This window comes from Sus scrofa, chromosome X, assembly GCF_000003025.6.
Source record: "Sus scrofa isolate TJ Tabasco breed Duroc chromosome X, Sscrofa11.1, whole genome shotgun sequence".
Taxonomy (NCBI): domain Eukaryota; kingdom Metazoa; phylum Chordata; class Mammalia; order Artiodactyla; family Suidae; genus Sus; species Sus scrofa.
Window position 1 is genome coordinate 98509995 of NC_010461.5, and position 53240 is coordinate 98563234.

Consider the following 53240-nt stretch of genomic DNA (forward strand, 5'->3'; position numbering starts at 1 on the left):
CCACCCCACCCTGATGTTCCCTTTTGATGGCATGTGTCGCCAAGGTTCATTCTCCCAGTTGGCGCTACTGCTCCTCTATTGCTCTGCTCCTCCCTGCCTAGAAAACCAGCACAAAGCTTCTGGGAGGCTGGGGCTCTGCAGGCCCACTGTGGTGCCATCACTCTGCTTGCCAAAAGTGATTTCATGCAGCAGGTAAGCAAGTGGTTAGAGAGGTGCACTGGGTTTCTGAGAGGCACTAGTCTAGCTAAGGCAGAAATAGGCTCTAACTTAATAATCTGCTCATCACACACAGTAAGAGACACCCTGACTTATTCAAAGACACCGTGGGCGGTGCAGAGGATGAATAAGCATGATTCACTGCCACTCTGGCACCCGGGGCACGAAGAATAATAAAACCTAAAGAATTGTAGCCGCCTGAGTAGTAAATTAAGAGATCCAGGGCTCAGCTAGACTCTCGACATCAATGTTACCATGGCAATAAAGGGCCCCAGCGTTCAGCAGCTATTACAGAGCAGGCGTCTAATAGGCTAGTCTATGTCACAGCCAAAGCCCAAGGGGCTAGCAAAGAAGACCAATTAGCATATCCATTCATTAGGGGCCTCTGCACACTTCTTCTCTTAATTCCAATTAGTTGTTTGTTTGAACCAACGTCTCTTGCCTGCATTATACTCATTAGTGCCTTTTAGCCACTGGAAATAGGCTTGAAACTCCACAAGGACCTCACTATTTCCCAAGCCTTCATTTTTTCCCTAGGGGTCTGGGCTTACACAGTCACTAACCTATAGGCCTTAGTGCTCTGAAATGAAAGCATCTCTCACTGTACAACTGTGCTTGACAGATGGAAACTCTGCTTAGAAATGTGATGTGCTAAGGGTTCTTCCAGGAACCTGGCGAAGTAAGGATCTGGGGTCATTGTCTGGACCATTTAGGTCAAGGAAACCCTCTGGCCTTAGCCAGTGAGCCTGCTGGCCAAGCCTGCTGGCTACTTTGCAGAGGCTAGCTGTTAAGGAGGGGAACTTTGGGCCCTGGGCACCATACTGCCATCATCAAAGTCAAGGAGTAGTTGTTCCTCCGGCTTGAAGGACTGCCCTCCAAGGTCTAGCCCAAACCCCATCTATTCCGGGCTGCCTTCCCTGATCTTCGTAACCCCAAATGAGTTCCTCTTCCTCTGCAAGCTTCAAAGATGACACCCTACACCAGGAAGCATTCATGGGCAGCCTCAGACCCCACATCAGCCTAGAGTTTCCTCATCCACGACCTCAGAGTCCTCAAGGTCAGTAATGCTGGAAGGAACTGGGGTTCTACAGTGCACTCAACAATGCCTGGCAATGGCAAACAACTCAAGCTCCACTGCACATGACCTCCCATAGACTCCCTGAAAACTCAGCCAATCTCTAGGTAGGGAAGTACACAACGGCTCTTTGATGGCTCAGGGGACACCCTCCTCTCTCCCACACACATCCACAGTTGTGTAAATATCCCACAGAAACAGATGCCATAAACTAGCCCCTCCCATGGCAGAAGCAAAGACTACCTACAGAGTGCTACCTTCTCTTCCTTCCTTTGGGAAAAGGAGGACCCCGTCCACAAGATTGGTTCTGTTCCCTGTCACCAATCCGGCAGTTTTACTGAAGCAGGCAACCAGGAAAGGGAGCTTATAAAAGCAGCTGCTAACATCTGTGCACAAGGACTGGGCATATAGTTTTAGAGACTTGATTCATTTGTCTTTGAACCTGCTATCAAATTCAAAGTCTCTCTTTTCTCCCTCCTCTCCCGCCTCTGTTGCCACTGCTTCATTTGCAGTCCCATTGGCCACTTCTGGCTCCAGACTGTTGCACTGTTATGCAGATTGGTTTTTCTCCAAAACTGGCAGGAAGGGTTTTCTCCTTTAGTCTCCTTTAGTCTTTTGAGTATGAGTTCATACAGATTTCTGCCTTTGAGATCCTACAGGATTTTGTTATTTTATCCCACCCAACAGCTGGCATTCCAGAAGGCAGCCTGGGCTATAGTCAAAATCCACTGCAAATATATTAAGTATATGGCAAACCGCAAATTACCCAGAATGCTAGGGAATGAGAGAGATTCTGGAGAATGGAATATTTGTTACCTGCATTCGTATTACTCCAAATCCCTTTTTGTCTTCCACTCTTGGTTTTCCCCCCACCTTTATTGAGATATAATTGACACACAACATTATGTAAGTTTGAAGTTGTACAATGTGATTTATACATGATATTCATATATCCTGCAAAACGATTACCACCATACTGTTAGCTAACACCTCCCTACATCTCATAATTGCCATTTCTTTTCTATGGTGAGAATACTTAAGATCTACTCTCTTAGCAACTTTCAAGTATATAATACAGTGGGTTTTTTGTGGCCACACCTGCAGCATGTGTAAGTTCCCCGGCCAGGGATCGAATCTGCACCACAGCAACAACCCAGGCCACAGCAGTGACAACACTGGATCCTTTACGTGCTAAGCCACCAGAAAACTCCTATAATTCAGTATTATTAACCACACAATTACCATTCCATACATAAGATCCCCAGAATTTATTCATTTCATAACTAGAAGTTTGTGCTCTTTGTCCAACATCTCCCCAATTCCCCCACCCTCCCAGCCTCTGGTCACCACCATTCAACTCTCTGTTTCTATGAATTTGGCCTTTTTAGATTTCATATATAAGTGAGCTCATACAGTACTTGTCTTTCTCTGTCTGACTTAATTTCACTTCGCATAATGCCCTCCAAGTCCATGCATGTTGTCACTAACGGCAGGATTTCCTTTTTTCTCATGGCTGAATAATATTCCATTGGGTATATATACCATACCTTCCTCATTCATTCATCTGTTGATGGGACACTTCTGTCGTTTCCATATCTTGGCTATTTGAATAATGCTACTCCCTACTCTTGGTTTTTGAAAGCTTGCCAACATGGCTATGCCCTCTTTTTGGCCTTAGTAAGACAAGACCAGTTCACCTATTCTTTGTTTGGTTTTTGAGGTTTCCAAGGACTTCAAGATTCTCATACTTAATATCAGGAATCATACAAAAAGCAAGAGTGAAGGAAATGTAAGAGATAAAGCTCAATGGCTACTGAGACCACGTTATTCCCTATATATTATATTTTGCTTTTATTAAAATCCAAAAAGGGAATGAGTTTCTCCTTTCTTTGTCAGTGCTCTCTTTCTCTTCAAATGAGAGTATCAAGGGAGACTCTTTTAAGGGAGAGTCTTGATTAGTACATTCTAGTAAATGAAGTCTTTATTTTAAACTAACCACTATCGAAGCTGTCTTCATCAGAATAGCCTAGGCTTGGAATTATGACTAAATCTATCTATCTAAGCCATTGGGCTGGTTTTCTTGGTTATGAAGATACCCAGAATCTCAGTATCTGCAACATTCTCAGTCACCAGGGTGTCACTGGGGGTAGGGAGCAGATCTGTGTAGGATCACAAATTCCACTTAGGCCTTTGTAGCCACCGAAGGCTCCAGTGGGGTTAACAAAACAGACTAAAAATGCTATACAACATTCTTGGCTGTTTCTACTAATTTTTCTTTTGTTGGATCCTACATTGGCTGCAGGAGTTATATATGTCTGGGAAACTGACACTGCAAAGTTCTGGCTTGTTCTCTGCCCTGATGCTAAGGGATAAATATAGATCTCAACCACTACAGAAATTTGGCCAGGATTCCAAGGGGCGTGTATGTGAGGGGCAGTGCTGATGGGGCCATTCTGACATGTGAGCTAGAAAAAGGCTTCTTTATGTCCAAGACCCTCTTTGGGCGTAGAGGTAAGCAGGAGCTTGGCCTCTAAAATCAGAATGCATAATCCATATTTAAAGGGCTGGTGGAATGACACAAATAAGGAATATTGTAGGTGGCTTGGTCAGGGTTGGGGGGGGCAAAGGGAATCTCTCCTGACACCCTAGAGCCTTTTGCATGACATCAGCCTTATGAAAAAAAGAAAGTTATTCTTGGCCATCTCCCTTCACCCCCAACTCCCACCCACGCCCCACCCCCTGCACACACTAATATCCAACTCTCAATTGAAAAGAACACAACTTAAAATTTCCATTGGGCCCATAGTATCTCAGGCGCTAGAGAAGGGCAGGGGCGGGAAGAGACATGAAGTTGGAGGGGGTGTGAGTCGCTCATCCTCGTGACCAGAATACCTCCCCCTCCCTGTAATGATGAGCTTGCTTTTCCAAAAGGGCTTTCCTTTGATTCAGGGAAGGGGCCAACCAATGAGAGAGGGGCATGTTAGATTATTTTGGGGAAGGGCTCATGCCAGGAGGGTTCACTTTTACTAGGCGCCAAGTATCCCCAGCAACCAGTGTCTCCTGTACCAGCAGAAGCTCCAGAGCTCTCACCCACTCGCCTGCCCCTGCCGCACCTTTGCCCACGGAACAGCCATGAGAAGGCAGCTCCGGTCCAGACGGGCTCCGGCCTTTCCTTACGGTTATGGCTACAGACTTGTGAGTCCCAGGGAGCAGAATATTTTGCTGTCCCTTTTCAGTGGGGTGGGGTGGGCATTGTCTAGGTCTTGACTTAGGGCTGCTTCTCTTTAGGATGGGCAGGCACAGTGAAGTTTAAGGAAGCTCATAGTTTCAAGAATGAGCAGTGATTCCCAGTACCCCATCGTACCCTAAAATGCTGGAGTGAAGGAGGAAGCCCCTCTTCCTGTGCAACAAAGATAAGAGAAGGTGAAGCTGCCAGAGAATAAGGGGTTTTCTAAAAAACTTTCTTGGGAGTTTAGAATTTGAACAGACCTTTTGGAGCCTAGGAGTAGAAGTTTCATTCTAACAGCAAGAAATTCAGCCAAGAGAAGGGAAGGGGAAGAGGAAATGAAAGGCTCTGCCTACCCAGCTGTCTCAGTCCCTTTGGATGGTAGCTTCTTAAGAATCCAGCTGCTCTGTTTCTAAAGCAGAAATTCCAAACTAGAGCTAAAAATCATGGAATCCTAGATAGAAACTGGGAGTAGTCCTAGACATCATCTTTTCAGAACCCCTCATTATGGGGCTCTGGGGCTCAGAGCACAGGAGTGACTTGCAAGTTAGTAGAGGAGCCAAAGTGAGAATGCACGTTTCCCCGCTTCTAATCTTGTGCTTGTTCCATTATACTTGCAGCATGCAGCTCCCTAACCCTCTGATCCTCTACTACCCATTGCCTCCCTGCCGGCCACCCCACCCTGCCTAACATCCCCCCTTCAATGTCACCATTCATCCCCAGGATGCATTACAAATTTCTTTGCAGTCAAAGTTTCTTTGCATTTACTTTGCTATATAAATCATTAATATATGCCACATGTAGTGCCTTTTGGCAGGGAGAAATATTCTGAAATCTCCCCCAGAGAGGGTTGTGATCTGACCCCCAGGAGGAAACAAAGCTTAATCCATTTTTTCTTGGGAAATGGCCACTTGCATAACCAGGGAGCTAAGTGAAGACTGTCAATTGCCAGGAGACAAGACCCAAATGCTTCTAACCCCATATCAACCTGCAGAGACCTTCTCTTAACTCTCCAGTCAGAATTGGCAGAATCTCTATTTTGACATTCCCCAAAGTCCCTTTCAGCTCTCAGAGCAGTCACAGTCTGCAGGGTATATATAACTATTCCTTACTTAGTTTCTTTTCTCTCCAATGCCGCTAAAGTGTTGTGTATAATTTCAGTTATTTGTCAACTGGTTTGGATTTTAAATGCATCAAGGGATCTTGAACTTTATATGGAATATGCGATGAAATTTAAAAAGAAATTATTTGATGCAGTGAATAATCGTGTGCTAATGTCTCTTTTAAAATTAACCAACCACTCGAATGTTTACAGGGTGTTACTCAATGCAGGGCACAAATTTATCCTTCGGGTCATACTGCTTGTTTATGTATTTGTTTATATGTTTATATATTTAGAGTGCTCAAAATGGAGCCGCCTTCTGCCCTTCAGACGCTTCCCTTTTAGGGGAACATGACGGCCCCAGCACACACCCACTACCCTACCCCGGCACACACACGCACATACTCAGCCACATGAGGCCACTGCCACTTTAGGAAACTGACCAAAACAGACCCTCGCATGACCAAAGGATTCCCTCCTGGATTCCGTTAAAACAGTCGCTTGCACAAAAATGCCTTTCTTGTTCAATGTAAGGATCTCCTATACCTGGAAGCTGGGAAAAGATATTTGAAGTTCCTGAAGCTCAGGCACTGTGAGAGCCGAGGGGAAATTCGCTCTGAAAAGGTTAATTCTTCCCGGAAGGGTAAAGCTTTAATGACAAGCCATCTTTAATGGGATTATCCTGAAAGCTCATATCTACAAATAAAATCAGGCTGAGGCCACAGGCAGCTGTCTCCTCCGTGGAGCAGAGGTGGAGTGCAGGCAAAGAGGCAACAAGGAGAGAAAAGGAAGTTGTTCAGAAAATACAAAGAGAATATAAGCTCCTCCATGTTGAAATACGACACTTCAAATTCTCTGAGGCTCTCAAGTTGCAGCAGATTCTCTGGGGGCCGTGATGACTGCCCACCACAGCCCACGTGAGCTCTGAGGCTAGGGCAGCAAGCTCCGTGAGAGCACTCCGCCAGAGTCCTGGTTCAGGAACTTTAAGTCAGGCAGTTATCGCTGACATTTGTTCCGTACCCACTAGTTACCTAGCCGTGGGCTCCACAGCCACCAAGGAGTTAGAAAATATGCACCCTCTGGAGTTCCCATTGTGGCTCAGCAGTAACGAAACTGACTAGTATCCAGGAGGATGCAGGTTCGATCCCTGGCCTCACTCAGCCGGCTAAGGATCCGGCGTTGCTGTGAGCTGTGGTGTAGGTCATGGATGTGGCTCAGATCTGGCGTTGCTGTGACTGTGGTGGAGGCCAACAGCTGTAGCTCCGATTTGACCCCTAGCCTGGGAACTTCCATATGCCGCAGGTGTGGCCCTAAAAACAGAAAGAAAAAGAAAATATGTGCCCTCTCCTCTGGGTGCTCGAATGTGGTTCTGGAGGTCAAATGGGTACATGTGTTCACACACAAGGGAAAGAGATTTAAGAACATTTATTAATCCATTCAACATTGAGTGATGGGATTTATTTTCCTAAGCCTTACCCTCTGAGTCCTTGTCAGAGTTAGAAATCCTCAATTATAAGTGCCTACAATTTTTTGGAAACACAAAATCTAACACATTGTGCTCAGTAAATCTGCTAAACCACCTCTAGGCACTTGTGCTCGGCATGATAGGGGAGACACATCACTGTCCAGGTTACAAAAGGACACAGGTTCCAAGGCTGTCAGCTCTATCATGAACTTACTCCATGATTCTGGCTAGATCCTGTCCCCTCTCTGGGCCTCACATGGACAAGTGAATCTTCAAGGTCCCTGTCAGTTCTGATATGGTGCATAATATAAAGCTGCACATTTGAACAAATTAGAGAGCAATTCAAGAGTGCTTATAATCAAGAGCTAGACAGCGCTGGGCAGGCTGAATGCTGAGAGTAGAGCCTTGTCATTTTGTATCACTTTTACTGATTCTGAACAATCTAGTTTTCTGACCACCCCACCCCCCTCATGGCAGCACTTTTAGCTGAGTGTCCTCTAAATGGCCTTTGAGGAATCAAGCAGGGAGGGGGCAGCATGGAACCCCTGGCCTCTATCATTTGACACATCCAACCCCAACAGGTGCACAGGCCCTGCCACTCTTCAGATTTGGACAGCAGAGAGCAGGGCGGGTGGCCTCATTTTCTGCTGCTGCAGTGAGCCTTGGCAGGCCCACAAAGAGCAAAGATCCAACTCTCCAGCCCATGGCTGGAAGGCATTGAAATACCATTTGGTGAAGTCTGGGTTTTTCTTTTTCTTTCTTTTTTTTTTTTCTTTAATTTTCTTAGAACCACTCAGAGAAGATTACAGTTTCAGATCTCAAGTGATGGTTGCAATCAGTCAATCAACAAATATGTGCTGAGCATTTACTACGTGCCCAGATTTTTGCCTAGGGTATGGGGTTGGGGCTAAGGAGTATGTTTCCATCCCAACCCTCGGGTGGTCTGTCCAACCCGGTTAAGGCAGGAAGAGGTTCCAGCGTGGGCAACAGTCAGAAAAACAGCAAATGACCCCTCCACCCAATCTCTTGTTTCTTCTGGGAAGACAGTATAAGTTCTGGGGAGGGATATGGCAGCCGGCGTTTCCTCCTGATCTGTGTCCCAGGCTATTTTTAGCCACAACTTAGGTTGGTGAGGTTGAGCAGCTGAAAGTGTACAGGATGTCAGGACAAAGCTGGCTGGGACTGAGAATTTGCCATCACCGACACAAGTGTGTGAAACTACTCCTTCCTCCAGTTGAGCTCAGCTCTGCCCTGAGAGGCCATAGTTAAGCGGGAAGCCAAGGCCTCAAGACAGAGTAGTGACATGAGCAGTCCTGGGGGAAGAGCTCAAATACCTGAAGCTGAGAATAAAACTTTTGCACCTCTATGGAAAGAATATTGGGTCAAAGGGGTCATAGAAAGGATATTTCCTGCAAAAGAACAGAGAGAAAGAAAATCTGCCTCTTGTAACAACAGGTATGTTTATGGGTAAGTGGACATCTGAAGCCTCTCCAAATACTGAGTCGCTTTCCATTTCTTTTTGGCTGGTGGGATGCGCTACTGGAAATTTTCTTTTCCAAAAAGGGGATTGTGTTTTGTCACTGTTTCAGGATGACCAGGATGAAGTGAACCAAAACTACTTAGCAGATGAAGAGGAAGAAGCAGAAGAGGCTCGGGTGATGGTGGTACCCGATTTGGAGGAGGAGGAGAAAGAAGAAGAGGAGGAGAAAGAAGAGGACGAAAAGGAGGAGGAAGAGAGTCACCATCAGGACACACGCAGTGCCTGGTGGCAGAAACTGCAGATCGTGAATGAATACCTGTGGGATCCGGAGAAAAGGATGTCTCTGGCCCGAACAGGTCAGAGTCTGAGTAAGTCCCAGTTGTCCCAATGCCCCAGTCGGGTGTCCTTTGCTTTGGGCTTGGTGTCCAGGACTCCTTTACCATACGCTGGATGGGCTTGTCGGCAAACTTCTCCTAGCATTTCATGTAATGGGATCAATGCCTAGGGAAATAGTGGGCAGAGCCCAACAAACTCCAAGTGGGTGAACAAACTTGACTGTATAGCCGAAATCCACTGGGCTGAATATCATTTGCAGTGCAGAGACAGTAAGAATGAATTGAAAAAGTGCAGACTTTTTTCAGCCCCAGCCCTGATAAAAAAAAAACTTTGGGCTCATTATCATCCTTTCTGAGCCTCAGATTCCCCAACTGCTAAATGAGGGAAACAGTATCTGCCTGGCCCCTCTCACAGGATCAGCCTCAGGTTCTAATAAGATGTTAAAATTGCAAAGTCAAAAGTACTCTTCCTGGAATATGAGGTTCAAGTCCCTGCTAATCTGACCAAGGGTTTGTAAACCTCATCATTTCACCTTGTAATGTCAGAGGAGAGCCAGGGTTGCCCCTGGCCCCAATTTACGAGTGCTTTATGCTCCCGTGGTGTATACAGAGAAACAGGGTAAAGGGATCATTTCCAGAGATTTAAGGCTGAGCCCCCATATTGCATGGTCAATGGCAGAATTGCAGTCCCTAGCATTTCCTCTTTGCAACACATGCTGCCACCACTTTTACCTCACAACTTCCCTAGCACTCCTCTCCCAGGGTCCTACTCACCTCTTGAACTATTAAAATGCTGATCCTTCTCAGGAGATTTAGCTTGGGGTACAATTCACACTCACCACACTCTCTGCACATCCCAGAAAAAGAGCAGCTGCTGATTTGGAACTCAGTGAACTCATAGGAAAAGAGAAAAATAGATAATTCTATGGCTGAAATAAGAGTCCCCCGGTGCCAAGGGTCTAAGTTGCTCAAGTCGATGGTCATCCCTCCTAAAGGCCCCCTAGGCTGAGAATTCTCTCCTTTGCAGTTTCTGTCTCTAACTCAGCTCAGTCCGGGTGAGACAGCCAGCCCTGCTTCCTGGAATTAGGAATAGCAGGTGTGGGGCTCTGAACAACACCCACCTCCTTTCACCCCTCTTCAGTTCCCAGTCCCACCCCTGCCCATCCCTCGAACTCTCAACTGGAACAAATGTACCATTCAAGGAACATTCCGACATTCTGGAAGCTGCAGACAAATGCTGGACACTCACGGGGGCTCCGAAGGGGGCACAGCTGTTTCTCCCTTGCCTAAAGAGGACTGGAAAAACAGGCCTTGTGAAATGCAAGTGTGATTCTGGGACAGGGAGCCCTATGTTAACCCTTAAACAGCCAGCCATTGAAACTTCAAAAGATGAGTTCGTCCAAGCTGTGCCTGTGGAGAACAATCCACAGGCCAATAAGTGGGGATGAGGGAGGAAGGTTTAAGTGTCCAGGGAAGATATGGCAGTGGGGACACTGCATGGCAGGCCATATCCTGGTCTTTGGGTAGCGGGCCTAAGGAGAGTCCAGAAACTCAGGCTTCTTCTGCTGGCTTGCCCCTACCTAGGCAAAGGGCAAATAGTGATGTTAATGCCTAGGCCACCACATGCCTTGCCACCCTCTTGCCTGAGAACTATGTGCCACGTAAGCTCTCACTAACCCTGTCCCAGCCTGGACCTCAACATAACCAACATAGTCACCCAGCCTATGACTATATTCTGGGCTTTCCCTCTGATAGCTGGGTATTCTTAGGAACGATACATTATTTTATTGGGTACTGACAAGAACTATATGAGGTAGTAATATTATTATCCCCATTTTACAGATGCAGAAACTGAGGCTTAGAGAGGGTAAGTAACTTATCTAAAGTCACACAGTCAATAAATAGCAGCACTGGGACTCAAATCCAGGTTGGATGAACACTGGAGTTCATTCTCTTGCCAGAACACCACACTGTTTCATGAACTCTAACAACTAGCAAGGCCCTGATGGGTAGGGCCTCAGGACCTGATGGGGTGTTTAGTGGACAGAGTGAAGAGCTGGGACTGTGGGTACCTAGTCCATGCAAGTTATAATGGTCTATCCAAGCTTGGGTGGGGCATTCAGGAGAGAACCCTGGCTTACCTAGAGGAGCAGCCCAAGTAAAACTTGGACATTCAGAGCAGACAGGACCGGAGGGATGAGTGGGGTTTTGCCAGGAGGTGGGTGTAGCTGAGATAGTTAGCACATCACAGACTCCAGGGCACAGACTGCTGGGTAAAGCCGAGGGGACTCATTGCTAATGCCATTCTCCTATCTACAGCTTCCTGGCCACACATCCTGGGCAAGAAAGGAGATATCTCTAAGGGAATGTACCTGTCCTCTATTGCTTTCCTTGCATCTATAAAACTGAGCCTTCTGGCCCCCCAGGATGGCTCCAGCTGTTGATCTGTGGCAGGATGGGTATGGGGGTAGAAGAATGGAGGAGGCGGCACAGGGCACATCCCGTCAGGACAGCTGGTGGGCAGCAGCCAAGTATCACAGGCACACAAGGTGCTGCTGTTTCTTCTCCAGGGACTCCGACTGAACCAGCATGGTCATGTTCCAGTTCTGCTTTAGTTCATCTTATAAAACATAAAGCACCACTTCGTTAGCTTACTAATAATTTTTTTCCTCTTTTCCTGCACTCCTTTTTTTGGTTAATTTTATTTGGTTCATTGTTCAATTAAAAATTAATATTTGGATTTGATCTTTTTATTTTATTTTTTATTTTTGTCTTTTTAGAGCCACACCCGCAGCATATGGAGGTTCCCAGGCTAGGGGTCTAATCAGAGCCGTAGCCACCGCCCTACACCACAGCCACAGCAATGCGGGATCCGAGCCACGTCTGTGATCTACACCACAGCTCACGGCAACGCCGGATCCTTAACCCACTGAGCAAGGCCAGGGATCGAACCCTCAACCTCATGGTTCCTAGTCGGATTCGTTAACCACTGCGCCACAACAGGCACCCCTGATCTTTTTATTTTATTTTTTTATCTTTTTAGGGCCACACTCACAGCATATGGGGGTTTCCAGACTAGGGGTCAAATCGGAGCTGTAGCTGCTGGCCTACACCACAGCCACGGCAATGCCAGATCCAAGCCGCATCTGCGACCTACACTACAGCTCATGGCAATGCCAGATCCTTAACCCACTAAGCAAGGCCAAGGATCGAACATGGGTCCTCATGGATGCTAGTCGGATTCGTTTTAGCTGAGCCACGACAGGAACTCCTGGATTTGATTTTGAGTACAGCAAAGTTATGTGTTTTTTTTTCCAGTTTCTGGTTCATGACTCAGTTCAAATCTGTACTTCCATCATGTCACTGCTGTGAGCCAAACTAGATATTATTTCCCAAGAGGGCCCCAAGGAAGACTAGAAAGAGCTTCTCAGCAGCAATCTTTTGCTCATTCACTCATTCTATGCTGCCTAATTCTGGGGCAAACCTAGTCCTAATCCAGCCCACAGAGGAGGAATTCACAAAACTATGCTTCTGGTCCTATGGCAATATTAATATTAATAATAATAACAATGATGAAGACTGCTATTCATAGACTTCTTGGTACTTGCCAGGCTCTGTGCTATGCTATTTATATGCATTATTCAATGTTAAGAAGTAAGTGCTGTTATTATCCTCATTTTACAGATGAGGAAATTGAGGCCCAGAGAGGTAAGTAGCGTGTTTAAGATTAAAAAGGAAGTGATAGAGTCCAGACAGGATGTAAGGAAAGGCTGAGTTTCAAATATTGTTAGGGATATAGATCAGAATATGAGGTAAGTGCTAAATTTACCCCATTTTACTCAGGGTGCCAAGAGGTTCTATAAGTTGCCCAAGCTCACAGGGAGCAGGTGTCAGTAACTAAGTACACTTTCTCCCTCCTCCCTCCCCCATCCTGGGTTAGTGGTTTTTTGTTTTTTTGTTTTTTTGTTTTTGTTTTTTGTCTTTTTGCCTTTTCTAGGGCCGCTCCCGCAGCATACGGAGGTTCCCAGGCTAGGGGTCTAATCCGAGCTGTAGCTGCTGGCCTACGCCACAGCCACAGCAACTCGGGATCCGAGCCGCTTCTGCGACCTACACCACAGCTCACGGCAAGACTGGATCCTTAACCCACTGAGCAAGGCCAGGGATCGAACCCACAACCTCATGGTTCCTAGTTGGATTCGTTAACCACTGAGCCGCAAAGGGAACTCCTGGGTTAGTGTTCTTTTTAAAAGGCAGAGCCACTTGGAGCTCCAGTCCTGGCTCAGCAGAAACGAATTTGACAAACATGCATGAGGACACAGGTTCGATCCCTGGCCTGGCTCAATGGGTTAAGGATCCGGCGTTGCCATGAGCTGTGGTGTAGGTCGCAGACGTGGCTCGGATCCTGCATTGCTGTGGCTGTGGTGTAGGCCGGCGGCTATAGCTCCGATTGGACCCCTAGCCTGGGACCCTCCATATGCCGCAGGTGTGGCCCTAAAAAGACAAATTTTTAAAAATAAAAAAAATAAAAGGCAGAGCCACTTAAACTTTTGCCAAAGGTGAATAAGATTTGAAATACATAGGGTGAAACCTCACTTTGCCTTCATTAGAGGCAAGTTTAGTGGAAATGAATCAAAAGTTTGAATTACGGGCTATGTGAAAAGAAATGCTGTTTTCATCACTTACGAATACATATAATCACCGGCACCCAGCTGCTAGGACTCTTTAGGGCACCTGCTTTAATGAATAACGAAGAATTATTTGTACTTAGGACATCAACCGTTGCCCAGAGGACTCCCAAACAATTTGCCCTCTGCGGTAATTTAAACTCCACTCCCCTGTAATCTTCTTCATGGTCATCATTTGCTCAGCAAGCCCTCCATCGGACATGCTGTAAAGGTAAACTGCAATCAGACTTCTGACACAGTTCTCACCAATTCCAAACTTGTGGAATCTGAATAAGCAAGGACATACTGAATCTGGGGACTTAAGAGGGGAAAAAAGTCATGTCACATCTTTGGTTGGACCTGTTCACGAGTTCGAATATGGAGGCAGCGCTTGTTGGCCAGCACTGACCACCCTCATCTCTGATTGTTCTGCAGGCCTGCTCTTAGTCATTTACTTCTTTTTCTATGCCTCCCTGGCTGCTGTGATCACCCTCTGCATGTACACGCTATTTCTGACCATCAGTCCTTACGTGCCGACCTTCACCGAGAGGGTGAAGCCTCCTGGTGAGTGCCCAAATACCCTGTGCTGTCAGAGCTTGCTGGACAGAAATCTGCTTGCACAGCATGTTCAGCCTCAATTAACTGTGGCTCTTCCCGGTAATAACTTAGGGATTCAATTATTAAGAGTAAAAGTAAAATGGTACTTGGCAAATTATGGTCCTTTTCATTTTGATGGCCTGGGGGGAAATGGTTTCATGGGAATCAATACAAAAAAAATTATCCCAAGAATGGGTTAATATATCCAAGACCTGTTTTCATTGCCAGGAGTTATGATCAGACCCTTCGCCCATAGCCTTAACTTCAACTTCAACGTTTCTGAACCTGACACTTGGCAGCATTATGTGATTAGCCTAAATGGCTTTCTCCAGGGTAAGTAAGTTCCTCTCAATGGTGAGAATCTCTTTGGAAAGGTGATGGATGGGAATTCAAAATTTAAAATTCACTTGGCACAGAAGTCCCAGTCTTACTAACACAGCCCATCCTGATTTTTCCTTACCTTGCATTCCCCCTCGGCACCTGCAGATACAATTAAAACTGTTCTGGTTTGTATTGTATGTTGCCTTGAAAGCATGTAAGTCAACTCTCCAGCAAAATAAGTTCACTGGGGCAGAGGACTTGTTCTCTCTTCCCGAACACCCTTTAGCACCTAGTTATGTCCTGCGCACATCCAGATGGCTCAATAATGATCAATTGTAAAAGATAATTCTGGGGGGAGGGAGTGGTAAGCAAAGAAGAGAATTCTCCAGAACTAGAAGATTCCTGCCTCCTATACTTTCTCAAGGTAAGACGATTCATTTATTGAAGATGATCCATCTTACGGGAGGAGAACAAGGGTCTTTATTTACATAGCAGTCCAAAAGGGAGTTGGGAGAAAGAATCTCTAGGTGGCAGTCATTCCAACATTTTGATAGCAAGTGTTTTCAAGATGCTTATCTCTACAGCATCATCAGATACACTTTCAGGGACAAATGAATAGCTTTTGGGGAAGCCCTTACACCGGATAAAAACTAAGGTAGCAGCTTGGTTTTTACACCAGATAAAAACTGAGGTAGTGGCTTGGTTAAGTTTAAACCTAGAGCACACAGGCTCTGTATTTACCCAGCTATCAAAGAGGAGTCCCCGTGGGTTTACACTGTTGCATCTGTTATTTGTGGGAAAAAGCTAGTTAGACTGGTTTGAGTGTCCCAGCCTGGCTGAAGTGGGGTGATGGGAGTAGCCAGCAGAATGTGCACTGAACTAAGAGGATTCTCTCATGTGATGGGAAGTGTTGTTTCAATGTATAAATGTTGTCACTGAACTTTAACTCTACATAGCAGAGTCTATTGTCCCCATTTTACAAATGGGGGAACTGAGGCTCAGAAGGGGAAGAAACATGATCAAAATCTCTTGGCCACAGAGTGTTTAAACCCTTGTTTTTGTTCTTGACATCCTTGCTACTCCAAGTGTGATCCAGGGACCAGCAGCATCAGCATCACTTGGGAGTTTGTTGGAAAAGCAGAATCTCAGGCCTCACCCAGACCTGCTGAATCAGGATCTGCATTTTAACAAGATCCGCAGGTGATTTGTATGACCTTTAAAGCTTGAGAAGTGCTGCTTTTCATAATTCGTTGCCATATGAGCAGGAGTTAGACACTCAGCTTTGTATTGGTAATGCTCAGGGTTATCTTTTTAAGTCTGAGCTTCAGATTCCTCACCTGTAAAATGAAAGGGGCTGGGTTCTGAGTCCGTGTAGTTCCATTTTGGCTCCCTAAATATTTTGGGTCTCGTATCCAGAACAATATCTTCTTTTCTTTCAAAATGCTTGTGAGCTATTGCAAATGTATTGCCAGAATTTCCACTGAGGACATCCCTCCGAGAAGGTAGTAGATGGAAAAATAGTCATTCTAACCCAGTGATAGAGGTGGGGAACATTAGGACAAGCATTGGGCTTTTTGGTTCATAAGTGTAGACAATATGCCCTGTTTAAAAGGAACACATCTCTGAAATAGATGTCCCAGAGTATCACTTTCATTCCCACGAGGACAGGGATTTTGCAATAAGGGTCATGCCCATGTCACATTATTTTTAATGGAACTACCTCAAGAAGAACAATGAGCACGTGATTAGAGCTTCTATTTAGAAAGTTATTATTTGAACATAGCTCTTGTTCTAAAAAAAGAGAGAGATTAAAACTAAATCTTGAATGTAGCTTTGTCAAAGGAAAAATAACGGCTTAGCCATAATTGGAACAGATTTAAAATTCCCTGTTGTTTCCAATATCAAACCCAAGTCACAATCTGTCTAGATGAAGATCTAGCAGTACATTTGAAGTTTAACCTCTGGAGGATCATAGGTGCACAATCTCCTCTGAAAAACGGAGCTACTTGGAATATGAATGCATGGGGGCTGGACCTAACAGATTTAACTGGGTTCCATCATTTAGAACCAAATTGGAAATAATGCAGTGACTGCTAAAGCTCAGTACTATAGCATCTAGTAGCCCACAGAGAGCCCTCTTCTCTCCTTGATATGTGTACCTTGGACACATGTCACATTCATTCTATGAAAAGGGCCACTAACCCTGAGTGCCTCATGTCTCAGGAGACAAGATCTCACCCCTCCCCCTCCCAGTGGAGACCCTGGTTGCCACTGCTGCCTCTCTTTCAACGTAAGCTTCTATTTTGCAGAGTTAACTTCCTCCTGTAAAGAATGAGGAGCTGGTTTATCTCCTCCTCTTCTTCCTCCCCCTTCCTCTTGTCCCCCAACACACACTTCTCCCTCTCTTGCATCCAGTGCCTCTCATTGACCTCCGAGAGAGATGTCTCCTAGGTTGAACTTAAAGAGACTTAACCTAGGAGCTTTGCCCCCTTCTACATACCATGCCTTGATATGATTTACTCTCTCTCCCAAAATCTGCCTACCATATGCCTATTTCTCTCCCAGAAGTAGAAGAGGCAGCCCTCCAAGTTTACAAGTTACCATATCAGAAAAAAAATAATAGAAAACAGAGAAATTTTACAAAGCAAGCACATACAATCCTGGAATGGATATCAAAGAAGTTCCAAGGGAATGAGAAGCAAAGGGACAGGCAATCAAAGGAGACAAGGGGACTAGCCCCAAAGGCTTCTTGGAGGGATGTTGCTGACGAATGGCCTTGGGCACCCAATGCCAGGTCACAGGGCCTAGGACCACCTGAGTGGGCTTTCAGAGGAACACGAGCAAGCTGGAGAAAGAAAACTAGGGAGGAGAATTACTGAAAGCGCTTGTCTAATGTGATCCTTTGCCACCCACACATACTTTAGGTTATAATGACAGTCTTCAAGAGGAAATGAATGTAGATTGTCCCCCGGGCCAGTACTTCATCCAAGATGGTGATGAGGATGAGGACAAGAAGGCCTGCCAATTTAAGCGCTCCTTCCTGAAGAACTGCTCTGGCCTAGAGGACCCTACTTTTGGCTACTCTACTGGACAGCCCTGCATCCTTCTAAAGATGAACCGGGTACACGGGCCCTTGACACTCTGGCAATGATAGTGGATGATCTGGGTAGGAGGGCTCTGGCCACACCATTTCTCTTGGACTCCGTCTTCATACACTGAGTTTGGCCATTTTAACCAACAGCATCAGTAATACAAACAACCTGACCAACCTCTCAGGCAATACTTCTCCCTGAATACTTCCTAAATTTTTTTTTTCCTGGTCTTTTCGCCATTTCTTGGGCTGCACCTGCGGCATATGGAGGTTTCCAGGCTAGGGGGTCTCATCGGAGCTGTAGCCACCAGCCTACACCACAGCCACAGCAACGCAGGATCCCAGCCGCATCTTCGACCTACACCACAGTTCACAGCAACGCCGGATCCTTAACCCACTGAGCAAGGCCAGGGATTGAACCCACAACCTCATGGTTCCTAGTCGGATTCATTAACCACTGAGCCACGACAGAACTCCTGAATACTTCCTATCTTGATTCTTCTCTCACACCCCTAAACCTGCCCTTTGATGCCTCTGTCAGGAATGAGATCCTGAGCTGCTTGGAACAAGGGACTGACATGGGGGTGGGGTGGAGGACAATTCTTCTATGACAAATACATTTTCCTTTTCTCCTGCCATGCCTTAGGTGTGGTAGAGCCTTACCACATACACTCCTCCTGAAACCAGTAAGTTCTTTACATCTTTAGGGTAATCTTGCTGCAGTTACCACTGTATGAATAGCAGGCACAAATACAGTAAGGAGTAGGCTGAGGTGCACAGCTCTAAAGATAATTTGCATTTTCTGCTTTTTGTAACATTTCTGAGAGGGCAAAATAGATCAAGCTTATGCATAAGGATGGGATGACTCAAGGGGAATTAGAAAAGCCCCATTTTTTCTGTCAAATCTGTTTTATTATATTTAAAAACAAAACAACACTGGCTTTCTTTTGCTAGATTGTTGGCTTTCGCCCTGAGCTTGGAGATCCTGTGAAAGTTTCCTGCAAAGTTCAGGTAAAGTACCCTTTTGAGTAAGCACTGTTAGCACATCTGTCTCATGCAAAAAGGTGAGTCATCCTTTCCAAGGGCTTTACCATGGACGGTTGGCTAAGGGTTAGGGAAAGAGTTACTCTTTTCATGACTATACCTTCCTTTATACTTTCGGGCCTCCCTATTTCCAGAAAGCATTGAAATCCTGTGTGTGTGTGTGTGTGTGTGTGTGTGTGTGTGTGTGTCGCACGCACACACACACACACACACAGGCTGGTTTATACCTGTGAAAGGGAAAGACTGAACCTCAGCTAAGGGCCACAGCAGGGAACAACAATGTGCCAAGTCATTAATTGGGATTCTGTTTACACTTTTGCTTTTAGCTCTAATTACTTGTTTCTTTGAACTAAACAAGCGGCTTTCATTAGTCCCTGCTTTTGAAACTGAATTTCACTTTTTGCAGCAATGACCAGTGGCACTGGGTGTTGCAATAACAAATGACTACAAGGGAAGTGAAAACAGAACTCCATTAATATGCTAATTAACTGTCCTTCAAGGGACCATTAACTCCTATCTCATCTGTGCCAATTAGCTCCTTTGTAGGAAAAAGCCCTAGATCTTGGGTTTGCTTTTTTTTTTTTTTGTCTTTTTGTCTTTTTGTTGTTGTTGTTGTTGTCACTTCTTGGGCCGCTCCCGCGGCACATGGAGGTTCCCAGGCTAGGGGCTCGGAGCTGTCGCCACCGGCCTACGCCAGAGCCACAGCTACGCGGGATCTGAGCCGCGTCTGCAACCTACACCACAGCTCACGGCAACGCCGGATCGTTAACCCACTGAGCAAGGCCAGGGACCGAACCCGCAACCTCATGGTTCCTAGTCGGATTCGTCAACCACTGCGCCACGACGGGAACTCCTGGGTTTGCTTCTTAAGCCAGCAGTAGCTCCCCCGTGTTTGATAACATAGACTGCACCCCACCCCCACCCCCGGCCCTGGACAGTTGTCTTGCAAATGTGTGAAGCCAGGTAATCCCATTCTCAGTACTAGAAATGTAGCTCAAAACTCCAGCCTTGATGGTGGCATATCAGAAAGCAGCGAAAGGCAGCATTTATTCAGCCAATGGCTCACATTTGGCCGGAATTTATCGATAGCTTATTAAGTACCAGGTATTCTGCTAGGTGTTGGAGATGCCAAGATAAAATATGATTCTGCCTCTGAAAGGTGCTATGAAAGGTGCAGTGGGGACATTAAAGAAGGAAATTTAGTTCCACATGGGAGGTGGTGACACTTGAAGACGAGCTTCGAAAGGTCAGGTAGTGCTTGCCAGGTGAACAAGGGAGGAAAGACATCCACTCTGTTCACATGTATGTGAGCATGTGTATATATACACACATGGGAGGTGTGACTACAAACTAGAAGAACTGATTCCACAGACCATTCACAAAAAATGAACTTCACTGCTTTTTAGAATATATAAATAAACCATCAGACAGACTCAGTCTTAAACTAGCATATTAATTAGATTGAGTCCTGCTTATAGTTCCCCAGTGGAAGCCATCCATTTTTCAGCTTACATAGAACTTTGCTAAGAACTCTTCTTTTAAAAAAGTATATTAAGAGTCTGTAGACATTCTATAATAATCAATACAGGTCAAATCCCCACCACTTGTGGAAATCAAGCTGGATGAGGTAATTACCAGAATAAATTAAGAAGAGCCCTGTTTATGCTAAGATCAATGATACTATAATGACAGGAGTAATCAAATGACTTCAGTGAGTGATTTGCTGGTAGTGATGCGCTATTTGTCCCTTACTAGCCCCCAGGCCTCTGTGTTACGTAGGCAGAATGGGCAGTCCCCTACATGACAAAATATGATGAGGGTAGACTTGTTTATTTAATCATTCCAATCCTGGGCCCCCTTGCCTATCCTCCTGACTCCACCTCCCATAACTAAGTACTTCAGACAATGTGTTAAGAGACATGCATTTAGGTGAACCAACTACAGCCTGTGTCCCTACACATCAGGTCCCTGCGCATCTGGTCTAACCTCTACTAGGACTGAGCCCACCACGTGTGCGTTGTTGTGGGGTGGGGTTTACTAACCATGTTCCAGCTGACACCTGCTTCAGCTCCCAAACCCAAGACTGGGTGCCAGGTACAGGAAGCTTCTTTGGAGAGGAGCGGGCATGGTAGACCCTCTTGCCAGAGCAACACCAGGCACTACAAGCCCTCCTTTGGAGCTCTTCCGTCTGGGTCCCCTAGGAGCCACCACAGAGCCATGCTGAGAACCTTCAGCCCCCGTGGTCTGGGCCTTTTATTCAGTATTCTTTGAACTGAAAAGTCAAAGCACTTTCCCTAGAAACATTCCTCTGGGAAGAAGTCTGGAATGAGCTATGCCCCGTTCTGGTTTCAAGGTCTTCCTGAGACATTTGGTTATGGGCCACACAGTGATTCCTGGGACATAGGCCCCTTTAGCTCAGGCTCCAACTCATCGAGTGACCCAGCACCTGACATGTCCCTGCTTTGACTTACAGAGAGGTGATGAAAACGACATCCGATCCATCAGTTACTACCCAGAGTCAGCTTCTTTTGACCTCCGCTACTACCCTTACTATGGCAAACTAACTCACGTAAGTCTGTAATCCCTTCTGTCTTAGAGACAAAGGAAGGGCTGGCTGGGATCTATGAGAAAATTAGGGAGTAACAGGTAGTAGCAAAAGAATGAATAGCTGCTGACCAAGACTAGGAGTTTCCTCTACCACTTCCTATCCCAACCACTTCTTTTCAAATCTGAAGGAATCTCAGATACAGTCTGGCCTAATTCCTTTAGTTTACAGATGGAGACATTAGAGTTCAGAGAGAGGAAGTGACTTGCCCAAGGTCACATAGCTAATTAGAGGCAGAGCCAGGAGCAGACAAATCACTTGCCATTGCATTCAATTATGCCCAAATAATCACTTTCCTAAAATTTCTCCCACTTGGACACTTGAGGGAGTAGGAATCCTTCATCTCCAGCAATGGAGACTGGATAAACACTAGTCTTGCTTTGATTCATGGTCTGATATCCAGAAAATCATATCACAATGAGTCAAACTGGTTTTCCCCAGAGGACAATCAGACAACGGACACTGACTTATGAAAGAATCTTGTCATTCCCCACTGTTCTGGGACAGAAAGAGTATGTCAGTTGCTTTAGCCATTTGTGACTTGGCATCATGGGATTCATTCAGTTCCCTTCGTGGAGGTTATTCCATCCTGCCCTGAATACATGATCACTTCCATCCTATTGCCCCCCCCAGACATACCCTCCCCTCCTCACATAGGATTCATTGTTTTTCCACCTACAGGTTAACTACACTTCCCCGCTGGTGGCAATGCACTTTACAGATGTAGTGAAGAACCAAGCAGTGCCTGTACAGTGCCAACTGAAGGGCAAAGGCATCATAAATGATGTCATCAATGATCGTTTTGTGGGTAGGGTAATCTTTACCCTGAACATAGAAACCTAATAACTTCAGGGGGCCACTCCTACAAGTTCTGTTTCTGTTTTATTTCATGTTACCTGAATTCTTTTTCTTCAGTCAGGACACAGCCAAATGGACACCTAGGACAGCAGATCATCTTTCCTTGCCTTTGACATATGTACAAAATGATATTGTGGAAGCTATTTGATTTTTAAAGGTAGTCTCTCCTGATGATGAATACATTAATTTCCTTTCCCCTTCCTTAAAACTAAAACCCATTCTTGCTGCTATAAGTCTCACTTCTATGAAGTATAGAAGTAGTCTCTACTTCTATGTAGTGTAAACACAGTATCTGATAAAATTCACAATAGCCATGGAGAATTTCCATAATGATTAGAAATTTATCATGTTTTCTAAAAATTTGTTGTTTTTAGAGGAGAGATCCCTCCCAGCCAGGCTGATGACTCACCCTTTTTGTTAACCTTCCTGGCAAGGTCCTTCCCTGAGAATCACTAACCAGACCAATCCAGAAGACACCTAAGGCCACCATGCCTAGAGAACTCTATATCCAGGGGTGCTTGTGAAACTGGCTGCCTCAAATGGGCGACTAAATACGGATTCAAAGATTAGGTTATCTTCAACTGGGAAATAAGTCAGTGATAACTGGATATTGTTCTGGTATGGACCAGAACAGAGCCCTTCCCTATGACTCTTTTTTGGGAGGTGAGGCCCACTACAGTAGGGGAGAACACCCACCATGTGGGTGTGATTGGTATTTGATTTCTTGCTTTATGGTCTAATCATCCAAAAGGAAACATTCCTGAAGAAAGGTTGGTCTCGGCTTCAGACACAGGGAAAAACAAGGAAGACCATCTCCACCAGCTAATAATTCTTCTTGGGCTATTTGTTTAACAGTAGTGTGATGTTCTTTGAGACCATCAGGCATGGGTGTGTTGACACCCTCTCCACTCCCCCCCCACCACCACCACAGCTCTGGGTCTCCCAAGGGATATGGGGTAAGACAGAAAGCTCCTGCCAGGCCACCCTAAATTCAAGACCCATTAGCCAGCTTTTCATTTGCTTAAAAAATGATATGAGGCAGATGTTTATCCAGGTTGTGGATCAGCCAGGCCGCTTTGTCTTATCTTTTGGCCATGTGACCATTCCACTGCTCCTTAACGCCTCCACCAGGGGGAGGGCTGGGACAAGGAGAAAAAGAGGGCATCAGAGAAGAGCACAGTGTCTCAGGGTCCAAAGTAAGCTTACAATGCCACCTAGAAGTATCCAGAGTCTGAATTTCCTGTACGATGTTTACCTTCTCCCAAAACAGGGAACTGACAGTCTGGTGGTGAAGACAAACGAGTAAAGAAGTAACTAGAATATAGTGCGACAAGAGTTATAAAATTAGTATGTGGAAATGCTATGGGAACATGAGGAAAAATAACTCAAGCTGAGGAAGTAGCAGAGGAACTTTCACATGCAAAGTCACAATTGCGTAAGACCATGGTGTCTGGGTAACTGTGAGCAGTTCATGCAACTGGACTGTAAAGGGCTCAGGGCAATGGCAGGGAGTGGCAGTGAACTGCACTAGAAAGGCATAGAGGCACTGAAAGAAGACTTTGCATTTTATCCAGTGGGTGAAAAGGAGTCATTAAAGCCTTCTAAGCAGGAAGCTCTGTGATCATATTTACATCTTAGAAAGAGCATTTTGACAGCCACAATGTGAAGGGTGAACTGGAGAGGGGCAAGACTGAAGAATGGGCAGTGAAAGAGAAGAAGGAGTCAAGAGTGACACCAAGGTTTTGAACCTGCCTAGAACCAGTGGGCTGGTGATACTGTTCATTAAGACAGGGAATACACGAGCGAAGCGGGACGGGAGAGGAAGATGTTGAGATCAATTCTGGACATTTTAGGCTTGTGATCTCTATTGGTCAGACATTGATGTGGAAATATAAGTGGGGTTGGGAAGAAGGAAATCTGAGAACAAAAGCAACATTTGCTTAAGTGAACTCTCTTAAGAAAGTCTAAGCTATTTAATCACGGGAATTTGAGCCACTTATGTAAACATGCCACAGCAATCTGGTCTCTCAGGTAGTGCTTCTCTCTTGGCTTATGGTAGAAAGGACTGCTGCTGCTCTTGGAATCTCCTTCCCAGACACCTTCCAACTCTTACTCACAGAGTAGAGGAGGGCTGACTGCTATTAACAAGTGCACAGCAGATCTGTGGAAAATACAAAAAGCAATGAAACTGTCTCCTCCCAACCCCTTACCTTACCAAATTCGATTTTCAAACCTAACCTTTAAAAAGAAACAAACTTAATTATAACAACTTTAAAACGACCTAAAAATGGCCTCAAATAATCAAACTCTCAAGATTTAGTAGTAAAAGATAATAGAGCTGGAAAGGATATTAGAGAGCATTTAGTGAAAGCAACCTGCATTGCATCTGACTCCAGGTCCAGTGCTCTTTCTACTCTGAGCTGCTGCTTACCAGGAAGTACCATCTTTTTAAAAATCAATGAATGACACCCCAAATATTTTAAAACATATGTCAAATCTGAGTTAAAATAGTTAATATTTCACAGGAATTCAACTACTGGTGCTATATTTTATACATAATACATTATCCTGTTAAATACATTGACTATTAAATGGACAAGGAATCATGAATTTTTGTCATTCGGTATTTTTCATTCAATAGAATCCATTTTGTCCACAGTTTCAAAGCAGTACTGAATAGTACTATGATAGTTGGGGATGTCAGCTGGGACATTTAAAAATAGCTCTATTATATGGAACTAGATACTATAATACAGTCATTAAAATTGGATTCTAATGATTCAGTAAACTTCTAATGGATTAATTTAAATAGTCCCCATACTGTGCAGTACCAGGATTTGATTTGTATACCATATGTTGCAATGTACTTGGATTTACTTGACTGTCAATGAGAAGTACTACTTCCGAATGCCTCCATGGTTTTGTATATGCTAGACTTAGGATTTTTTACTCTTTACCCTTCTGAAATTATTATCCTAAAGTTACCTTTTTTAGACATATGTTTGCTGGGAATCTTCATGTAGAAAACATTGTCTTGGGGAGTTGTTGATAACAATAAATTAAAATAAGAAAGAAGTATGATTTCCTCTCTCTAGACTGCACTGATTTTCCCACAGGAGTGCTGGGCAGACATGTGGGTGGAAAATTTGACAACTGACAGCCTATCTCGGTTTAAGACTTTTTTCTTCTTCTCCCTCCCACCCCCCCCCCCCGGACACTTGGGATTTGGCCACAGGAGGATGAAACTAAAAGTTGTTTCATTTTCAAGCATTTTTCCTTTTGCAGCCTTCACGTTCCAGTTTCTCAGAAGACTATTCCTTTCTTCATCAAGGTTGGGCCCTGGTATAAACTGTTCTAACTGTGTGTAGGAGAATAACACTAAGAGAAACTTCGAGATGGGGAGAAGGAAGGAACAAGAATTCAAAGAGAAACTTGATGAAAGTCTAGCTAAGTGACTTCAGGGCACATCTGACCACAAATTGTCTCCCAGAGCAAATTGCTAGCGGTAATTGCAATTAAAGGCAGAAATATTTCCATTCCCTTGTTTGACTAAGCAGCTAGGCTGCAGTAAGAATCCCTTCTTTCCCTGGAAGCTGCCCTGGGCTAAGGTCTACTAGGCTGATATGGTTTGACTCGGGGGTAGGTCCGTGATCCCAATATATTTACCCTATCTAGGTTCTTCGTTAGAGTTGTTTTTCCTTACGGACTTTGAACATGTTAAAGTGGTTTAACCAAATCATACAGAAGTGTGATTTACAAAGTTCGTTGCAGGCTAGGAGGGAAGAAAAACTGATAGAGGGATTTAAAAGGTTTAACAAGGATATGATAAACTCTCAGTCTGACAGCACAGTATCCAGGATATACTTCCTTGCAGGCTCCTGTATGGTCATAGCATCAGTTAGGGTGCCAACAAGAAACGCAATGGAATGATTGGAAGCAGACTTATTTACAAAGATATTACTTATAAATATGTAGATATACAGAACCACAAAGAATAGCACAATAGCTCAGGCTAGTATAAGCTAAACTCTTACCGTCCCTAGACCCTAAGGAACAGGGATAGGAAGTGGTTCCCAGAACCCAGAAGGACTGAGTCCTATACAGTTGACTGCCTTGAGAAGAGTAGTGACCTTGCTAGAGGACCAAGCTAGCTCAAGGTGACCTTGTAGGTAGGGAAACAGGAGAATAAATACCTTGATTTAATTTTCCTCCTTCCCTCCAATCACCTGCTGATAATTCCTATTGCCCAAACACAACCAAAAGTCAAAGGGCAAAGAAGCCCACTGATGTGGTCCATATAGGTCAGCCTCCCAAGGAAGAAAGCAGGGTGGAGAAAGGTAGAAAGTACATTTGGAGCAGCAAAGAGGAAATATCTAGCACAGCCACCAAATGGAGATTCTGAGGACAGACTCCTTGGAGCCTGGTACAATGCTGGAACCATCTACCGAACTAATTCCAGTGACTGGGGCAAGTTTATCCTCATGCATACTCTGCTCCATGGCTGTGAGGTCAGAAGCAGTAAGCTTTTCCATTATAAGAATTCTTTTCTCTGTTCGTTAATATTCGTTCCCTTTTCAAATCTCCCCCTTCATACTTTCCTAATTTGATATCCTTTAGTATATCATTTAGAACTCCTTTGCTTGTAAGTGACAAACAAACAAATGAATTTTTTAAAAACCCTCAAACTGGAGTTCCCTGGTGGCTCAGCAGGTTAAGGATCCAGTATTATCAATGCTGTGGCTCCAGTTATAGCTGTGGAGAAGGGTTCGATTCCTGGCCAGGGAACCTCTGCATGCCACAGATGCAGCCCCCCCCCAAAAAAAAATTCTCAAATTGACTTAAGGATAAAAAGGAATTTATTGAATCACATAACTAAAAAGTCCAAGTTACTTTGGTTTCAAGCATAGCCAGGTCCAGGAACTCTAAGATGTCATTAGGAATCAGTCTCTCTCCAACTCTGCTTTCCATCACACCAACTTCATTCTCAGGCTCTTCAAATCAAGATATGCAAGATGGCTGCCAGCATTGCCAGACCTACGTCAATAAAGGCTAATTCCCACTTGAAAAGATAGCTTCTCTTTCCTGATAGTTCAAATAAAAATTCTTTCTCTTTAATTTTTTTATGAATTTTTTTGGCCAAATCTGCAGCATGTGGAAGTTCCCAGGCCAGGGATCAAACCTACGCCACAACAGTGACCAAAGCTGCTGCAGTGACAATGCCAAATCCTTGACCCACTGAGCCACCAGGGAACTCCTAAAAATTTTTTATTAGAGTTTATTTACAATGTTACGTTAATTTCTGCTATACAGTAAAGTGACCCAGTCATACATATATGTACATTCTTCTTCTTTTTCTTTTTTTAATTTTTCTTTTTTATTTTATGGCTGCATTTCACCGCATGTGGAAGTTCTAGGGCTAGAGATTGAATCTGAGCTGTGTGACCTATGCCACAGCTGCACCAATGCCAGATCCTTTAACCCACTGCACCAGACCCAGAACCAAACCCACGCCTCAGCCATGACCTAACCTGCTGCAGTTGGATTCTTAACCCACTGTACCACAGCAGGAACTCCACATTCTTTTTCTTATATTATCTTCTATCATAGTCTATCTTGGGAGACTGGATATAATTCCCTGTGCTATACAGCAGGACCTCACTGCTTATCCGTTCTAAATGTAATAGTTTGCATCTCCTAACCCCAAACTCCCAGTCCATCCTACTCCTTCCCCCTCCCCCTCGGCAACCACAAGTCTGCTCTCCATGTCTGTGAGTCTGTTTCTGTTCTGTAGATAGATTCATTTGTGCTATATTTTAAATTCCACATATAAGTGACATCACATGGTATTCGTCTTTCTCTTTCCGACTTCTTCACTTAGTATGAGAATCTCTAGTTGCAGCTCAAATAAACATTCTGAGTCTCTCATTGGCTTGAATTGCCTGTGTCCATTCATAAACCAATCTCTGCTGCCACAGGGAGAAACTTCTCTAGTTGGCCAGGCTTGAGTCACATGCCCACCTCTGGAGTTTGGGGTGACATCAATACCACTCACCATGCCAGGAATGAAAGTCAGGGAGAAAGTCAAGGAGGAGTGATCCTTTTGAGGAAAACTAGGTCGATGTTACCAAACGAGGGTGTATGGATAGGAAGTGGAAGAACAGATGGCCGCTACATTTTGTCAGTCAGTGTCCTATCAAATCCTACACCTACTTATGGTTGTATCTGAACTTTTAGAATAAAATCTTTTCAAAATCTTAATATCTCCAGGAGTTCCCATTGTGGCTCAGCAATAACGAGCCCAACTAGTATCCATGAGGATGCAGGTTTGATCCCTGGCCCCGCTCAGTGGGTTAAGGATCTGGCATTGCCGTTAGCTGTGCTGTAGGCTGTAGACTCAGCTTGGATCTGGTATTGCTATGGCTGTGGTATAGGCCAGCAGATGCAGCTCCAATCTGACCCCTAGCCTGGGAATTTCCATATGCTGCAGGTGCGGCCCTAAAAAGACAAAAAAATCTCCAAAGAACAGTCCTTTTACTCTACTCTGGCATTTTGTCAACATCTTTTGCTTGGAAAAAAGGGAAGATGGAAAGAGAGAGAAAGAAACCACCTTGATTTATTCTACTTTGTCTTTACCAAATAAAATTCTTTAATTCAATCTGCATTCAAAGCCTGGCTTGCATAAACACTTTCTTCCCAGACAGAATGATAAAACCTTAATAAAACAGTTAACTTGAATCATAAAAGTATTTGACTTCCATCAGAGCAAACATGTTCACAAACGAGATGCTGGATGAAGGTGACATCCTTTCCCTCCTCTCAATCTTCTGGCTGATGATATCATCTTGCATATAGAAAATCCAAAGGCATCTACTAAAAGACTATTACAGCTAATGAACAAGTTCGCCAAAGTTGCAAGATAAAATACCAGTATAAAAAACCAGTTATTTTTCTCAGAGTCCCCACCATGGCGCAACGGAAACGAATCCAAATAGGAACCATGAGGTTTCGGGTTCGATTCCTAACCTTGCTCAGTGGGTTAAGGATCTGGTGTTGCTGTGAGCTGTGGTGTAGGTCGCAGATTCGGCTTGGATCCTGCATTGCTGTGGCTGTGGAGTAGGCCAGTGGCTGTAGCTTCAATTCGACCCCTAGCCTGGGAACTTCCATATGCTGCAGATGCGGCCCTAAAAAGCAAAAGCAAAAAAAAAAAAAAGTGCCGATTGTTTTTCTCTACACTAGCAGTGAGCAATTCAAAATGAAATTAACAAAACACTTTCATTTAAAATAGCATTAAAAAAACAAAATACTTAGGAAAAGATTAGCAAAAGAAGTATAAGACTTTTAATCTGAAAACTATATAATATTGTTGAAAATTCAATTAAATTAAAGGACTAAATAAATGGAAAGACACCAGTGTTCATGGATTAGAAGATTAATAGTGCTAAAACAGTAATACTCCCTAAATTGATCTACATTTTCAATATAATCCTTTCAAAATTCCTGCTTCCTTTTTTATTCAGACATTAAAAAGTTTAACCTAAAATTCATATGGAAATATAAGGAACCCAGAAAATCCAAAATAATCTTGAAAAAGAAAAACAAATCTGGAAGACTCATACATCCCAATTTCAAAACTTACTAAAAAGTTAGAGTAATTAAAACAGTGTGGTATAGTCATAAGGAGAGGCAATGGGATAGAACTGAGAGTCCAGAAATAAACCCATACATCTATGGCCAAATGATTTTTCAAAAGGGTGCTATATCCATTCAATAGTCAAAGAATAGTCTCTTTATCAAATGGTGCTGGGACAATCCACATGCAAAAGAATGAATTTGGACCACTACCTCACACCATAAACAAAAATTAACCCTAAATGGATCAAAGATATAAATGTAAGACCTAAAACTATAAATTCTTAGAAGAAAACATAAACTTAAATCTTTGTGATCTTGAATTAAACAATGGTTTCTTAAATATAATGCCAAAAGCACAAGTGACAAAATAAAAATAAGATATATATGATGTCATCAAAATTAAAAAATTTTGTGTCTCAAAGGACACTATCAAAAAAGTGAAAATACAACCCATAGAATGGGAGAAGATATTTGTAAATTATGTATCTGATAAGGGACTAGTATCCAGACTATATAAAGTTCTCACAACCCAACAATAAAAAAAAACAATTAAAAATGTGCAAAGAACCTAAATAGATATTTCTCCAAAGGAGGTATACAAATGGCTAATAAGCATATGAAAAGATGTTAAACATCAATAGTTCTGAGGGAAATGCATCAAAACCACAATGAGATAACATTTCACATTCACAACAATGGTTATAATTATTCTTTAAAAAAGAACAATGAGGAAGTTCCTACTGTGGCGCAGTGGGTTAAGAATCTGACATCAGTGGCTTGGCTCGCTGGGGAGGTGTGGGTTCCATCCCTGGCCTAGTGCAGTGGGTTTAAAGGATCCAGCATTGTCACAGCTGTGGGGTAGGTCACAGCCTGCAGCTGGGATTCGATCCCTGGACTGGGAACATCCACATGCCCTGGGCATGGCCATAAAAAAAAGAATAAGAAATGTTGAGGATTTGGAGAAATTAGAAATTTTATACACTGTTGGAGAGAATATAAAATAGAGACGCCATTCGAAAAATAGTTTGGCAGTTCTTCAAAAGGTTAAACACAGAAGTTCCCCAGTGGTTCAGCAAGTTAAGGATCTGGTGTTGTCACTGCTGTGGCACAGGCTCAATCCCTGGCCCAGGAACCTCCACATGCCATGGGTGTTGCAAAAAAAAAAAAAAAGGTTAAGCATAGAATTTATCAGCAATTCCACTCCTAAATGTACACCAGAGGTAACTGAAGACATGTGTCCACTCAAAAACATGTACACAAATGTTCACAGCAGCATTAATCATAACAAAAAAAAATGGGAACAACCCAAATGTCCACCAACTAATGAATGGATAAACAAGGTGTGACAAATCCATACAATGAAATATTATTCAGCCATAAAAAGTGAAATACTGATCCATGCTATAGCACGGATGAACCTCAAAACATTAGGCTAAGTGAAAGGAGCCAAACACAAAAAGCCACATGTATTTCACTTATATGACATGTCCAGAATAGGCAAATCCATAAAGACAAAAAACAGACCCATGGTTGCCAGGGGCTGGAAGGAGAGGGAATAGAGAATGACTGTTAATGGGGATGAGAATATCTATCTATCTTTCTATCTACCCATCTCTATATGGAGAGAGGGAGAGAAATTTCTGGGCTATATGATAACTTTATGTTTAACTTTCTGAGGAACTGCCAGACTTCTTTTTCAAAGTAGCTGGACCATTTTACAGTCCCACCAACAATGTATGAGGGCTCCAATTTCTTTACATCTTTGCCAATACTTTTACTGTCAATTTTAAAAACTATAGCCATCCCACTGGGAGTGCAGTGGCACCTCATCGTGGTTTTGATTTGCATTTTGCATTTACCAGACGACTAATGATGTAGAGCATTTTTTTTTTCTTGAGCTCACTGGCCATTTGTATATGTATTTTTTTGAGTGATATCTATTCAGATTCTGTGCCTATTTTTAGTTGGGTTGTCTTTTTACTCTTGATTTTTTAGAGTTATTTATATATTTTGGATACTAGACCTTTATCAAATATAAGATTTGCAAAAATTTTCTCCCATTCTACGAGTTGTCTTTTCAATTTTTTTTTTTTTAATCTTTTTAGGTCCGCACCCACGGCATATGGAGGTTCCCAGGCTAGGGGTTGAATTGGAGCTGGCTGCCAGCCTACACCACAGCCACAGCAACTCCGGATGCAGGCTGCATCTGAGACCTACACCACAGCTCACAGCAAAGGCCAGATCCTTTAACCCACCAAGTGAGGCCAGGGGTCGAACCCACATCCTCATGGATGTTAGTCGGATTCATTTCCTCTGCGCGACACCAGAAACTCCCATTTCTTGATAGAATCCTTTGAAATACAAAAGTTTTTAATTTCGATGAAGTCCAATTTATCAATTTTTTGTTGTTACCTCTGTTCTTGGTGTCATAGCTAAGAAAATCTTTCTTAACTAAAGGTCATGAAGACTTACTCGTCTATCTTCTCAGTGTTTATAGTTCTAGCTTTTACATTTAGACCTACGATCATTTGATGCTCTGGTTTCTCTTCAGATAGCATTTAGATCTATGATCATTTTGAGTTAACACACTCTTTTAATTACTATATCTTTGTAGCAAGTTGTGAATTCAGGAAGTGGGAGTCTCCCAACTTTGTTCTTCTTTTTAAAGATTTGGGTTTTTTTGTTTTTCTGCATTCCTTTAATTTCCATATACATTTTTGGATCTGCCTGTCCATATCTGCAAGAAAGTTTCTATTTCTTTTTTTTTTTTTCTTAAAGTTTCTATTTCAACGGTTGCTTTAGAGTTTATACCAGGATTTCGCAATCTCAGCATTATTGACATTTTGGGCCAGGTAATTCTTTGTTTGCGGGACTGTCCTGTGTCTTTTGGAATGTTTGGCAGCATCCCTGGCCTCCATCCAATAGATATCAGTAGTATTCCCTCAGTTTGGGAAACCAAAAATGTCTCCAGACATTGCTAAATGTCTTCTGGAGGTCAAAATCACCCCAAATTGAGAACCATTGGTTAGAGTCTTTATCTTTTTTTTTTTGACTGTGCCTGAGGTATGCAGAAGTTCCTGGGCCAGGGATACTGATAATCATTGTCTTATTGCATTTTTTTTTCTAGAGTCTGGCTGAAAATCATCAATTTCATTGATTTCCTTAAATATCAGCTTTTGATTTCACCAGTTTTCCTCTGTTCTAAATTTATTGTTTTCTACTTCATTGATTTCTGTTCTAATTTTTACTGTTTTTTCCTTATTACCTTAATTTGCTCTTACATTTTTGATTTCTTAAAGTGTATGCTTAGATCACTGAATCAGTAACTTTATTATTTTTTCATGTAAGCCCTTACGTCTATAAATGTCCAAGTGTATATACATATATATATATACATATATATATATATATATTTTTTTTTTTTTTTTTTTTTTTTGCTTTTTGCTTTTTCTAGGGCCGCTCCTGCGGCATATGGAGGTTCCCAGGCTAGGGGTTTCATCGGAGCTGTAGCCACCAGCCTACACCACAGCCACAGCAACGCGGGATCTGAGCTGCATCTTCGACCTACACCACAGCTCACGGCAACGCCAGATCCTTAACCCACTGAGCAAGGCCAGGGATCGAACCCGCAACCTCATGGTCCCTAGTCGAATTCTTCTTTAACCACTGCGCCACGACGGGAACTCCTGTCCAAGTATATTTAGATTTAAACATGTTTATATTTCCTTCTTAGTAAGTTTATGCTTTAGCTACACCTCAAAAATTCTAACATATTGCCCTTATTTTATTCCTTCAAAACACTTTCTAATTTCCCTTTTGATTTCTTCCTTGATTCATGAATTATTTAGAAGTGTACAATTTAATTTCCAGATATTTGGGGACTTCCAGATATCTGTTATTGGTTTTTTTTTCCTTGATCTTTTTAGGGCTGCACCTGAGGCATATGGAAGTTTCCAGGCTAGGGGGTGAATCGGAGCTGAAGCTGCCAACCTACACCACAGCCACAGCAACGCCAGATCCGAGCCGTGTCTTCGACCTACACCACAGCTCACAGCAATGCTGGATCCTTAACCCACTGAGCAAGGCCAGGTATCAAACCTGCATCCTCATGGATGCTGGTCAGATTCGTTTCCACTGAGCCACGAAGGGAACTCCTATTATTGATTTCTAATTTAATTCCATTGTGGTGAGAAAACATACTTCATATTATTTAAATAATTTAAAATATATTAAGACTTGTTTTATAAGTCAGAATATTGTCTATCTTGACAAATGCTCACTTAAAATTTGTATTCTGATGTTTGTGGTTGTAGTGTTCTATAAATATCAATTAAGTTAATTAATCCTACTTTTCAAGTCTACATGTCTACTGATTTTCAGTCTAATTCTTTAACAATTATTCAATTATTAAGAGAGGGGTGTCGAAATCTCCGGCAATAATTTGTTTGGATTTGTCTGTTTTTCCTTTCAGTTCTAAGTTTTAGCTTCATGTATTTTGAACCGCTATGATATCAGTTACATAAAGACTTGGGATTGCTATGCCTTTTTGATGAATGGATCCCTTTATCATTATGAAATGACTTCATTTTTTCCTGGTAATATTCTTTGCTATCTACATTGTTGAAGTTAATGCAGCCATTTGAACTTTATTTTGATTATTGTTAGCACGGTGTAATTTTTTTCCTATTCTTATACTTTAGCCTATTTGTGTCTTTACATTTTATTTTTTTTTTCTTTTTAGGGCCACACCTGCAGCAATATGGAAGTCCCCAGGCTATGGGTAGAATCAGAGCCATAGCTGCTAGCCTATGCCACAGCAACGCCAGATCCAAGCCACATCCGCAACCTACACCACAGCTTGCAGCAACACTAGATCGAATCGCACCAACTGAGTGAGGCCAGGGATCGAACCGCATCCTCATGGATACTAGTCGGGTTCTTGACGCACTGAAACACAATGGGAACTCCTGTCTTTATATTTTAGGTGGGTTTATTGTTGACCACACATAGTTAGGTCTTTCAACTTTTTATCCTGACAATCTCTACCATTTATTTGCATTATTTAGACCATTTACATACAATTTGATTAGTGATATGGTTGTATTTAAATCTACCATCTTGCTATTTGTTTTCTGTTGGTCCCATCTGTTCACTGTTACCCCTTTCTACTTTTTCTGTCTTCTATTGGAATTTATTTAGTTTTTTAACTGATTCTACTTTATCACTTCTATTGACTTATTAGCTATATTGCCTTGTTTATTTCTTACAGGGGGGTTAGACATTACTTTAAGGTTTTGTAGTAGATATCTTTAACTTATTATTCTCTACCTTCAAGTCCTATCACACCAATTCATGTATAGCATAGGAACTTTAGAACAATTACCTTCTATTTCATCTTTGTGCTATTATACATTTTTCTTCTACATGTGTTATAAATACTACACTATCTTGTTATCATGTTTGCTTTAGCCAATTATAACCTTTCTGTTAACATGACTTTAAAAAACAATTTTATTTCATTTTACTCTTGGCCATGCGCACAGCATGTAGAAGTTCCCCAGCCAGGGATGGAACCCACACCACAGCTATAACCAGAGCCACAGCAGTGACAACGCCAGATCCTTAACCCACTGAGCCATGAGGGGACTCTTTAATATGACTTTTTTTGGTCTTTTTATCTTTTTAGGGCCGCACCCACAGCATATGGAGGCTCCCAGTCTAGGGGTCTAATCGGAGCTACAGCTGCCGGCCTATGCCAGCCAGAGCCATGGCAATAGCAGATCTGAGCCATGTCTGCGGCCTACACCACAGCTCATGGCAACACCGGATCCTTAACCCACTGATCGAGGCTAGGGATGGAACCCAAAACCTCATGGTTTCTAGTTGGATTCATTTCTGCTGCGCCATGACAGGAACTCCTAATATGACTTTTAATGGCTAAATAGTATTATGTACTACCCAGAATAGGGATGCATCAAAATTTATTTAACCAATTCCAAATTGTGAATTAAGGTTATTATATATCTTTCCTTGATGTTAAAAACTACATAGCAATTAACATTCTTGTGGTAAAATCTCTGCACACTTCTGATTATTTCCTTAGGACAGTTCTCGTGGCAAAAAAAAAAAAATATATGGAGTTCCCGTCATGGCTCAGTGGTTAATGAATCCAACTAGGAACCATGAAGTTGCAGGTATGATTCCTGGCCTTGCTCAGTGGGTTAAGGATCCAGCGTTGCCGTGAGCTGTGGTGTGGGTCGCAGACGCAGCTCAGATCCCGCGTTGTTGTGGCTCTGGCACAGGCCGGTGGCTATAGCTCTGATGAGACCCCTAGCCTGGGAACCTCCATATGCCGGGGGAGCAGCTCAAGAAAAACACAAAAAGACCAAAAAAAAAAAATTATTTTGGGAGTTCCCGTCATGGCGCAGAAGAAATAACTGACTAGGAACCATGACGTTGCAGGTTCAATCCCTCACCTCGCTCAGTGGGTTGAAGATCTGGCGTTGCCGTGAGCTGTTGTGTAGGTCACAGACACAGCTGGGACCTCGCATTGCTGTGGTGAAGGCTGGCAGCTGTAGCTCCGATTTGACCCCTAGCCTGGGAGCCTCCATATGCCATGGGTGCGGCCCTAAAAAAAAAAATAAATTTTTATCTTATTGAATTTTAATTAAAATTTGTTTTATTAAAATAGCATACTTGATAAAGTGCACAATAGCATTATGTCTGAAAACAATGTATATACCCTAATTAAAAATACTTAATGATAGAGTTCCTTCCTACTGTGATGCAAGGGAACAGTGGTGTCTCTGTAGCACCAGGACTCAGCATGATCCCAGGCCTAGCACAATGGGTTAAAGGATCCAGCATCGCCATACCTAGAGCTCAAATCTGGATCTGATCCCTGGCCTGGGAACCCCATATGCTGGCTTATTTCACTTAGTACAATATCCTCCAGGTTCATCCATGTTACAATATGTGACAAAATTTCCTTTTTAAGGCTGAATAATATTCCATTGTTATGTATGTACCACATTTTGTTTACCCACTCATCTGCTGATGGACATTTGGGTTTTTCCACCTTTTGGCCATTATGAATAATGCTGCTATAAACACAAATGAACAAATATCTTTTAGATTCTTTTGGGTATAAACCCAGAAGTGGGATTGTTGGATCATATGGCAGTTCTATTTTTGATTTTTTAAGGAACTTCCATCTTACTTTCCACAGCAGTTGCACTATTTTACAATCCCACCAACAGTGCAAGAGGGTTCCAATTTCTCCACAGCCTTGCCATCACTTGTTATTTTCCGTTTTTGTGATAGTGGCCATGCTAATGGATGTGACGCAGCTCAGAGATCTATGCTTTTTTAAGGTTGATGTCTAGAGTTTTATTTTGTTCCTTTAATTGGGCCATGTTTCCCTGTTTCTCTGTATACTTTGTAATTTTTTTGTTAGGGTTTGGGCATTTGAAAAACAATCACTTCTCCCAATCTTTAAGTGCTAGCTTCATGCAAGGGAAGACCTTCACCAATCATCCCTGCTGGAGGTTCTAGGACCAAACCTTTTATGATCTTTTGCTCCCCCTAGTGTCTTCTTGCAGAACTACAGGTTTAACATGCTGTTTATTCTCAGTGGCTTCCAAACTCTGGTGCTGGTCCCATTAGTGTTCTGATTCAGGCAAAACAGAAACTAATCCCTCTGGCAGTCCTAGACAAGGCAGAATGTACGACATATGGCCCATTTTCATTCTCTCTGGAGGGAATAGCTCCAGAATGGAGAGTTTCCTCCTGGTTACTCTGTACTATTCTGCACAGGGGGAGTGACATGAATGGATTGAACCAAAATGCCACGAATTTTCTTACCCCCTTTCACTGGAAACCCTCTTGGTTTTACAAGGGCCTAGTTGCTGTAGCTTCTCAACTGGTCTCTAGCATTCTCACAAGGTATTCTGGTCTGTGTATTATTGTTAACTCAGTGTCTCTGTACAGAAAGGAGGGCCTATAGCTTCCTAGATCACATTTTGCTTCCTTTGCCCATTTTTTAATGAGGTTTTTTTAAAACTTATTCAGTTGTAGGAGTTCATTATATACTCTACATATCAACCCCTTATCGGATAGATGACTTATAAATATTTCTCCCTTCCCATGGGGATTCTTTTTCACTATGCTGATTATGTCCTTTCATGCACAGAAGTTTTAAGTCTTGATGTAGTGCAATTTTTCATATATTTTTTAAATTCTGTTACCTGCATTTTGGTGTCAGATCCAAGAAATCATTACTAAACCCATTCTTTTATTTTTAAACTATTTGTGTTTTTATACTTACAGTGTGCTTCTTGCAGGCAACCTGTAGTTCAGCCTTGCTTGCAAATCCACTCTCTGAGAATCTCTGACTTAATCGGGGTGCAACCTCAATGACATATTGCCCCATTTATTCTTTCTTTTTTCTCTTTTGCCTTATTTTTGATTAACTGCATATCATTTATTATTTCATCCTTTTGCCTTTGTTGGTTTTATTAGCATTAGCTCTCTTTTGTTATCTTAGGGGTGTTTTAGAGTTTACAGTATACATTTTTAAGTTATCACAGCCCATCTTTATGTGATATTATACCAGCCCACATACTGTATGAGAATCTTATAACAGTACATTTCCATTTCCTCTCTTCTGCCCTTTCTGTTATTATCATGCATTTTATTTTAAATATATTATAAATCCTACACAAGACTGTTAATATTATTTTAAAAGTTAATTATATTTTAGAAATTTAAATAAGAAAAAATCAAATATGTGTGTATATATATATGCATGTATATCCTTGTCATAATCATTTCCAGTGTTCTTTATTCCTCCGTATAAATCTACATTTCCATCTATCATTTTCCTTCTGCCTGAAGGAATTCCTTTAGCACTTCTTATAGTATGGGTCAGCTAATGATAACTTATTTCAGCTTTTGTATAGCTGAATAAATATTTATTTTACCCTCTTTCTTGATATTGTTAAAAACAAGACAACAGGCCCCTGATGGAGTCACCTATGCTAAGACCCACATCACCAAAGACCCACATCACCCCAGAAATGGAATCTTAAACCAGTCAATCAAGAATTACCTGATAAGGGAAGTTCCTATTGTAGCTCAGCAGAAACAAATCTGACTAGTATCCATGAGGATGCAGGTTAGATCCTGGCCTCGCTCAGTGGGTTAAGGATCCAGCGTTGCCATGAGCTGTGGTGTAGGCCACAGATGCGGCTCAGATCTGGCATTGCTGTGGCTGTGGTTTAGACCAGCTGCTATAGCTCCAATTCGACCCCTAGCTTGGAACCTCCATGTGTTCCAGGTGTGGCCCTAAAAAAAAAAGACAAACGAACAAACAAAAAAAGAATTACCTGATCAGCACTAAGGTAATATTCCTGATATACCCCTGCCATCCCTAAAAGAAAATGATCTTGCCAAAACCAATCTGCTTTTTGCTAGTATAATTTCCTTGTTCCTGCTACCTTCTGCCTATAAAAGTCTTTCATTTGTACAGATCCTTGTAGGTCCTTTCTATCTACTAGATGGGATGCTGCTTGATTCATGAATCATTGAATAAAGGCAATAAGATCTTTAAGATTTACTCAGTTGAATTTTAACAATATTTTCACTGGGTATAAAATTCTAGGTTGACAATCATTTTTTAATTTCAAGACATTAAAGATTTTGCTCCTCTGTTATCTCACATTATTTCTGATGAAATTTACAATCATCCTTTTGTGTAATATATGTCTTGTTCTGGTTGCTTTTTTAAAAAATAGTATTATATTTTAACTCAACATATCCAAAATTTCATTTCAACATGCAATTAATATTTTAAAACTTATTAATGAAATACTTAACCTTCTTTTTTCTTATTAGTCTTCAAAATCCAGCACTTATTAGTCAAGACTAGTCACATTTCAACCATTTAATAGCCATTTGTGGCTAGTGGCTACTGTATTGGACGGCTCAGACCTAGATGGTTTTTGCTAGGCTGAGAACTCATTTTTCAAGAAGAATAAAGAAAAAAAAAGATGAATAAAAAAATCTTTTCTTGCCTCCTAATTATTCACAGCTATAATAAAATCAGCAAAGTTCAGGATCAGAAACTTTTATTATTACAAGATATCGAATATAGTTCCCTGTGCTATATAGTAGGTCCTTGTTGTTTATATATTTCATATATAGTTTGTTCTAGTTGCCTTTAAGATTTTCTCTCCCACTCATTGGGAGTAATTTAATTATATATGTCTTGGTGCAGTGTTCCCCAATTTTCTTCTTTTTTAATTTTCTTTCTTTCTTTTTTTTTTTTTTTGTCTTTTTGCCTTTTCTAGGGCTGCTCCCTCAGCATATGGAGGTTCCCAGGCTAGGGGTCTCATCGGAGCTGTAGCCACCAGCCTACACCACAGCCACAGCAACTCGGGATCCAAGCTACGTCTGCAACCTACACCATAGCTCACGGCAACACTGGATCCTTTAACCCACTGAGCAAGGCCAGGGATCAAACCTGCAACCTCACGGTTCCTAGTCGGATTCGTTAACCACTGTGCCACGACGGGAACTCCTTTTTTTTTTTTTTTTTTTAATTTTCTTAAGGTGTGATTAAGGTTCTTTGAGATTCTTGGATCTGTGGATTTATAGTTTTCATGAAATTTGCAGAAATTTTCAACTATTTTCTGTACTCCCTTCATTGGAAAACTCGAATTACAAAAATACACTTTTCCCACAGCTCACTGATGCTTTGTTCATTTCTTTGGATGCTTTTTCTTCTAAGTGTGTCATTTTGAACAGTTTCAATCCCTACATCTTCAAGTTTACTATTTTTTTTTCTTTTGCAATATCTAATTTGCTGTTAATCTCTTCCAGTATATTTTTATTCCAAACTGCACAGTTCTCAACTCCAGATATTTTATTTGTCTTTTTATATTACACATGTCTTAACTTTTGAACATATGGAGTTATAGTTATAACTGTCTCAACAGTTATAATAACTGTTTTAATACCCTTGTCTGCTAATTCCAATATCTGTCTTAATTCGGGGCTGCTTTTGACTGGTTGATTTTTTCATCTCATTAGGAGTTATGTTTTCTTGATTCTTTGCATGCTTAGCAATTTTTGATTGTATGTCCAACATTAAGAATTTTAAGTTGTTGGGTACTAGTTGTTTCTGGAATCCTACAAATATTATTGAGCTTTTTACCTCGGAAACATTTAAGTTACATGGAAACAGTTGGATCCTTTAGGATCTTGCTTTTATGATATTCTAGTGGATTGAGAGCAGTGTTCAGTCTGAATCTAAGTATCTCTACTACTGAGGCAAGAACCTCAGTATTCTATTCAATGTTCTGTGAATTATAAGGTTTTACTAGTTTGGCTAAAGGGAACAGGTACTAATTCCATGTCTATTTGTGTCCCAATCCTTTTACGTGGTTAATTCCTTAGCTGTGAGTAGTTTCTTCATGTGTATGAGTACATCAGTACTTGAGGGGACTCTTGCAGGAATCGTGTGTGTGTGTGTGTGTGTGTGTGTGTGTTTCTTACTCTGTCTTGCAAACCCTAGCTGCCTTAGTCTCCCCAGATGTTTCAGTCCACCTCCTCAACAACTCATGGAGTTTTTCAGGTTCCACCTGGGTTCCCCCTCTTTAACTACTCTCCAGACAGTATGCTGACCAAACATGGAGCTTACCTCTTTGGTTTTCCATTTCTCAGGAATCACTGTCCTTCATTACATGGTATCTACTGACTTGAAAACTATTATTCCATATCCATTGTCCATTTGTAAAAGTGTAGTTCTTTGGTGGGAGAGCAAATCTAGTCTCTATTATACCACCTTGGCCAGTAGTGGAAATCTATCTCCTTTTTTGTTAAATTTTACTTCAAAGTACATTAGTCAGGAGTTCCCGTCGTGGCGCAGTGGTTAACGAATCTGACTAGGAACCATGAGGTTGTGGGTTCGATCCCTGCCCTTGCTCAGTGGGTTAAGATCCGGTGTTGTTGTGAGCTGTGGTGTAGGTTGCAGACACGGCTCGGATCCCACATTGCTGTGGCTCTGGTGTAGGCCAGTGGCTACAGCTCTGATTCAAGCCCTAGCCTGGGAACCTCCATATGCTGTGGGAGAGGCCCAAGAAAAGGCAAAAAAAAAAGACAAAAAAAAAACAAAAAAACAAAAAAAAAACAAAGTACATTAGTCAGACTTCAAAGTAGCAGGATTACTGTGTGTGTGTGTGTGTGTGTGTGTGTGTGTGTGCACGCATGCACATGCATGTGAGTGTGCAGGTGAGTATATGTATGTAATTTTTAAGGGATTTGTTACAGAGATTTTACCTAACGTAATTGTGGGAACTAGTGAAGAAGTCTCTATATGGCTGTTATTCTCACAGCTTATCTGATGCTGGAACTTGAAGTTCACAGTGCAGACAGCCAGGAAGGCAAGATGGCCATAGATGTAAAGCAAAAGAAAACAGAAATGAGCTGGAGTGCACAAGCATGAGCTCGCACTCCCAAGGATGAACTGAAACCTCTGCCAGTTCTTGTTTTCTCTGACCCTGATGGAATGGGTATCCTGAGGAGGCCAAGACAGTTTGTCACAGAACTAAACTCACACACTGGACCCAGCAGTCAGAGTAGTTAAAGGAGAATACAGGGGAAGATGGGGCAATTCCAACCCAATCACTGTTTTGTGCCAATGAGGTAAGTCAGCAGAAATATAGCAATGTCTTCAAGCTACAAAATAGCTATTTTTCACTTCTGTCCTTGAAGTCTCCTGCAATAATCTCTCCTGTGTTGTACCCTAGCTGGAAGTATAAAGGAAAAGGAATTCTGGGAAATGCAGCTGAACCTAAAGAAATTAACCCATTACATGTGGAGAAAAGGGAACCCTCCTATACTTATGGTGGGAATGTAAGCCAGTACAACCACTACGGAGAACAGCATGGAGGTTCCTTAAAAAACTCAATGTAGAACTACCATATCATTCAGCAATCTCACTCCTGGAAAAATATATCTGGAAAAACCATAATTCAAAAAAGATATATGCACCCCAATGTTCACTGCAGCACTATTTACAATAGCCAAGACTTAGAAGCAACCTAAATGTTCATCAACAGAGGAATGGATAAAGAAGAATGTGGTGCATATATAAAATGGAATATTACTCATCCATAAAAAAGAAGGAAATAATGCCATCTGCAGTAACATGGATGAACCTAGAAATTATACTAATTATACTATATAGTATATAATTTATACTAAATTATACTAAGTCAGACAGAGAAAGAGAAGTTTCATATGAGATCACTAATATTTGGAATCTAACACAAATGATACAATAGAACTTACAAAACAAAAACAGACTCAAAGATTTCAAAACCAAACTTATGGTTACCAAAGGGGAAATGCGGCAGGGTTTGGATTGACATATACAAACTACTGTATATAAAATAGATGGGTAACAAGGACTTAATACATAGCACAGAGAAATTTACTCAATACTGTGTAAAAACCTGACAAAAGAATCTGAAAGGGAATGGACATATGGATATGTATAACTAGTTCACTTTGCTGTACTCCTGAAATTAAGACAACTTTGTAAGTCAACTATATTCCAGTAAATTTTTTTTGTCTTTTTAGGGCCGCACCCGTGGCATATGAAGTTTCCCAGGCTAAGGGTCAAATCGGAGCTATAGATTCGGGCCTAAACCACAGCCACAGCAACGCAGGATCTGAGCTGTGTCTGTGACCCATACCACAGCTCATGGCAATGCTGGATTCTTAACCCACTGAGCAAGGCCAGGGATCAAACCCATGTCCTCATGGATACTCAGCATTTCTGCTGAGCCAGAACGGGAATACCTGATACAATTTTTTTAAAAAAGAAATTAACCTGGAGTTCCCATCATGGCTCAGCGGTAACAAACCCGACCAGTATCCATGAGGACACAGGTTCGATCCCTGGCCTCACTCAGTGGATTAAGGATCCAGTGTTGCTGTGAGCTGTGGTGTAGGCCTCAGACGTGGCTGGGATCTGGCATTGCTGTGGCTGTGGTGTAGGCCAGCAGCTGTAGCTTCAATTCGACCCCTAGCCTGGGAACTTCCATATGCCGCAAGTGAGACATGAAAAAGCAAAAAATAATAATAATAATAATAACCCATTATAAACCTACCACATGAAGTACTTTATAATTTAAGTCATTTAGGTGAATGAAGTATTTCCTCCATTTCCATTTATCCCCATTTATTCCTACTTTTTTTTTTTTTGCTTTTTAGGGCCACACCTGCAGCATATGGAGGTTCCCATGCTAGGGGTGTAATCGGAGCTACAGCTGCCAGCCTATGCCACAGCCACAGCAACTCAGGATCAGAGGCACATCTGCGACCTACACCACAGCTCACGGCAACACCAGATCCTCAACCCACTGAGCAAGGCCAGAGACGGAACCCGCAACTTTATAGTTCCTAGCTGGATTCGTTTCCACTGTGCCATGACGGGAACTCCTATTCCTAGTTTTTAAAAAATTTTACTTTATGTTTCCTTTGTATCCAGCAACCTTGATGATGTTATTAATTTTATCAATATTTACTAGCATCTCTTGGATTTTCTGGGCATACATTCATACCAGAAAAAGTTATGATTCTTTTTTCAATATTTATTATGCTGAATCATTTTATTCCTTCATTGCATTTATTATAGTATCTAAGAATATATAGAAAAATAATTGTAATAGCATTCCTATGTAATTCTTGGTTATTTTGGAAATGTTTTTAGTGTTTCATTCTTTAGAGTGATATTTATGTTAGTTTTTAGTAAGGAGCCTTTAGGTCGGTTTTTCTCTTTCTCTTTCACCTTGTGTTTTTTATTAGGGATAGTTACCAGATTTTATGAAAGCATTTAAAGTATACTATTAATGGGCTCTGATACTCTTTTTTTTTTTTTTGTCTTTTCCGGAGCCGCTCCCGCGGCATATGGAGGTTCCCAGGCTAGGGGTCTAATTGGAGCTGTAGCCACTGGCCTACACCAGAGCCACAGCAATGCGGGATCCAAGCCGAGCCGCGTCTGTGACCTACACCACAGCTCATGGCAATGCCAGATCCTTAAGCCACTGAGCAAGGGCAGGGATCGAACCCACAGCCTCATGGTTCCTAGCCGGATTCATTAACCACTGCGTCACGACGGGAACTCCTGGGCTCTGATACTCTTAATTCATTTTGTTATTAATCACAAGTATAGGTTTATTTATATTGAACTACCTTTGTATTCCCTGAATATATCCAAAATGATAACAAGGGATCATATCTTCAACATTATATTTGAAGCAGGAGATGGATGGGTCCCAGGCTGAGCAACTGTAATCTGTTCCCTGCAGACAGATAACTTGAAGATAAAAGCTACATCCTACTTGGATAAAAGATAGAGACCATCTATTTCTCATTCCTGAGGTCAAGGAGACATCGGGAACTACACACTCACAGAAAGGCTTCTCAGGGTCAGAGAAAGGAGGGGCACTTAGTACATCCTGTCAACTTCCCAGAGACCACCACCACAGGGTGGTCTTCTCTTGCTTTGACTTGTTAACTGACTCATGCCTGCTAGCTAGCTTGCCCTTTGAGTTGTGCTGCATTTGCTGATTCCTACTGAGCCTCTGTTATGGATTTAACTGCTTTAAGTCGAGACATGTCAATAATCAATTGGTATTTAAGGACAGGAGTATGGGAGCTGGCCCCTCCTTAAAGTGACCCTGGGTTGTGTCTTGGCCCAGACTTATCTGTGTGTCTCAGAATGAATCATCTGTCTTTTTTTTTTTTTTTTTTTTTTTGGTCTTTTTGCCATTTCTTGGGCCGCTCCCGCGGCATATGGAGGTTCCCAGGCTAGGGGTCGAATCGGAGCTGTAGCCACCAGCCTACACCAGAGCCACAGCAATGCCAGATCTGAGCCTCGTCTGCAACCTACACCACAGCTCACAGCAACGCCAGGGACCGAACCTGCAACCTCATGGTTCCTAGTCGGATTCGTTAACCACTGTGCCACGATGGGAACTCCTGAATCATCTGTCTTGATTCCAACATAAGCTATGATTAATACTAGGCTCAGGGGAAAGAGACCATTTGGTTGTGTCTCAAGCAGGCCGTAGGCTGTTCTACAGAGCACTCATGGGAAAGAGTGCACCTTGTGTAATATACATGTCCATTGGATGGTTGCTTATATGGAGGAAGATCATTCACTATTTGAAAAGGAGTTACTATTTGAATTTTAATTATTAAATTCACAGGAGTTACTATTTGAATTTTAATTATTAAATTCACATTCTTAAAGGCAGAGGGCTCACTAAGACCTACAAAATACCTTTTTTGCTGTTGCTATTGCTGCTGTCGTCTATGCCATAACAAAGATGCTGATCCTCAGGGTTATAGGAAAAATCACCCATAGCATCCTCATGGCACAAAGCAAAGGGGTAAATTCAAACCCAATATTGGGGATGTAATGTACAACATAGGGAATATGGTCTATAATATTGGAATAACTTTGTATGGTGACAGATGGTAACTGGACTTATTGCAGTGATCATTTTGTAATGTATAAAAATATCAAGTCACTGTGTGTATACCTGAAATATAATACCGTAAGTCAATTATACTTTGATAAAAAAAATTTTTTAATTAGTAATGTTTCGGGCCAAAAAAATGATAATCATCCCCATCAGTTTGGAGGAAAAAAAGCCCAACTTAAGCCTGAAGTCCTTAGGTTGCATAAAGCAATGATTGCCATGGGAGAGGCCCTAACGTTAATGATGCTTATTGGAGGCTCTCTGGAGGAAGAAATTTATAAATACGAGCAGGCCAGAGAGAACTTCACCAAAGTATATCCTATAGTGACGGCAAAGATGCACTGACTCAATGGATAATAAGTAAAAACTAAATCTGTAAAAAACAAAAAACTAAAGCTGTGACACTTACAAATTGGCTTTTATTTATTTATGTATTTATTTATTGTATTTTCTAGGGCCGCCCCTGCGGCATATGGAGGTTCCCAGGCTAGGGGTCTAATCGGAGCTACAGCTGCCGGCCTACACCAGAGCCACAGCAATGCGGGATCCGAGCCAAGCCGAGTCTGCGACCTACACCACAGCTTGCGGCAACGTCAGATCCTTAATCCACTGGGCAAGGCCAGGGATCAAACCTGCAACCTCATAGTTCCTAGTCGGATTTGTTAACCACTGAGCCACGATGGGCACTCCACAAATTGGCTTTTAAAAATGGGACCAAGAGTTCCCGTTGTGGCTCAGCAGGTTAAGAACTCGACTATCATCCATGAGGATGCAGATGATCCCTGGTCTTCTATATGCTGCAGGTGCCACCCTTAAAAAAAAAAAAAAAAAAAAGGACCACATGGATCTTCTCCCCTTGCCATCCCCGTTAAAGATCCTAGGAGTTCCTGCTGTGGCTCAGTGGAAATGAACCTGACTAGTATCCATGAGGACGCAGGTTCGATCCCTGGCCTCAATCAGTGGATTAAGGATCTGGTGTCGCCGTGAGCTGCGGTGTGGACTGCAGACACAGCTCAGATCTGGTGTTGCTGTGACTATGGCATAGGCCGGCAGCTACAGCTCCAATTCGACCCCTAGCCTGGGAACTTACGTATACCCAGGGTGAAGCCCTAAAAAAATAAATAAATAAAAGGTAGCTAATAAGACCCAATGTAAATTTAAATGGGACTTCAAGAATTGAAACTCATCATTCAGGACCAATTTAAAGAGTGATTGTTACCACTGCTGCTCCCTTTAACAATCCAATTTGGCCTGTTTTTTTTTAAAAATGAGGTAACATTGGTTTATAATATTGTATGTTTCATGTATACAACATTATATATCTATCTATATATACCCTACAACAAATTTAGTTCCCGCCTATCACCATACCACTGACCCCCTTCACCCATTTCACCCTCCCTATTCTGCCCTTGTCCCTTTCCCTCTGGTAACCACTATCCTATTTGTTTTTGTTTAGCTTTTTAAATTTAGTTTGTTTGTTATCTTCCACATATGAGTGAAACCATATGGTATTTTCTTTCTCTCTCCTTTTTTTTTTTTTTTTAGGGCATATGGAAGTTTCCAGGCTAGGGGTCAAATCAGAGCTGTAGCTGCCAGGCTAGGCCACAGCCACAGCCACACCAGATCCGAACCAAGTCTGTGACCTACACCACAGCTCACAGCAATGCCAGATCCTTAACCCACTGATCGAGACCAGGGATGGAACCTGCATCCTCATGGTAATGAGTTGGGCTCATTACCACTCAGCCACAACGGGAACTTCCTGTTTTTCTCTTTCTGACATATTCCACTTAATATATAACACCCTCAAGATCTATCCATGTTGTTGCAAATGTCAAGATTTCATCATTTTTTAAACTAAATTTGGCCTGTTCTTAAACTTGGAAGGAATGAATGGTGCCTCAGAGTAGATCGTTGCAGCCTCAATGCTGTGGTCCTATTCATTAAGGCAAAATTATTGAAATTACTGACTCCATCCAATCATCAACTGGTAAATATTTTTCTATAGTTTGACTAATATGTTTTGTTCAGCCCCTATTTGGAAAGCCTCTCTCAGAGTTCCCCTGGTAGCACAGCAGGTTAAGGATCCTGTGTTGTCACAGCAGTGGCTCTGATAGCTGCTATGGCACAGGTTCAGTCCCTGGCCCTAGAACTTACATGTCCAAAAAGGAAAAAAGAAAGAAAGAAAAAGACTCACTCACAGTTTGCTTTCATCTCCTAAGGTACATGATACACCTTTACCTGACCATCTGTAGAGTACCTCAACAGCCTTGCCATCATACACAATCTTTGCAGACCTGATCCTTTTTTTTTTTTTTCCTTTTTTGGCCATCCTCAGGACAAATGGAAGTTCCCAGGCCAAGGACTGAATCTGAGCCAGAGCTGCAGCCCCAGTTGCAGCAAGGCTGGATCCTTAACCCACTGCATTAGGTGGGGATCGAACCGGCCCCTCCACAGAGAGTCAGATCACTAACCTACTGTGCCACAGCAGTAACTCCTTTGCAGACATGATCTTAACTGCATCCAGCTTTCTCCGGGGCACAGGATTGGCTTTATATTCATGACATCCTCCTCTGAGGATATTCACTAAGCACACTTATTCAGGACATACAGATATTCACAAGGGAGCTCCAAAAAAGGGATGGGCCATTGCCTCACATAGTGAAAAACCCCATCTCTATAAATTCCTGAAAGTTATTTGGTAAATGGAGGGCCCCTCTGTACCTAACACTGTCGAGAAACAGCTAATGGAGTTCCCGTCGTGGCTCAGTGGTTAACGAATCTGACTAGGAACCATGAGGTTGTAGATTCAATCCCTGGCCTTGCTCAGTGGGTTAGGGATCCTGCGTTGCTGTGGCTCTGGCGTAGGCTGGCGGCTACAGCTCCGATTAGACCCCTAGCCTGGGAACCTCCATATGCTGGGGGAGCAGCCCTAGAAAAGGCAAAAAGACAAAAAAGAAAAGAAAAGAAAAGAAACAGCTATTAACCCTCTCAACGTTGCTCCACAATCTTAAAACAAGCCCACTATCTTTTAGATCTTTTGAGTTCTGGAGGTTACATATTCCTCATTTACAAAGTTTACTTTAGCCCATTTATACAGTTATTTGCAAATCGGCCCACCATGAATGGGACCCTTCCAACAAAGGCTCTAGATTCTGTCAAAACTGCAAAACAACAGCCACTCTTATCAGTGCCCCTCAACCAGACTCCTTTCATAACAGAAGCTTTAGCAATTTTTCTCATGCCTCCTAGAGCCTCTGGACCACCCATGCTGGCCGCAGGTCAACTGTGGGCTTCTAAAGCAAAAAAAACTGCCCTCCTCAACCCTCTGCTGTATGCCATTAGAGCTGCAATTGCTGGCCACAGCCTGAGCTTTCCTGTAAATCAAGGTCCCACAGGCCCTAAGCCCATGACTCCCCACACCCAGCTTCCCACTATGCATTGTGTCAGGGAGGCAGCACCCACAAGATTGTCACGGCCACCAAAGCCTCGTGTGCTACAGAATAGAACCAAACGTAGACCCTCTGGGATATTCCATCTGTAGGAGAAGTGGCTTCCCCTGTCCTTAGTTCCTTGCCAGATGTCATGGCACTGGAGGAGGTCACCCCTCTACCAAACCCCTTAGCTACCTGGGGAGCCCCTTGGGATCAACTGAGTGAACAGCAGAGATAGTACACTTCACAGATGATGTTGTCTCCATCACGTGTGACTGAAGTTTGCTGGAGAGCTACTGCTTTTTATCCCTTAATCAGCACATCCCTGATGAAGGATAAGACCCAGAGGGCAACACAAGTGGCCAAACTTCAGCTATCTTGGCACTGTTTTCCCCGGCCACAAATCAGCCCCATCTGCCCCATTTTACAGACTCAGACTGTTGCCAATGGTCTGGCTACCTGATCCAGCCAATGGCAGCAACAATAATTCCTTGTCCAAGGTTTCCCCTTTTGGGGTAAAGAACTCTTGCCTCATAGATACCCCAAATATAAATCAAGGTCATACATGCTTGTACGTATATTGAAATCACAATACAAGGCCTTACCAAGACACTCTTCACCTCCTTTGGAATCCAGACATTACTGATAGTGACTAAGACACTCATTTTGCTTCTCAGAATACACAACACTGGGCTCCTGAACGCGACATTCAATGGAACTTTCACCTTCTTTACAGGCTACAGGCTTCGGACCTCATAGAATTCCTTAACTGCTTATTTAAATAAGCTCAAATTTGGAGTTCCCCTTGTGGCTCAGCTGTAACGAACCCAACTAGTATCCATGAGGATGCAGGTTTGATCCCTAGCTCTGCTCAGTGGGTTAAACGATCTGGTATTGCTGTGCGCTCTGGTGTAGGTTGCAGACTTGGCTCGGATCTGGCATTGCTGTGGCTGTGGCCTAAGCTGGCAGCTGTAGCTCCAATTCAATCCCTAGCCTGGCAGCCCTAAAAGAAAGAAAGAAAGAAAGGAAGGAAGGAAGGAAGAAAGAGCGTGCTCAAATTCAATTACATAAAGCATGGTACATTTTTGTCATCACTCAAATATCAGGGGTGAATTATAATGGAGAACCTGACTCCACTTTTGGATTTTTTTTTTTTTTTTCGGCCACACCAGCAGCATATGGAAGTTCCTGGGCCAGGGATCGAACCCATGCCATAGCAGCCACAGAAGCCACTGCATGCCACATCCACAATGCCAGTGCCACAAGAGAGCTCCCACTTTTTGACGCTTGACTGCTGACAGCTTTTTGGCCTCAACCCTCATTCTCCCCTTGTGAGGCCTTGTGCCCCTCATCTGGGATAGCTAATAAGAAAGCCTCAATGGAGTTTCCGTAGTGGCTCAGCAGAAACGAATCTAACTAGCATTCATGAGGACACAGGTTCAGTCCCTGGCCTTGCTCAGTGGGTTAAGAATCCGGCATCGCCATGAGCTATGGTATAGGTCACAGATGCAGCTCGAGTCTGGCGTTGCTGTGGCTATAGTGTAGGCCAGTTGCTACGGCTCCGATTCGACCCCCAGCCTGGGAATCTCCATATGCCGAGGGTGGCCCTAAAAAGCAAAAAAAAAAAAAAAAAGCCATAATGCTTCCTCCTTTGGTTCTGGCAGGAGTTTCAAACTACAAGCCCCTTCCCATACACAGGAACTGTCACCCCAGCCCCGACCCTAACTACAATTAAAATCCCAGTCAATCTCCTTTCTTTGCTCTCTCAAGCCATTTAGGGGGGTTTGTGTGTTTGCTTGTTTTTGCTTTTTTGGCTGCAGCATACAGAGGCTTGCTGTGGGATCTCAGTTCCCAGGCCAGGGATTGAACCCAGGCTGTAGTAGTGAAAGTGCTGAGTCCTAACCGCTAGGCCATCAGGGAACTCCTCCTCAAGCCATTTTTGAACCAACTTAGGAGACCCAGCTGTTCTTCCCAGAAAGCCCCATTACAGAAATAATAAACATTTTCATACCCTCTTACTGTGTGTATCATGTCTGCAGCCTTGATGTCTGAATCAAATCTGGGGTGGGGTCTCAGCCTGTTTCTGCAAGACGGTCACAACATATGTCTGCCACGTCTCTCCTCATGATCTCAGAGTAACTACTGCAGCTCCAAACAATACATCCTCATACTAGCATCCCAAGGACGAAGACTCATGGTAAAAGGTTTTCACTTTACAGGTCCTCTATCTAATCACAAAGGAAAGTCTTTCCCTGAAACCCCCAGCAAATTTCCTGATATATCGCATTGACTAGCACAGGGTTACATGCCTTCCCTAAACCAATTATGAGACACCAGGCTTGACACACCACTGTCTAAGCAATATAGAGGTTCTGTTAGCAAGGAAGAGAGTAGGATTTGCTGTTGCTTATTATTATTTTTTATTTTGTCTTTTTTTGCTTTTTCTAGGGCTGCTCCCATGGCATATGGAAGTTCCCAGGCTAGGGGTCGAATTCGAGCTGCAGCTGCTGGCCTACACCCCAGCTCACAGCAATGTCGGATCCTTAACCCACTGAGCAAGGCCAGGGATCGAACCCGAAACCTCATGGTTCCAGTCAGATTCATTAACTGCTGAGCCACGATCAGAACTCCCAGGATTTGCTGTTGGTTATTAACCAATATCTGTCACAGGAATGTTGATACTGATATATTTTGTGTAGAATTTTCAGATATTTTCTGTAGAATTTTTCAAATATTTTCTGTAGAATTTTTGCATATAGGTCAGTATATTTATATTATTTTAATTTGTTCACCATTTTTTTCTGATTGGCTATTAAATTTTCACCAGCTTCACAAAATGAACTGGGGAACTGTCCATCTTTTCCTATGGTGTGGAATATATATTTTTAACTTATAATATGCATCTTTAACTTATTACAATATACCTTTAAGAGTTATTATACTCTTACATGTGTATAATGCAAGAATTTCATGACAGTGAATTGCTCTTGGATATTAACGAAAAGTAACATAAAGAAAGGTTGGTACAATCTCTTTGCAGCTGTATTTATAAATGCTATGGGTCAATAGCATTATTTTTGGTAATATATTTTTCTCATTGGATATTATATTATAATGGCTATACGAAATGATCTGGGTAGATTTTTTCCTAAGGCTGAGATGGCATACATCATAATTACCTGATTTTAAAGGTTAAATAGAAATGAGCACAAGAGTTCTCTTGTGGCACAGTGAGTTAAGGATCCGGTGTTGTCACTGCAGTGGCTGGAAACTTTCTCATCCTGCAGGTGCAGCCAAAAAAAATTAGTGCAGAATCATTTTTGTGCTTTTAATAATTGACCATACTATAACTATGCTTCTATAAACTGGCATGTCCCAAGATTCAGTCCTCTGTTTTCTACTCTTCTCTCTCTCTAAGGGATCTCATTCAAATTGACAGTTGTTAAATACCATAAATTCACTAAATGTTTATTTCCAACCCAATTTCTCCCCTGTGCTCCAGACCTGTATATCCCAGAAGGCCTGCTTGATATCTC

At 42.5% G+C, this 53240-nt stretch overlaps 1 protein-coding gene across 3 annotated transcripts; it reads left to right on the plus strand.

The window, feature by feature from the left end:
• On the plus strand, positions 4292-25160 carry ATP1B4 (ATPase Na+/K+ transporting family member beta 4). 3 transcript variants are annotated; one of them, XM_005673853.3, is made up of 8 exons: positions 4292-4486; positions 8674-8920; positions 13999-14127; positions 14389-14493; positions 17406-17602; positions 18527-18583; positions 21090-21185; positions 21903-25160. In XM_005673853.3, the coding sequence occupies exons 1-8, from the start codon at positions 4424-4426 to the stop codon at positions 22062-22064; spliced, it is 1056 nt and encodes a 351-aa protein (XP_005673910.1). In that variant the 5' UTR covers positions 4292-4423; the 3' UTR covers positions 22065-25160. The 3 variants fall into 3 exon arrangements, with proteins under 3 accessions (XP_005673910.1, NP_999297.1, XP_013841816.1); NM_214132.1 differs by having other exon boundaries at positions 4415-4486; positions 8674-8932; positions 21903-22153; XM_013986362.2 differs by lacking the exon at positions 4292-4486 and adding an exon at positions 6892-8539 and having other exon boundaries at positions 8674-8932.

Bases quoted from the DNA above. Each gene is read 5' to 3' on its own strand.
- ATP1B4 (NM_214132.1), top strand. From the start codon at position 4,424: ATGAGAAGGCAGCTCCGGTCCAGACGGGCTCCGGCCTTTCCTTACGGT. The intron at 8,933-13,998 runs GTAAGTCCCAGT...ATTGTTCTGCAG, and splicing joins CCGAACAGGTCAGAGTCTGA to GCCTGCTCTTAGTCATTTAC. The intron at 18,584-21,089 runs GTAAAGTACCCT...TTTGACTTACAG, and splicing joins AAGTTTCCTGCAAAGTTCAG to AGAGGTGATGAAAACGACAT.